Source organism: Meles meles, chromosome 3 (genome assembly GCF_922984935.1).
Source record: "Meles meles chromosome 3, mMelMel3.1 paternal haplotype, whole genome shotgun sequence".
Taxonomy (NCBI): domain Eukaryota; kingdom Metazoa; phylum Chordata; class Mammalia; order Carnivora; family Mustelidae; genus Meles; species Meles meles.
Window position 1 is genome coordinate 72,658,472 of NC_060068.1, and position 72,089 is coordinate 72,730,560.

The following is a 72,089-nucleotide window of genomic DNA, read 5'->3' on the forward strand; positions in this document are numbered from 1 at the left end:
ATTTATATTGTTTATTATGTGATTAAACCACATTGATGAGTAGGACACAAAAGATAAGTTGACTTCTTTTTCATGACCTACTAGATGCTACTACCTATATTGCTATGTAACTAGATGGTCCTTGAGGAAATGGTAAAGTAATGACCAGTATTACCATGTATGTGTGCTCTACACCAATTTACACAAAGAGATGACCTACTAAGAAATGTGAAATTAGATTTCATCCTAATATCCAAACAATGAACTCAGGCAGTACCACACTGGCCTTGAAGGAAGCAGCACTTCATCTAATTTCTTCCCAAAGAACTCACCTTTTTCTAACTGAAAAAAAGGTTCATGCTATTCTATTGTGTCCTAGCAGTAACTAATACAACTTATTTAACAAATACTCACTGGGTTCCAACATCGTATCACTAGCCCGGCATACACTGAGTATAAAAATAAATGACACAGGATTTGAGAATGTCATCAAGTAATTCATAATCTAATTTAAATGTTGATATGTATAAACATATAACTATATTATCAATGTACAGAGAAAGAAGGAAAAATCTGGTGTACCTGTGGGCTCTTAAAGAGAAAATAAATTTAAAAAAGGAATTAAATATTTTGATTGCATGCATCTCCTGGTATATACAATTATTCTTCATTTTTCTCCTTTCTAATATATATTTTTTAATTTTTTAATTTGTTTCATTTTAAGCAATGAAAAATGACATTATCATGACTATAAGGGCTGACAATTATAAAATGGTAACAATATTTAGAATATTCTTAATATTAGGGAATAGAAAGTATCACATGTTCATTATTCCATCTTCCATCTGATCCTCACAAAAACTCTGCAAAATGAGCATGTGTGATGGTTAACCTTATGTATCAACTTGACTGGTCATAGGATATCCAAATATTTACTTCTGGAGGAAACTAGCATTTGAATTGGTAGAATAATTAAAACAGATGGTCATCCTCTATGTGTGTGTGGGCATCATCTACCCCATTAAAGGCCTGAACAGAACAAAGAGGAGGAGGAGGAGAGAATTCACTTTTTCTGCTTGAGTGCGAGCTCGGATATCCATTTTCTTCTGTGCTCAGACTGAAAGTTACACTATCAGCCTCCCCTATTCTCTGTCCCTTAGACTTGGACTAGAATTTACAGCAGCAATTCTCTTGGTTCTCAGGCCTTTAGACTGAGAGCAGAACTACACCACTGATTTTCCTAGGTCCTCAGTTTATAGACAGCAGATTGTGTGACTTCTGAGACTCACTCCATCACTATGTGAGCCAAGTCCTCATTAAAAACCTCTTTTTAGGGTGCCTGGGTGGCTCAGTCATCAAGTGTGGCTCAGTCATCAAGTGTCTACCTTCAGCTCAGGTCATGATCCCAGGGTCCTGAGATTGAGCCCTGAATCGGGCTCCCTGCTCAGTAGGAAGCCGGCTTCTCCCTCTCCCGCTCCCCCTGCTTGTGTTCCCTCTCTCGCTGTCTCTCTCTCTGTCAAATAAATAAATAAAATCTTAAAAAATTAAAAAAATAAAAACCTCTTTTTAGGGGCACCTGGGTGGCTCAGTCAGCTTAGCGTCCAACTATTGATTTTGGCTCACATCATGATCTCAGGGTTGTGAGATCAAGCCCTGTGCTGGGCTCTGCACTGAGCGTTGAGCCTGCTTAACATTCTCTCTCTCCCTCTCCATCTGCCCCTCCTCCTTACTCATGTTCTCTAGCTCTCTCTAACAAATCAACAACAACAAAACCTTCTATATATACTATACATAACATACATGTGTGAGCATAAAAATCGTAATATAAGTTTACATATACTAACATATATTTCCTCTTGGTTCTAATTCTCTGGAGAACCCCAATACATGTTGTAAACATTATTAGAGAATTCACTTATGTGAATAATTATTTCTTTTAAAATTGGCTGATGGGAGTATAATATAAAAATATCAGGTCTCTTTTAATATGAGAAAGGTCTAATGAACTTAAAAGTATAAGTTAAATAGAATCTATGTAGTGTTTTCCCACATAATGATGACTAGCCATGGATGACTAATCTAGAAATATAATGTGTGAGGATTTTTTCTCCTAGGAAAATCTTTGGAGAAAACTATTAATTAGCCATATTTGATTGGTAAGTTTCTTTCTTCTTCTCTGGGTAATTAACATTTTTCTGTAGAGTTTAAATGGCATAACTCATAATTGTAAGGAGAAGTTTGGAATAAATCTCCAGACTAAATGTGATACGTTCTGAAAATCACCAACATTGTTAACTTTTAACTCCTTAAACTGATGTTGAGTCCCAGACTGATTTATGTTTGTGTCCTATAAAACAGTCTTTTTATAGTCACTGATGAAACCCATTTTTAGTAACTTTCAGGCTCTCATGGAATGGATCACTTGTACTTGAAAAATAAAAACCATGTGTAGGTAGCTTATATTATAGATACAATGGGAATCTCATTGAAAAGGGTGGCCGGAGAACAGCTGACAAGCTTATTTCTCAAAATATCCACTTTCAAAATAGCTTTCTATGCCCTTGTTCACATTTTAAATGGAATTTCTGCTCAGATTCATCTCTGAAAGAGACAAACACTTACTGGGCCATTAGTGTATACTGCACTTGTAATAGAGAGCCAAAGGCCAAGAGCACTATTTTCAGCATTTTTGCCTCCACACAAATCATTATTAAATACAAACTTCACTGATAAGAGCCTTGTCACACATTTAAAATGCATACTTCCATTTTTAAGTGAGCCAATTAAACCAGACTGAATTACAAAATTACCATAACCCAAGTCTCTAAAGGTTCAAAAAAATTCAAGAAAACAGAAGAACACAATGAACAAGAAGGAAGTTTTAGCTCTTTTACTTTTAAGGAATTGGTTAGCTTTCCTGTCAGAATTAGGGACAGGAGAGGAAATCCACTCTTACCAAGAAAATAATGTGTGTGTGTGTGTGTGTGTGTGTGTGTGTGTGTGTGTGTGTGTGTTTTAGTAGTATGTATATATATTCAATATATGTGTATGTGTATATATATATATATATATGTATATGCACTCACTATATGTATTCAATATATACATGAATACATAATGGATATATAAATATATGGGATATATACTTCAATAACCAGGAGCTAAATTCGCTTTGCAAAGCAACAATGTCCCTATCTAAAACAATGATTTAACCCAAAGACTACTGGTAACATTTCTTTCAGAAGGAAGTAAGTTCAAGTCTGATTTTCAGCACTGAGAATTAAGATTATGGTCACAGACGATTTTTCACAGAGTCCAAAGAGAAATTAAACTAATGCATCTTTGGTGTATACCCTGATACCTAAATGTCATTTGAGCATCTGACTATCCAAGTGGAAACTGAAAAAGTGGCAATGTTAGCTGACTGTCTCTTTATTAACTTCTGCCTCCTAACAATCAACACATTGGTCTACCACTGACCCATAGTAAGCAAACATAAAGGTAACAGTGAAAGAAAATAAAATGTAACACCTCCATGTCAGAGTACTATCACAATCATGTCAAAGGCAAATGCATAATTGTTTCACATGTGTCCCATAAGACCTTAATCCGCATGTTTACCACTATCCTGAATGGTACCAGTGCTGTTTCAAGACATTTGTCATATTACCAAGTCTCTTATGAGACACTTGTTTCCTAAATAACTGCAAGTCCTTCGTCCTGAATCATTAATTTTCTGGGCTAAGTTAGCAATAAACTCTAAAGGCATATTAAGGAAGATGTCACCTTCCAAATATAAAATTTTAACTGAGACAAAAACACACAAAATAAAGAAGCTCTCCTTTTTTCCCACTTGCAAAATTTTGATCACTTATTAATGTGGGTCAAAATTTAACTAATTATTTGTCTCAGAGCTAAAACATTTAACATTAAGCAATTACCATATATACAGTTAACTGGGCTTCAAACGTAGTAATGCATAGCTTAGACTCCAAAAGATGGAAAGGACCATTTTATCTAACCCAATGAAAGACACTACCTAGAATTATGAAGTGTACAGCTTGGGGAGCCTTAAGAAGTGGTCGTGTAGATCATAATTCTGATTAAAGGACATTTTATTTTATTTTATTTTTAATTTAAATTCAAGTAGTTAACATCTAATTTGTTATTGGTTTCAGAGGTAGACGTCAGTGATTCATCAGTCTTATATAATACCCAATGCTCATTACATCCATGCCCTCCTTAATGTCCATTCTTAAATTCCACATATGAATGAGATCATATGATAACTGTCTTTCTCTGTTTGACTTATTTTGCTTAACATAATACCCTTTAGTTCCATCCATGTCATTGCAAATGACGAGATTTATTATTATTATTATTTTTTTTTTGGATACCTGAGTAGTATTCTATTGTGTATGGAACATACATACAAACATACATACCACATCTTCTTTATCCATTCATCTGTTGATGGACATCTAGGCTCTTTCTATAGCTTTCCATAACTGCTATAAACATTGTGGTGCAGGTGCCCCTTTTATCACTATATTTGTATCTTTGGGGTAAATACCCAGTAGTGCAATTGCTGTTGGGTTATAGGGTAGCTCTATTTTCAACTTTTAAAGGGCATTTTAAAGCTGAATATGATCAATGTATAAGCAAACAAGTAAATGCTATCAAAGAGCTTGGAAATATATAGCTAGATGATGGGAAAAGCAACCGGTGCTTCATTTGTATTATCTTATTTAATGTTCGCAAGTTAAAGAAACTGAAAATCCTAGAGATAGCAAAAAGGATGGATATGGACTCAAAGTAGGGTTTGGCTGACTCTAAAATCGTATTTTTACCATACTTTCCTCTGTAACAAATTCTTCAGACAGCACTAATAAAATGAAAAGTTGGCCAAGTGGCTAAAACAATATAAGGATTTAAAGACACACCCAACCACACAGAAGTGATTCCTGGGGCACCTGCATGGCTCAGACAGCTAAGTGTCTGCCTTCGGCTCAGGTCATGATCCCAGGGTCCTGGGATCAACTCCCACATCCAGCTCCCAGCTGAGCGGGAAGCCTGCTTCTCTCTCCCCCACTCCCCCGTGCTTGTGTTCCCTCTCTGCCTGTCTCTCTCTGTCAAATAAATAAATAAAATCTTTTAAAAAAGAAGAAGAAGAAGAAGAAGGAGGAGAAGGAGAAGGAGAAGGAGAAGGAGAAGGAGAAGGAGAAGAAGAAGAAGAAGGATAAGAATTATTATTCAAGTAAATTGTTTCAGGGGCAAAACAGTTGGGGATATTGTTGGAAAGCTAATTTGAAATCAGAAAGTAACTGGATGTCAGGGCATTATGTCTGTATTTGGCTTTTAAATTTTTGTTTCCAAGAAGTGTGACTCGAGGCCTGCTGTAGTATCACAGAGGAGCTTCTAGAAAGATTCTCTAAATGTGCATGCCTGCTGCTGCTTTAAGCAACACTATGAATCAGTCTTGATTAGCATCAGGGAACCCAGCAGTTAGGCTCCAGATAATGTGAATTCCTCCATTCCACTGTCCTGTCCTTTCAGCCAGTGTCCCCTGCCAGGTTGCATGCAGACAGGTAAGTAGGGTCTGCACTGAAGGGGCTGGCTCAACCTCTACCATGGGCTGGTCAGTGGAGACCCTTCCTGCTATTGTTGTCACTTATGCTTTGGTAATAAATTGTTTCATTAGGAAAAAAAAAAACCCATAAAAAACAAAAAACAAAACAAAACTTTGTTTCCCAGAGTGTTTGGCTGGCTCATTTGGTAGAGCATGCGACTCTCGATCTTGGGGTTCTGAGTCTGAGCCCCAGGATGGGTACAGAGATTACTTAAAAAAATAGTATCTTTAAAAAAAATTTTTTTCAATCACAGATATGTATAAAAATCATTTATTTTAATCCAAATATACAACTACGGACATCCTAAATCTCAGGTACCAATGCCTTAATTTACAAATTACTGGGGAAAGAACAAGGTAGTGATTCTCTAGATAAGCACAATTACACTACCAGCAATCAAAAATATATGACAAGAGATTGGCATGATAAAGGGGTAAAGAGCTTAGAGAACATAATCTGTTGGTAATTGCCTTGAAGTGAAGAAACCGGTCAATAATCAGCCATAAACTCATGTAAGCCTTGAACATAATTTCGCCTATGATAATGTAAAAGACATTTTTAAAGTTTCCATTCACACATCCAGTACTTACTTTTGATCCCCAGAAGTGGTAGTGATAGGGAAGTTGCAACCAAATATACAGAATTTATTCCAGGAGTGAACTATGTTTTTGAATCAATTCTGGTGAACCACTCTAAACCACAGAGAAGATATAAAAATTATTTTCATTTTTCTTCTTTGAGCAAATGTAAGTGCTGATCAGCCCCTTTCCTGTTTCCTCACATCTGGAACACTTCCCTTCTTTATTTCTCTTGAAGTATGTAGTTCAGTTGCATTTATTCGTTATCTTTATTAAGCATCTAGCCTGTGTGTGTGTGTGTGTGTGTGTGTATGTAATATATATGTATATATCTTAATATATATGTAATATATTAACAGTATATATATTAAGATATACATATTAACAATATATATATTAAGAGTATATATATATTATATATATGGGGCAGAAATGCAAACAAAATATAATCCTGCCTTCCAGAAGCTTATAGACTAGTAGAAGAAAATGCTTTCTTTCTTTCTTTCTTTCTTTCTTTTTTTCTTTCTTTCTTTCTTTTAAAGATCTTATTTATTCATTTGACAGACAGAGATCACAATTAGGCAGAGAGGCAGGCAGAGAGAGAGGAAGGGAAGCAGGCTCCCCGCTGAGCAGAGAGCCCGATGTGGGGCTCGATCCCAGGACCCTGAGATCATGATCTGAGCCGAAGGCAGAGGCTTTAACCCACTCAGTCACCCAGGCACCCAGAAAATGCTCTTTTTAAATCAACAGTGTAAGTAATGCTAAGATTGAAACTGAGACAAAGTGTAGTGAAAAGACTAAAGAGGGAGTGCTGAATTTTACCAGCATGGCCACAAAATGCATTATAAGAGACATATGCTGGAGCAAAACACTGAAATTTGAGAGGTTGCTTTATATGAAAACAGAGATGTGGGTATAATCCTGCCTAATAGAATACTGTGAAAAAATCATAAGGCGATAACAATCTAAGACTGAGATATGACTTGACATGGGCATGGAAGGGGTTAGTGATATATACCAAAGCCTATACTTAGAGGGACAGGTACAGATACTAGTTGATCAGTTATATATTGGATCAAGGAACTGATGCTTAATCCTGTAAGCAATGAGGAACACATACATGATTTATGATTAGATACTGTTTGGGGGAGAATCAGTTAGAATACATGCACTACTCCAAATGACAGATAGCACACATGCACTTCCAGCAGCAGCAACAATATTGAGAGTTATTATTGCTAAAATCTTCATTCTCTGAGTCAATCATCCGTTTTACAATGATAATTGCCTTAGATTATAAGGGGCAAATATCTTACTTATGTTTTATTTATTCTTCATCAGTCTCATTGCCCGATTTCTTATTGGGCAATTTTTTCTATTTTGTCATCATATGTCACCTTTTCAATAAGTATATGAAGAACTGTCGATATTACCTTACTATTTTTGGCTAGTTAAGTCATTTTGGTTTATTCACCCTTCAAAAATGCTTTGTAGTAACTTATCTTAAAAGAAGACATGTAAACCAAATGCAATGTCCTAAAAGTGGCCTTTTTTTAAAAACTTCACCCAGAGTCAACATTCAAATAAAATTAGCACTTAAGAACAGTGAGTTGTCCTGGTGGCAGTCTGGCTATCCCTTGTGATTGGCATCAAAATCATAATCCTTCCAACCACTGGAATTGAGACACAGGGCCAACGCCAATGAAATGCGTCTTCACTGGGTTGCTCTAATGTTCAGCGAATAAATGCCATTAACAAATTTTTGAAATTCTTTAAAGAATTGAGTTACACTTTTACTTGATTATTCATACTAAACAGCTACATCTGATCATGATTTCATCTACAAAGTAAACATTATATATGTTGAATGCACTTAGTAAGTTACTTACTTTTGAAAATTCCTCATAAAGATAAAATGCAAAGAAACGTTGATATTCCAGAGCAGTAATCACATACGCTTGGGTATTATACTTTGTCTTCTGTGGAAGTTAATAGTGATCACTAACTTGCTATCTGTTGATGAGAGTCTTCTTTTTCATTTATTTTTGAGTAGTCAGTTCATTTTATAGCTAATTTTGCATAATTGCATTAACAGCTACAGTTTTGAAACTGTATCAATTTATAACTAATTGCTAAAACTCTCAATTCTCCTTAAGGCTAATAAAAGGAATTTTACTGTGACAAAGTTATTTAATAAACTAATAAATGTGGGAAAGAGGGAAATGCAAAAGAACCCTTATTTCTTGAAAATTCTTTGTTGCATACATTTATCTTGTATAATTACCACTTGGTGTAATTAATATCATCCTGCATATATTTATCTTTTCAGTACAGAGAGGTTATTATTCTCTTACTAGGATGTTTTTGCCCATGGCAGTCAATTAAAGGAAGATTTAAGGAAAAACACATATAGAAAAAGAGTATTTTGTGTGTGATTCTTTGCATTTATATGCAGTTTGAAACGATTTACAAGTATTCTTATATTAGACTCCCAATTGACAGTGGTGCAGCACAGATACTAGATATATTTTGAAGGAGAAACTCTGGCTTATGTATCATACACAACTGAATACCTCTAAAACTTTCCTTCTTCACCTACTAAAGCAGAATATTTTTTCAGAGGCTAGTCTGATTAATGTGAAACGTGTAAGGAGGATCTGAAAAACTGCATTAACTTTTAGTTACTGGATTGCTGGGAGGATTATTTTCTTTCACCATTGTCTACCTTTTGGCACTGTGCTTCCTTATACAACAGCTTCCAGACAAAAACTTCTCTTTAAAAACAAGTGACCAAAAAAGTTATCAAGATATTAAAAGAAAATTCTTTACAAGAGAAATTTATTTTTATTTAATTCTTCAGATAAAATGAACAAAATTTTTATGTCATATGGCTTTCTTATTGTGTACATATTAAGCCCTTAAGTAAAAATAAGAGCAGATGTCTCTGTGCCACCCTTTGCTTTCAAACAGATTGAACTTTTTTTTTTTTCATTCTATTTTTTTTTCCTTTTTATTTATTTATTTTTTTTTCAGCGTAACAGTATTCATTCTTTTTGCACAACACCCAGTGCTCCATGCAAAACGTGCCCTCCCCATCACCCACCACCTGTTCCCCCAACCTCCCACCCCTGACCCTTCAAAACCCTCAGGTTGTTTTTCAGAGTCCATAGTCTCTTATGGTTCGCCTCCCCTCCCCAATGTCCTTTTTGCTATTACTATTTATAGGCTATTGTGTTCAGCTTGTTAACCTGTGTCTTCCCTGGTAACTTTTCAAGCTGTACTTTATCTCAGATTTAAATAAGGAAATATAGGGTCACCTGGGTGGCTCAGGTTAGGCCTCTGCCTTCAGCTCAGGTCCTGATCTCAGGGTCCTGGAATTGAGCCCCGCATTGGGCTCTCTGCTCAGCGGGAAGCCTGCTTCCCCCTCTCTTTACCTGCCACTCTGCCTTCTTGTGATCTCTCTGTATCAAATAAATAAAATAAATTAAAAAATGTATTATTAAATTACTACATTGAATTATTTGAGACTGTTTTATTGGACAGAATTTAGTCATTTTACTTGATAGGAAAAGTACTTCCATAAAACGTTGAACGAATCAAATTCACAATTTTGCCATTAAGTGACTTTGCTGTATATGTTTGTTTTTTTGACTATATTGATTGAACTGTATGAGTAATTATGTAAATAATCCTCTCGATAATTTTCAATCTCACACAAAGAAATACTTGGTGTCTTATAAAAAGTTCCCTAGAACTCAAAGTCTCCTTTTAAATGCAGATCATTAAAGAACTTGTGGAAGCAAAACATACCTCATACCATCTCATTCCATCACTACTATGTACTTTATGTTCTGCATACTATATAACCACTATCCTCTTCAGTTCCATTTAATAAAAGATGCTGTAAGGTCTCTGGATTTGTACGTCTCACTATTTATTTTCTACTAAATTTCATGGTTTGAGACTTGCTGTTATGGCATTTGCAGTTTGCTTTAGTTCCAGAAAGATACTGAATATGAAAGCAGAACATATCTCATTATTTCCTTTATTCCAGATATTTCTCTAAGTCATGTAAGAAGTCCACAGAAATAATAAATTACAGATATTTTAATCTTCATCCATTACTTTATGTATACTTTAGCATTCCACGGATGATATAGATATGAAATGAACAATCAGATTCTCCTTTTCATTCCTTTCTTCAAACTTTGACTATAGCTTTGACCATTAAATAATATATATATATATTTTAAAACTATATCTTAACTTTAATACACTTTCTTCTCACTAGAAAGACAAATAAGCAAGTCTAACTAAGCTATAGTCCTGGCTCATAAATATATGCATACTCATTTAATTAGATCAGAAAGCAATACGGTTAAGGCAGGATACATTTACCTTTTGACCATGTGCTGAAGAAAGTAAAAATAGATCATCTCAAATGATATGTTTTGAATAATATTGTATTCCTTTAGACCCTGAGGATATTACACTGAGAAATTTCTAAATGGAGACCTACTACAACTACTATTCAAGAGAAAACCTTCAAGTCCACCTTTTCTCTTTGGAAACAGCTATTCTAGTACCAAATGCCCAGAACAGGAGTGTCAGGCTTTTCCAAGCACCTCCTTATGTTCGTTCATATTTTTTGCTGAGGATGATATACACATATGAAAGACATGGGAACACATGAGGGCATTTGAAGTTCATAAAACATCAAACAATGCTTCAAAAAATGAGTCATTTTTCTTTTAGTATCTATCTCTGTCTCAAAGTAAATTTGATTTATATATTTCTACTTCTGTGCTTTAGCTATCAAACATTATTTGACAAAGTTCAGCTGATCCACACAGCTTTCTGAGTACTCTTATATCCCCCTCAAAAGTTTTATTTGAGTCAGAAAATTGTTATTCTCATGGCTAGATGACCTATAAGTCAAAAACTGTTATAGAATATAAATTTACATCCCACAGGTTTGAGCTCATTTGAACTTAATAAAATACATTTCTAGTAAGATGAGTTTCTCTAGTGAAAATAGAAGTAAGTCACTGCTGGCCACATTCACATTTTAGCTCACAAAGTTATTACCCTTAGATTCAAGTGTATTTACAATATTTACAAATACAAGGATTAAATAAAGCTTTAGAATGAGAAATTACTTTCAAATCTAGGTTTCTTAAGCTCCTATTCTTTCCTAAGTGGAGATATGTCTTTCAATTTAGGAATAATATCTAGGAGTGATATAATCAAGATGGCAACACGGGTAACTGCCGACTTCATTCCCCTCACAAGATCAACTAGCAACAATCCATAGACAAGACAGCACTGTGAAGGTCCTAGAACATGGGTTTGAGGCTGAAGCAGGTCCCTAGAGCACAGAGACCAAGAAGGACTGCATTAGAAGACTAAAAGGAGTGGCTACACTTTAATCATATTGCTCTTCCTGCTGGCTGACAGTACCACATAAAGAGGGACTCCCTTGGCAAATGGTTTCTTCAGTGGGAAAGGAGAGCCTAAGGTAGACATCAAGCTCCCTCAAAACTGTGGGTCATTTCCCAGGAGGCCTACTCAGGTCTGGCCTCATGAGAGTATCTTCAAGGCTTGAACCTAAGATGATATATTGTGATGGAGAAAGGGAATGGAATCTATAGCAACTAACACTCAGATCTTCTAAGATTAAGTTCCTGTTAGAAACAGTACCCAAGTAAAAATTCCAATCAGTGGTTTTGCTCATCCACAGAGCATCATTTGACCAGGGAATTTGGTGTGCAGTTCAGTCTGATTTGGGATCCCAAAATGGTGAGCCTTGCCAGTCCTGGAGCCTATTTAACTGTCCCACCCAGGTAGGGAAACTGCTTGGTGAATGTAAACCTCAGTTCTGTCTAACCAGGAAACTTAACCAGGGCACACAGGCTGTGTAGCCCATCTTGCAGCCCTCTTAAACTGACAGATGAGGAGTCCAGCCAGCGGCTCATCTGGCCAGAGAACTCAGTGTACAGTTTTGCTTGACTGGGGGTTCCCAAACAATGAGGCCATACTGGGGTCTATTCTGCCACCCTGACTAGCCAGCGAGCCTACTTCATAGACTTATCTACTGCTTAGTATAGTTCCCAGTCCCATCTAACTAGAAAGCCTGACCAGAAAATCCAGGCAACTGCAGGGACCATCTTACAGAACAATCAGGCAAGGAAAAATAAATAAAAGACATCAGAATTGTAAAGAAAGAAGTAAAATTGTCTCTAATTATAGAATACATAATTTTACATATAGAAAATCCTAAAGACTCCACCAGAAACTGTTATATATAATTAGTGAACTCAGTAAAGTTGCTGCATACAAAAATCAACATACAAAAATCAGTAGTGAATTATCTGAAAAGAAACAGAAAAAACAATCCCATTTACAATAGCATTAAAAACAATAAAATAACTTAGGAATAAATTTTACCAGGGAGGTGGAGGAGTTCTGCACTGAAAACATTAAGACTTCAATGCAAGAGATTAAAATAGACACAAATAAATAGAACGATATCCCATGTTTATAGATTGGAGGAATTAATATTGTTATAATGCTTATACTATTCAAAGTCATCTATATATTCAATGCAATCCCTATCAAGATTCCAATGGGTTCTTTTTTTCAGAAAAAGAAAAAAAGTTTCTGAAATTTGTATGGAACCACAAAAGACCCCTAAGAGCCAAAGCAATCCTGAGAAAGAATAAAGCTGGAGGCATCACCATCTTTGCTCTGTGATTGAGCAAAACCACTGACTGGGATTTCTACTTGGGTACTGTTTCTAGGAACTTATTCTTAGAAGACCTGAGTGTTAGTTGTTATAGATTCCATTCCCTTTCTCCATCACATTTCCTGATTTCAAACTATATTACAAAGCCACATTAACCAAAATAGTATGGTCTGGCCTAAAGACAGACACATGTAACAGTGGAAGAAAATTCAGAGCCCAGAAATAAATCCATGAATATATAATCAACTAATACTGCACAAAAATGTCAAACATACTCAATGGAGAACATACAATCTCTTATAAATGGTGCTGGGAAAGTGGGTATTTACAGGCAAAAGAATGTAACTAAGACCCTTTTCTTACACCCCTCATAAAAATTGACTCAAAATGGACTAAAGACTTAAATGTAATACTTGAAACCATAAAACTTCTAAAAACAAAACATAAGGGAAAGCTTCTTGATATGGGTCTGGGCAATGATTTTTTGGATATAACTCCCAAAGCTCAAACAAAAGCAAAATAAGTAAGTGGAACTACATCACACTAAAAAGCATCTGCAAAGAAAAATAAATGATCAACAAAATGAAAATTAACCTACAGAATGGGAGAAAATATTTGCAAACCACACATCTGATAAAAGACTAATATCCAAAACATATAAGGAACCCATATAACTCAATGGAAAAACAAAACAACAAATAATCCAATTAAAAACAGGCAATTGTCCTGAACAGGCTTTATGCAAGGAAGGTTTCAGATGGCCAACAGGTACATGAAAAAGTGCTCAACATCACTAATTAGAGGGGAAAATGCAAATCATAACTATAATGGGATGTCAACTTAAGCCTATCAGAATGGCTAGAATCTTTTTAAGTCCAAAATGAGAATAAAAACTGGTGAGTCTATCATTTCCTAGAGCACAGCTGTTGTAACAAAGTACCACAAACTGGGCTAATAAAACAGAAAAGTGGGTTGCCTGGGTGTCTCAGTTTGGTTGAGTGTCTGCCTTCAGCTTGGGTCATGATTTCCAGGTCCGGGGATGGTACCCCACATCAGGGTTCCTGCTTGGCGGTGAGTCTGCTTTTCTCTCTCTCCCTCTGCTGGTTCTCTCTCTCAAATAAATGAAGAAAATATAAACAAACAAACCAGAAAAGTATTACCTCACAGTTCTGGAAGGCTAAAATCCAAGTGTGGACAGGGTCTTGCTCTTTCTTTTGGCTCTAGGGGAGCAATTCTTCCTTGACTCTTCCTAACTTCCAGCTCTACTTGACAAGGATTGCCAATTCTAGTTTGGAGATGCATCACTCCAATCTCTGCCTTGGTCTTTGCCTTGCATGTCTGGTGCTATGTTCTGATATTTTTCACAAAGATATGGGTCATACTGAATTAGGGCCTGTCCTAATAACATCATCTTAATTTGATTAAATCTGCAAAAAATTTAATTCCAAATAAGGTCACATTCACAATAGCTAGGGGTTTGGACTTCAACGTATTATTTATGGAGACAAAATTCAACTCATAATGGTGTGTATCTGCCTTCTGCTACAACTCAAAAACATAGACGTATCCCTTCCTTTCCTAATACTTCATTTTTATGGAAATCATACATGTATGGTTTTATAGTGTGTATCTGCCTTCTGCTAAAACGCAAAACACAGAACTGTGCCTTCCTTTTTTTAGTACTTCATTTTTATGAAAATCACACATGTATGGTTTTACAGAAAGGAAACGCCAGATGTAAAGTGAAGGAAAGAGACATCAAATTACTTTTTTGAGAATAATTGATTCACAAAAGGAATTTGAAGAGATCATTTAGTACTTTATAAATGAGGATAATTACGTCCCAGATAGGTTATATGACTTGCCTTGAAAGAGACTTCACAAACAATATACTTTGAATACAGCAATAATAGACTATTTATAGACATTGTGAGACTGAGTTATACTCTAGCAGCAACTGTACTGTAGTTATCGCTCACTTGTCTAATAGTACTTTGAGTTATTTAATCCCTTCAAATAGAGTGCCTATTTTAGTATTTTTTTATGACTTTATTTATTTGAGAGAGAGGGTGATAGCACAAGCTGGGGAGTGGGGGGGTGGGGGTGGGCAGGGGCAGAGGGAGAGGGAGAAGCTGACTCCCTACTGAGCAGGGAGTCCAACCTGGGGCTCCATTCCAGGACCCCGAGATCATGATTTGAGCCAAAGGCAGATGCTTAACTGTCTGAGCCACCTAGGCACCCCTAAATTTTAGCATTTAAAAGTCGGCTTGAAACTTAAAAAGACTGAGAACCACTGCTCTAAAAGTTTCTGTGATAATAAAGTGATCCTTATTGCCACATTTGTCAAATTTTGCCTACCAGCTCTGAACTATAGTTTTTATTTTAAGTTAATATTTGTAAACTCAATTATGTTTTAAAGGTTCTATAGAAAAAGAAAACAATGAATATGGGAACATTCAATGTATGGGTAAATTTTTGCTTAATGTATCATAAATAATTAAAAACTTAAAAGAAAATTAATATAATTCTGGTATTATAAAAAATACTTTTCTCTCAAAAACAGATGCCATGTTTCACACTTTGCACAGATTATAAATCAAGACACTTACAGGACCTTGGTGTTTGCATTAACCACAAATACACCAGCCAACAAAGAATGGTCCAAAAGGAACTACAAGCAGTTCCAGGTCTTTTGAATTGAACAATGCTGAAGCATTTCTTACAAAACATTTCTTGACAAATTATTAAGATTTTTACCTAAAAAGGGTTATTATTTTTCATAAATTATAAATGTATGAAGCAGGATTAAAACCAACTAGAAATATCACTTACGGTGTTTGTAAAACAAATCAGGGGCTAACAGAACTTCAAATTCTGAAAGCACACAGCTACAGAAATTCAGTATCAATTTTAAGAATATAATAAGAGAAGCAACATGGACAGGACTGGGAGAGATTATGCTGAGTGAAATAAGTCAAGCAGAGAGAGTCAATTATCATATGGTTTCACTTATTTGCGGAGCATAACAAATAACATGGAGGACATGGGGAGATGGAGAGGAGAAGGGAGTTGAGGGAAATTGGAAGGGGAGGTGAACCATGAGAGACTATGGACTCTGAAAAACAACCTAAGGGTTTTGAAGGGGTGGGGGCTGGGAGGTTGGGGGAGCCAGTGGTGGGTATTAAGGAGGGCACGTATTGCATGGAGCACTGGGTGTGGTGCAAAAACAATGAATACTGTTACACTGAAAAGAAATAAAAAAAAATTGATATTCAAAATATTTAAAAAAAGATAATAAGAGAAATGCAGAAATATTATTCAAGATGGACCTCAAAAAGTATTATTAATGTTTTTATACATTTACCCACTTTATTTTTATAGCAAATAATGGCAATAAGTTATATATTCAACTATTTTGGTAAGCCTTCATTGATAGTTTTAAATTTGGGGGAAAAACTGCATAAAGTACCTAAGTTATTGTTCCTTCAAACAATGAAAAGAAGAGCAATTGCCAAGATCTGAAGGAAGAGGGCATGCCTGGGGAGAAAAAAAATTAACAAAAAAAAAAAAAAAAAAAGAAAGAAAGAAGGAAAAGGAAGCATGGTATGCCATTTTGGAGAGTAAGAGAAAGCTGGGAGGTTTTATTATTGCTACTATTATTTAACTTTAATGAGATTAACTTATATGAAATAAATTGCATCACTTAAGTCTTTGTTTTATCAGTCTCAAAAAAATACATACTTGTGAAACTACTTGTAAAACCACAAAATCAGAATATGAAATATTTCCATCAGTTGTAAAAAATCCCCACTTTTTTTTTTTTAAGATTTTATTTATTTATTTGAGAGAGAGAGAGAGCAGGGTAGGGGCACAGGCCCAGGGAGAAGCAGACTCCCGCTGAGTGGGGAATCCCATGTGGGACTTGATCCCAGGACCCTGGGATCATGACCTGAGCTGAACGTAGACACTTAACCCTATTGAGCCACCCAGGCTCCCCCTAACCATTTCAATCTCTTCTTCCCCATCTCAGAAAACCACTGATTTACACATCAGTATAGATTAGATTTGCCATTTCTGTGGTTTCCTACAAATATAATCATACACTCTTCTACTTCTGACTTCATTTGCTCAGTATAATGTTTTTGCACAATGTAATGTTTCTGAGATTCATTTACAGTGCTGTATTATCAACACTTTGAAAAAAAAAAAAAGAAAGACTGGTGTTCCATTACGTTAATATATCACAATTTGTTTATCCATCCACTTCCTGATGGATGCTTTAGTTGTTTCTAGTGTAGGGCTCTAATAAGTAGAGCGCTATAAGCAGTAGGGTACAATTTTTGTGTAAGTATATGTATTCATTTCTGTTCAGTGATAACACAAGAATGGGAATTGCTAGTCATGTGGCAAGTATTTAACATTTTAGGAAAATGTCAAACCGTTTCCCAAAGTAGTGTATTGTTTTTAAATTTTTATTTTTATAGTAGTGCATAATAGCTCCACATGCTCCATATACTTAGAAGTATTGCCAATCTTGGGGCACCAGGGTGACTCAGTCAGTTAAGTGTCTGCCCTTAGCTCAGGTCTTGATCCCAGAAGCCACACCATCAGGGTCCCTGCTCAGCAGGAAAGTCTGCTTCTCCCTCTCACTCTGCCCCATCTTCCTTGTGCTCACTCTCTCTCAAAAATAAATAAAATTGTTTCTCAAAAAAGAGAGAGAAGTATTGCCAGTCTTTTCAATTTAGCTATTTTAGGGGATATACAGTATTAGCTGCATAAGTAACTCACGATAAAATTGAGCATCATTTCATGTGCTTATTCGATACTGGTTAAGTGCATGTTCACTTTTTTCTTCCCATTTTTTGATTGATTTACTTATTAATGAGTTATGTTTTTGATATAACCGTCCTATACACGGGAATATCTTCTTCTGCTCTATATCATGTATTTTTAAGTGTATGTTTTGATGGTGAAAATGTTTACTTTTTCATTTTATCAATTTTATCCCATTTATCATTTTTTCTTTTATTGTTCATGCTTTTGTGTCCTATCAGAACCAAGAAATAACCAAACAAAAAATAAATAAATAAACTTGGCTTATTTTAAGATTGTGACTGTTTTCTATTTTTTTCACATAAATTCTGTAATTTTAGCTCTTGAATTTATGTCTACAATCCATTTTGTTTTATTTTTGTATTTCGTATGTATGTGTGTATATATTTATATACACATGCACATGTATACCATACTTAGATACATGCTTAGTGTATACACAAACACTTAGACATGTAATATTAACCCCTATACACATATATTTAAACTGTTTCTGTAGCTACCTGAATATGAATTAAGCTAAAGTTCATACTGATATCTTTGATAGTAATTCAGTACCAAAGTATTCATTCTAGCTTTCCTTTCTTTCTTACCTGTAACTTCCCTCTTTGAGAATGAGAAACCTGGAAAACCTGGTTGTTACCATCCCACACCCATATACTTACTTGTTCAACATAAGCATACATGTAAAGCAGTTTCATACTTTTTTAACCAATACTTAAGAAACATATTAATAAATGTAATGTGTGCCCTGTTTTAATATGGATTTATACAAATAGTGAAAAAATACATGTATGAGAAAGTTTGATCACTGATATTTCATGCTAGTAAAGCATTGTGGTTTTTTTCCCTCTTTTTGTGATATTGTGGTGATATTTTGTAAAATGAGGCCTTCTTATCTTACAGAGAGTATCTGAGATAATTGTTAATTCTTCTTCTTTCCTCTTTTGCATGGATTTTTCTACAGTGAAAGGTAAAATTATATATGACATTCATGCAAATAAATAGTATGTATGTGTTTGTATACAACAGACATACCGCAAGAAAGAAATTATAGCAGCTGGACAGTAATCCATTCACTACCTTTATTGGGAGGGCACTCCCAAGAAAGCAAAAAGAAGTAAGGTAAGCAGTTCTAGTCTTCATGTCAATCAGATCTCTGGGAAAACATATTAACACTGTTCGCAAAAATACATATGTATTTGCTCTGAGTAAGACATAGTATCTACAGAATGTCCCTGGTAATATGTAGTTGGCTAAAGGTAGGCTGAACAATTGTCTTAGTTTATCCAGAATGGTTTTTGTTTTAGCACTGGAAGTCCATTGTCACAGTATATTACCTCACTGGGATTTTAAAAGGTGGAATTTGGGAGGATGGCTACAGAGAATTGAGGGGAATATATAAAACACATACAGTAACCCCAAAAATAGGAGCCGAAAGAACACTTTTAGAATCAAACAGATAGGGCATAGATTATCTACCTTCTATAGTCACTGTTGTTGTTTTGTGCCACAGCAGCTGTTGCTGGCAATCACAATTTGTGGCTAACAATAATGGATCATTATCATGGGCATCATTCTGAGCAATGTGACTAAGTGCACAACTTGAGTGAATTGTTATCATGAATATTAACAGTTCCTGACTTTGCCTGTAATTAAATGTTATGTTATCGAGGTGGTACTAGTTCAGCATTTTTAATATGGTGACCATGTTTCCTGAGAGTTCAGGTAATGAAAAAGAAAAAATACCAATAACAGCATCACACAGATATTACCACAAATGAAGGCTAAATAAATCTGTTACTTTTATGAACGGTCACATGTTACTGGTTTAGAAAGGTACAATCAAGATAGATTGTATTACACAATATGCAGAAAGCAATTTGAGAGGTGGCTATGGTAATAGAAGAGGCTATGGAAGTACACACAAATCTCACAGGTCTAGGATGATACAAGGAGGTACTTCCAAACCAAATAAAGGTTTTTGTCTACCAAACAGACACTCATGCCAGTCACAAATAATATCAGCTGAATTAATTTGTATGTACCAAACAAACAACCATACATTTTCCTGGTGTTTCCTTGATTGCTCTATAAATCTGAGTAAAGTAACATTTCTGGATTCAGTGGTTGAAACTAGAGGAGAAAAAAGAGAAATGTTTGATAAATGTGTTGGTCCCTTCCAACATGCAACTGATTATCTGATTATGTGAGTTTATTAATAATTATACTTTCTACAATATATCAGGTGATGTGTTGGATCACAGCAACAACACAACTTGTCTCAGCTCTTACATATTTTGGTTCAAAAAACACACTTTCGCATCATCTATTCACATGAAAATCTTAATAAAACTACAGAAAACATAAAGATTGTTAATACTGTATCCAAAAACAGACTAGACTTGCCGATCAATGTGCATGTTCAATACACAGTTTCGTCTACTTATAGAGTTCTTAATAAAGAAAATAAAAAGTTTGTACTTACTAAACATCCTCCAAAACCTCATAGCCTAAGCTGTAAGAGTATAGTTTGTGTACCAGTGATATTGACTATGTCATACTAACATTCTTGGTTTCCTCAAAACTTGCAGACTCATTGATTGAGATTTTTTGCATTATAAAAATGTAAGGAGATAAATTTCTAGACATGTGCTTACAGGATTGATTGCTAGCATTGTGGCTGGACACAGAGAAAATGTTATAATGATGGCTTGGTATGAAACACCATTTTCAAAGTATCAGGCAAGAAGAATATCCTTCTCTAATTTGGAAACACACTGAGAATGTGAGTGGAGAAAAAGGATCTCTACAAAACACACATTTAAATGCTATTTCTTCAAAACTATTTCATGGTCTTTGAAGTGGCCTTTAAGAGTATAGAAAAGGATGAACTGATTGCATTTGAGTGTCTGGTGTTAGTATAGTTCACAACAAAACTCACACACTAAAAAAAAAAAAAGACTAATTTCTTGGAAAATGAGACTCTTCAGAACACATATATATTACTAGAAAAGGGCAGCAAAGTTAAACAGCGTTTTCTCAACTTCTTTATTAAAATTGTAACTTACTTAGAATACAACCTCATTTTCAAGAGTTCAAATTACTTCTCTGCTTCAAAACACATTTCACTGATAAAGAGAGGCTTAGCTTATGAAAACATTCAGTATGCATTGTAGTGTGTGAAAATAATGGGCATTTTAAACAGAATAGCCTCTTATGATTAGAAACAAAGAACATGATTAACAAACAGCTGATCTACCAAAACAAGCCAGTAGATACAATGTAGATAGACATTTTCACACAGAAGGGAAGTGATTCCTGCAAGCCTAACCTCCTGTTGTGGTTAAGTAAAATCTTAAGTATTCCATTCTCAAATGACTTTGTTGAGAGAGTATTTAGTCTGAAATCATCACATTGGACTGAAACCAGGAATCAGTGTACCAAGAGCTTGATTAAGAGCAGCGCTACAAGTCAAAATGAATTTTATATTTGAATGAATTCAGGTTTACCATTATATAAGAGAAAAGTGTCCTAAATGATTCAGAAAGTTTAGAGAAGTATTATAAAAGGAAACAGAAGGAACAAAAACAGCTTGCTATATCAAAGGACAGAAAGAAATACATTACTGTCGTTTGATATTAAATATAGCTAATATTTGTTTAATCAGTCCTATAGTATTAATGGATTTTTTTTTCATTTTTAACAGAATTTACTTTTTTTAGAGCAGTTTTAGGTTCACAGGAAAATTGAGAAGGTACAGAGAATTCCCACAAACCCATTGTCCCCACACAGTCATAGCCTCTCCCATTGTTAACATCCCCCCACTAGAGCGGTATCTTTGTTACAAGTGATGAGTCTACATTGACACATCATTATCAACTAAAGTCCCTTATTTTACATTAGGATTCACTCTTGGTCCTGTTCATTCTATGGGTTTGGAAAAATGCTTCCTGGCATGTATTCACCATTACAGTATACCAGTGCCTTATTATTCCGTGCCTTAATAATCTGTGTTCCACCTATTCATCCCTCCTTCCACCCAAATACCTGGCTACCATTGATCTCCCCCCTCCCAGGTTTTTATTATTAACATTACTGTTATTTAGTTTCTTATTTTAAGTGTGTTTTTGTTGTTGTTGTTGTTGTTTTTAGAACAGATTTAGATTTACAAAAAAAAAAAAAATTCAGAAGGAAGCAGAGATTTCCCATAAATTCTGGTCCCAGCACATGCATACCCACCCCCCGTTATCAACATGTCCTCCAGAATAATACATTTTTTATCATGCATGAACCCAAACTGACAAGTCATAACCATCAAAGTCCACAATTTACCATAAAATTCACTGTTGATGTTATACGTCGTGTGGGTTTGGACAAATGTAAAATGACATTTATCTGTCATTATATCATACAGAGGGGGTTTTTTTTTTTTATTCCACTGCCTAAAATCTTCTATGTTCTACCTATTCATTTCTTTTCACCAGGCCCTAGTAACTCTTTATTTTTTTACTGTCTTCATAGTTTTTCCTTTTCTAGACTGTTATATAGTTGGAATCAAATAGTACACAGCCTTTTGGATTGGCTTATTTCACTTAGTAACATGCTTTTAAGTTTCATTTGTATCTTTTCATGGCTTGACAGCTTAGTTCTCCTTACAAGTGAATAATATCCCACTGTCTGGCTCTACCACAGTCTATCCATTTACCTACTGAAGAATATCTTGGTTGCTTCTAAGTTTTAGGAATTGGGAATAAAGCAGCTATAAGCTTATTTGTGCAGGTTTTTGTGTGGACATGTTTTAACTCCTTTGGCTAAACATCAGGAAGTGCAATTGCTAGACTGTATTATAAGAGTATGTTTAGTTTTGTAAGACACAGCTAAACTGTCTTCCACAGTGGCTATACCATTTTGCATTTTCCCAATAGCAATGCATCAGAGTTCCTGTTGTTCCACATCTTTGGCTGCATTTGGTGTCATCAGTGTTCCAGATTTTGAGCATTCTACTAAGTACGTAGCTGTATCGTACTGAATTTGCATTTAATTTCCACTTTCTTGATGATATATGATGTAAACATCTTTTTAAACTTTTATTTGCCATTTGTGTGGGTTTTTCTTTTTTTTGGTGAGCTGTATCTTAAGGTTTTTGGATCATTTTTGGTTGTTAATTTTCTTATTGCTGAGTTTTAAAAGTTCTTTGTTTATTTTGGAAAGCAGTCCTTTATCAGATGGCTTTTGTAAATATTTTGTCCTACTACAGTCTATTTATTGTTCCCATTGTATGTTTGTATGTTCTTTTTGGAAAAAGAAAAGAGTTATATATCTTAAGAATACCCAAAATATAGCCTACAAAATTTAAATATCTAAGAAAGAGTTTTAAAGAGTTTAAAAACAGTCAGACAGGGGAGGAATTGTTGACAATCACCTTTGTTGACAAGCTACCTCTGTGTCCTGTGCACCAGTGTTTTGACCTTCCAGGCATATCACCAACAAAAATACATGCATTTCTGTGCATGTACATGTGTGTAACAGCAATTTTTATAAGAGATCAAAGCTGGAAACAATATAAATTAGGGGAAAAAAAGATATTTAGTAGTAAAACCAACTAGGATCTATGGATCCTAGAGCTCCCTAGAGAACACCGAGTAACCCCAAACTCTTTAGAGTATAAAACAGATGTTTCATAACTGAAATTCTTCCTGCTATGTGAGATAAGCCTGTATACCTCACATATCTCCTGCACTCTTAGAGCTCAAAACATGTCCAAGCAGAAAGGAAGGAACTGGGAAGCTTCCCCTGTTGCATTCAACTTCTTTTTATCACTTGATTGTCTACATGCTTAAAATGATTGGAAAATATTAAAAATGCAGAAGATCTAATTTGCATGAGTTTTACAATACAATCTTGTGTGTTAACTCACTAATTATATAATTATACACACAACATATAAGTAGGCATTTATTATATATTATTATATACAAATTGTATATAATCATATATATATATATATATTTATTTAATTTGACAGATAGAGATCACAAGTAGGGAGAGAGGCAGGCAGAGAGAGAGAGAGGAGGAAGCAGGCTCCCTGCCAAGCAGAGAGCCCGATGCAGGGCTCGATCCCAGGACCCTGGGATCATGACCTGAGCGAAAGGCAGAGGCTTTAACCCACTGAGCCACCCAGGCGCCCCATAATCATATATTTATGTGCACAAAATAAAGTATATCATATTTTATACTAAAAACCAAATTAATGATTGTTTTCTTACATAATATATTGAAATCTTCTATCCATCAAATAATGGATGGTTTCAGGGATTATTTAGAATCTTATGAACAATAACTTGCAGCATAATAAAAATGAAAACCAATGAATATAATTTTTTGTAGTATAATGTAAACTTAATACAATGGCTTTTGTATCAGACAAAGTGGAATTTCAATTCTGAATCTGCCATCCTGAACTTTGTCTCAACCTGTTTGCCTAAGTGACCCCTGAATGTAAGATGGAAATAATACTACTACTTAAGTATAAATTTGGTGTGATCATTAAATTACATAAAGAAAAATACTTAGAACAGGGACTAGAACTAATTTTTTATATTAACCATGTTTTGTTAACTAGACTTGAGCAACATGAAAATCTTTAAGTTTGTAAAACTATAAAAGCCAATGTGTGATTCATGACCCCAGTGGCCACAGTAATCATGGTAGTATGCAAGACTGAACTCTCTCTCACTGAGCTTCTGCGTGAACAAGCTAAGCAAAGCTCCCTGATAGCCAGCAGTGGATATATAGTCTGACATAAAAATCGAATTTTTATACCGTCAAACCACTAAGATGGTGGTTTGTTACTATAGCATTACCTCAGCTACATTGGCCCATAGGAAGTGAAATGTTATTTGAATAGAGTTAGTGCTAAAGTCTTATACAATAACCATGTATTGTACAGTTTGGAGAATTTCTAATACAATAGTGCTGCAAGAAGAGGCTGACTGAAAAACGTTTCATGAAAAAAATAGAAAAAATAAAATTTTGCTTGTGGGATCTTAAGAAGATTCAAGAATTGTGTAAGACTGATGAATCATAGGCCTGTACCCCTGAAATAAATAATACATTATATGTTAATTAAAAAAAGAAAATAAAAGAATCAAAGAAAACACTACAATATTATTTCAAAACAATAAGAAATGGTGAAGTGATTCATGAAAAAGGCAGAGATAGGTATAATTTTTTTAGGTAGAAGATGATTTGTATTTACAACATAGAACCATCACTAGCTTCATTAAGGGATTAAGAGATTAAAAGAAGCACACAAAAAAATAATTCTTCTAGGACAGGTACTTGGAAGATGCCCAGATTTTCAATGCTTAACTCTCAAAGACAAAAAACTGTATTAGAGAAAATAGTAAGTGAAAATACAAATATGTGTTTTATTGTTCCATACAGTTGTATTTTTATTTCTTGTTTTAATCAAATTTTCAAATTCAGCATTCTGTACCAGTTGTGCCAGTTACTAAAATAAACACAAAATCAGAAACAAAGTTTTAGATGACATATAAGGAACAGTAAATTTTTGTTACCATTTTGTTCTTAACTTTCTACCATTCCATGATTGCATTTCCTTACTGTGAAATCACAAACATGTAATTTGTGTTAATAAACATGCAATTTGTGTTAAATTTGTGTTAACTTGTGTTAAAGATGCATTCATTTATATCTCAACTGATAAATACCTATAGTGATAGAAAGTTTGTATTGCCCATATTTTTCAATACAGATCAATAATCATTTTTTTCAATAAATAAAACTGGAAAAAGATTATATTCCAGTTTTCAGTACAATTGACCACTAATTATGGCACAGTATGGAAATAGAAAACACACAATCTCTTTTCTCAAAGAATTTATAGCAAACTAGGATATACACAATACTTACACAAATATTAACATTAAAGCCACTTAGGGAATAGAACAATGATTAATTAATAGTAGTTAACTGCAAAGGGAAAAGTGCATAAATAAACAATCATAGTTAATTGGATAAAGCTGAGAAATATTCTCAGAAAAGGATTTTGGTTGAATCTTAAAATTTTGTTGTTGTTTTAAATTATATTTTATACATACAAACAGAGTGAAAGAATGAGAGACAGGAATATCAGGAGACTCTGAAAGGCATATGCATATAATAGAGGAATCTATTCTGTCTTCTCTCTTCAGCATCTCTTAACAATTATACACAATACTTTTTTCCATATTATATTGACTCTTGGTTTTCATCTTACTGGGTTCTAAAATTTAAGGTCATGGGCTTTTCATAAAAGCCATACAGTAGTTGAACTAAAGCAGCTGATGAAACAGATTGGAGAGACCATTTTGACTACCACAGACCAAAACAGACTAGTGTGGCACTGTTCCAAAATAAGAAACAAACTGAAACCAAATACTTGGAAGACATATGTATAGAGAATTTAACATGAGCCATTAAGGTCTCTTGTCCATTTTGAATTCATGGACGAATTATTAGAAGATTACTTCTTTTTCTGTTATGTACAAATGGTTCCCCAAATGGAAAAAAACTATCCAGAAGGGAACTGATATTCTAAAATAGCTGGTATGGCAATCAAAGTTATTTTTTACCTGCTTAAAGAGTCTGCATTTGGAATGGGGAAAGACTGTAAATTTCCTTAAAATTTTCCTTAAAATTTTTAGCTTAGTAGAAAATAGAATAGGAAGTATAACAACAAAAACAGCATTCTTAGACAAGTCTATAATCTTTCTCAATATTTTATAACAGCATTGGTATTTGCAGAATGCTGAATTTGCTTAGCAGTAATTTAAGTCTCAAAAGGAATAAAAAATGCTTTGCAAATTTTTTTTTTTTTTAAAGATTTTATTTATTTATTTGACAGAGAGAGATCACAAGTAGGCAGAGAGGCAGGCAGAGAGAGAATGAGAGGGAAGCAGGCTCCTCGTGGAGCAGAGAGCCCGATGCGGGACTCGATCCCAGGACCCTGAGATCATGACCTGAGCCGAAGGCAGCGGCTTAAACCACTGAGCCACCCAGGCGCCCAAAAAATGCTTTGCAAATTTAAATGCATTTATTCAGGGACCCCTAGAACCACCACAAAAGTAGCTGTCAGATTTCGCCCCAAGATCATTACAAATCAAAGTGCAAAATAATTTTAAAAGATAGTTAAAAGATGGATAAAAACACTAAAAGTAATAGTTGCCGTGTAGAGAAGTTAAGTAGTCAAAACACAGCCATCTGAGAATCAGTAATTTGAACAGGGCTCTGGGATGGAAATTCTTGTACTTCTAAGTGTGAAATATGTTACATTTTGTGTGCTTAATGGATGAGGTTTTTTAACTTCAGTTGAAGCTTTCTGCTTATTTTAACTCCTTTGACACAGATAAAACAGAATGGCAAATAAAAATACATTATATGTTTATTAAAAAAAAAAAATTTGGAAGGGGAGGCGAACCATAAGAGACTATGGACTCTGAAAAACAACCTGAGGGTTTTGAAGGGTCAGGGGTGGGAGGTTGGGGGACCAGGTGGTGGGTAATGGGGAGGGCACGTTTTGCATGGAGCACTGGGTGTTGTGCAAAAAGAATGAATACTGTTACGCTGAAAAAATAAATAAAATGGAAAAAAAAAAAGCTAATTGTGTACTATACCGTAGAGATGAAAAGAATACATATTTCACAAAAAGTTTGGTTACAATCTATGTTATGTTATGGAAGCCAGTTGGATGACAACTATTTTATCACTTACTTGTTCATCCATCCATCCATCCCTCCATGGGTTTGACTTTATTATCCATCCCTCCATGGGTTTGATATTATTAGGATATTTCTGATGTCTAAATTAGGTGGGATAGGAAGGAATGTAGTGGTGAAAGTGGATATGGTTTCACTCTGGTTTTAAGGATCTTAGGTAGTTTAGAAAGAAACTATAGGAAGTATTTCAGATGGTAGGATGAATTTCATACAATACAAATTATCCAAGATTCTGCTTGGAGATGGTCAGGGAATGTTATGAGGGACATGAGATTATTAGATATTAGTTTGATCTCTGTTATATCCTCAATACTGACACTTCCAGGAAAACCGCATCTATTTAATCAGAAAGATACATATCTACCTATTTATTACTACTGCAAGAAAAACTTCTAACTTCCTGAATAGTTTGTTGTTTCATTAAAGTTTAATATAAACACACAGAACATAAAAAGCAGCTGCTGGATAGTAGTAAAACATCCCTGGGAGAACTCAGAGAGCAACAGTGAGTAGAGTTAGAAGTAACAGACTAGAAATTCAGAGGTGACACTAGAAAGCCTAGATTTCACTCCCTGATAAATTTATCTTAAGCAAAGTAACTATATAAAGTTAAATGTTGGGTAGCCACATTCTGCGAGCTTGCGACTGAAAAAGATGCATGAAATTAATAGCCCTGAAAACATCTGGCTCCATTGTTCTCTCATGAAAAACTATGCTTATAAATTTAGCATATAAGTATGTTCTTTTAATAGTTTAAGACTTTGAAGACTATTTCTTAGGGATTCTTTATCCTTTCCAAATTGTTACTGCTGTTGCATCCTATTGGACTCTAGATGATATGCTTAGGTCTTTTAGGTTTTCATATACTTTTTAAAAAGATTGTATTTATTTGACAGAGAGAGATCACAAATAGGTAGAGAGGCTTTTCTATATTCAAACTCAATAAACTTTTCAACAGCGAAAATTAATTCTATTCAGCGAAAATCAATTCTCTTCTATTAAAATATGTCTTCTGTGATTCATTTCATCAACACTGTCTTCTGTAGAATTTCTGTACTTACATGTAGAGCCAACTGGATCTATGTTCTAAGTCTCTTTTTTGCTTTTTTGCTTTTTTGCTTTAGCATTTTCATCCTTTTCTATTGTTGTTTGTGTTGAGAGAATTCTTGATTTTTGTCATCTAATACAAAAAGGATAAAAAATTGGGGCACCTGGGTGGCTCAGTTACTTAAGCCTCTGCCTTCAGCTCAGGTCATGACCTCAAGGTCCTGGGGTGGAGCTCCCCATCCCCATGGAGCCCTCTGCTCAGTGGGGAGCCTGCTTCCTCCTCTCTCACTGCCTGCCTCTCTGCCTACTTGTGATTTCTCTGTCAAATAAATGAATAAAATCTTTAAAAAAAAGATAAAAATTTAAACTGAAATTTCCTTTGATGTTCACAGCTTTGAGATCCAGAAAATTTATAAACTGCAATTTAATGACAATATATAGTTTCAAGCACTTTAAAGGGTAAAAAAACTCTAAACCACATATTATATTCTTTGAAAAAGCACTTATAGAAGATGGTTGTGCTTTTTAAAAAAATTATTACTGAAGTATAGTTGACATTCAGTGTTATATTAGTTTTAAGTATACAACTCAGTGATTTGACAATTCTATATATCATGCAACGATTACCATAAGGGTAGTTAACCATCTGTCACCATACAACATTATTACAATATTAATGAATATGTTCCCTATACTCTGCTTTTCAACCTCATGACTTATTTATTTTATAACTGGAAGTTTGTTCCCCTTTATCCTCTTCATCTATTTTGCCAATCCTTCTTCCCACCTCCCACTGGGCAACCACATTTTTTCTCTATATTTTTGAGCCCGTTTCTGTCTTTTTGTGTTTCTTAGCTTTCACACATAAATGCAATCATACAGTATGTCTTTCTTTGTCACTTTTACTTTAATTAGCATAATACCACCTAGGTCTATCCATACTGTTGCAAATGGCAAAAATCTCAACTTTTCTGAGCCAAGGCAGACGCTTAGCTGACTGAGGTACCCAGGTGCCCAAGGGTTCCCTTTTCTATACACCTCACCAACACTTGTTATTTCTTCTTTTTGATACTAGCTATTCTGACTAGTGTGAGCTGGTATCTCACTGTAGTTTTGATCTGTATTTCCTTGACAATTAGTAATGTTGAGCATCTTTTCATATGCTGGCCATCTGTATGTCTTCTTTGGAAAAATGTCTATTAAGGTTATTTGCCTATTTTGTCATTGGATTATTTCAGTTTTTTTAGTGTTGAGTTTTATGATCTCTTTTTATGTTTTGGATATTAACCCCTTACCAGATGCATGCTTTGAAAATATCTTTTCATATTCAACATGCTGCCTTTTCATTTTGTTTATAGTTTCCTCTACTGTACAAAAGCCTTTTATTTTGGTATAGTCCCAATAGGTTATTTTTGTATTTTTTTTCCTTTGCCTGAAGAGACATATCCACAAAAATGTGGATGTCCAAGAGATTGCTGCCTATGTTTTCTTTATGAAGCTTTATGGTTTCAAGTCTCACATTTAGGTCCTTAATTCATTTGGAGCTTATTTTTGTGTATAGTGTGAGAAAGTGGTAGAGTTTCATTCTTTTGCATGTAGCTGCCCAGCTTTCCCAGCACCATTTATTGAAGAAATGGTCTTTTCCCCATTATTTTTTCTTGTCTCCTCTGTCATAGATTAACTGACCATTTATTTATTTATAATTTAAATTCAACTAACTTACATATAGTATATTATTAGCCTTAGAGGTAGAGTTCAGTGATTCATCAATATAATATACCCAATGTTCATTATATCATGTGCCCTCCTTAATGTCCATCACCCAGTTACCCCAATCCCCTATACTACTCCCCTCCAGCAACCCTCAGTTTCCTTCCTATGATTAAGAGTCTCTTATGGTTTGTCTTCCTCTCTGATTTTTGTCTTATTTTATTTTTTCCTCCATTTCCCTATGATCCTCTGTTTTCTTTCTTAAATTCCACATATGAGTGAGATCATCATATGATAACTGTTTCTCTCTGACTGATTTCGCTTAGCATTAATACCCTCTAGTTTCATCTACATCATTGCAAATGGCAAGATTTCATTGTTTTGATGGCTGGGTAGTATTCCATTGTGTATATATACCACATCTTCTTTATCTATTTATCTGTCGATGGACATCTCAGTCTTTCCATAGTTTGGTTAATTGACCATTTAAGCATGGATTTATTTCTGGGCTCTCTATCCTGTTCTATTGGTCTATGTTTATTTTTATGCCAGTACCATACTATTTCAACCACTTTACCTTTGTATTATATCTTGAAACCTGGGGTTATGATACCTCCGGCTTTGTTATTTTTCAAGAATGCTTTGGCTATTAGGGGTCTTTTGTAGTTCCATACAAATTTTAGGATTATTTGTTCTAGTTAATAATTTGTTTTAATTAATCTTGTTTTCATATCCTGTTAGTATCTCTGAATCTATTTTGGAATGTTATGTGTGTTCTTGGGATGTAAATCCCAGAAGGAAATTTATACTCCTAATTTTGACCACAGGATGCTGGTGAAGCTTTAAGCAAATTCACCTCTACTTTGTCAGTCAGTACTGTAGGCCCTTTGGTTCATCAGGTCACCAAGAGAAAGGTGTACTGAATCTTCTTTAGTTGAGTGTATATGAGCTATTCTCATCCCATAGTAACAGCAAGGATAAGAAAACATTTTAGCATTGTCACTGACTCAAGGTTCAATATGGTCTCTTTCATTTTATGAATGTTTTCCCTTGCTGCCTGATTAATAAACTGAACATATTTCTGTCTTGATTATTCATCCTGATGTACTTCTCTTTCTGTTTCTCCTTCTCTTTCTTTTTTTCCCTTTCTTTTAATTCTTCATACTCTCTACACTTATGAGAAAACTGGAAGTGCATGTGTAAAATTTGCATGGGTTGGATTTTCCTTATAAAGGAAACAGGAATTATGAAAGAAGTTATGATGAGAAAAAGTGAGTACTGCATTAGATATTGCAAAGGGAATTTACTCCCTCTTCTTATGAACTAAAGTTCAAATTACAAAAAACGAGAGTGCTTAAATTACTACATCTTATAAAATAATGCTGTAACCTTATAAAGATAAAAAAGAATAAAGACTAAGACAGCTGTCAAGTACAGCCTAGAATAAATATACTTTGCATTATACTAGTTGCTACTAAAACAAAAAGACACATTGCTTACCACAAATAAAATGAAAAAAGATACTTTAAATTCTGGATGTTGTTCAACTTCCAAGACAAATACTGGTTGGAATACTAGATTCTCATTCTGTATTTCTATTTTTCAGCTTCTAGTATCTTTAAGGGCAAAACTTTAAAACTATAATGGTTTGCTTATTATTACTGTTTCTGCAGTTGTTATTTTGTTTAATGCCTTTACTTGACTAGGGTAACAGTCCTTATTATACCCTCAGATACTTAAGAGTTTTACTTGAATTCCATTTTACTTAGACTATACTCAGTGGATGCTATATATCCCTTCTGTACCTAACTACCTTTACAGAGAAGACGAAAGGATCACCTTCCTATAAAATTTCATGGTGAGGTAAAAGGTTCTATAAAAATACATTTCAACAGAATCCTGACAGGATGTTTAAAATAGAGGCCATTTTTTTTTTTCTCCTCTGCATGGTACCTATATAATATCTTGTTATGGCTATCCTAGATTTTTGAGAAAATTTATTTTATTCTTGAAAAGACAAATGTAATATAAATTGTTTTATAAATGTAATTTACAAGTTGGAAACAAAACTTCAAATATAACAATATGTCACAATTTTTCCCTCACTATTAAAATAACTTTATTTGCTTTATTAAAGGAGAAATAAAAGGGGCGCCAGGGTGGCTTAGTGGGTTAAAGCCTCTGCTTTCAGCTCAGGTCATGATCCCAGGGTCTGGGGATCAAGCCCCACATCAGGCTCTCTGCTCAGTGGGAGTCTGCTTCCCCCTCTCTCTCTGCCTGCCTCTCTGCCTACTTGTTATCTCTGTCAAATAAATAAATAAAATCTTTAAAGGAGAAATAAAAGCTTTAAAAATTCAATAAGAAATATTAGTTCAAGATGGTGGTCTGAAAATTACACTTAAGGCCGTTTCCTTCCTAAAATACTTCTGAAATTACAGTAAACAGTTACAGAATAGAATGGGGAATAAATTCAGAAAAAACTTTGAGAATACTGTAAAATTACCTTGTCTTGTCACGCTGCTATAACAAAAATACCACAGACAGAGTAGCTTATAAACAACAAACTATTTCTCACTTCTGGAGGCTGGGAAATCCAAGATCATGTCACCAACAGATTCATTCTAATGGAGATTCCCTGTTATTGTCCCCCTGTAACTTCACATGATGGAAGGGACAAGGGATCTCTCTAGATCTCTTTTATAGGGACACTAATTCCATTTATAAGGTCCTAGCCCTAATATCCTAATGACTTCCCAAAGGCCTCATTTCCTAACACAATCACTTTGGGGTTAGGTGTCAACATATTACTTTGGTGGGGAGACACAGTCATTCATACCATACCACACCGAACAAGGTTTTAAAACAAATCTCTATATAATATAAAGTAGATGAGGATGAGGAAACAAAGTGGAGAAAACTGCAAAAACAATATAGGCACAGAAAAATCTCCAATAGGCGTAAAATCCATTCTGCTCAGTGAACCCAAGTATGTTTAGAGTTACCAGGCACAGAATATTGTGTTCTACAGATTGGCTGGTGGAGTGTGATTTTCTCATTAAAAATACAGTGGATATTCTTTTTAAAAAGGTGAAGATCCACTAGGGAATAGAAGAGGCTCTAAGTATAAAGTTCAGTACCTCAGAATAAATCTTGTCTAATTTGGCTTTAGAGGAGGTGACAGCCTATTGCAACATCTCCATTTATGTGCCTTTTCTGAAATATATACGAATGGCTTCAATGTAGGTCTCACATTCTAAGAAGACTGAGCAAATCGAACAGATGACAGTGAAAAAGGAACAATAAGGTGCTATACACAACTGATAAATTATTGAGCACCACATTTGAAACTAATGATGTACTATATGTTGGCTAATTGAATTTAAATTAAAAAAGAAAAAGGAGAAATTATTTTGAAAATATAATAAAATCTCTTTAAAATTCTAAGGGTACCTGCATGTCTCAGCTGGTTAAGTGCCTGCCTTGAGCTCAGGTCATAACACCAGGGTCCTGGGATTGAGCCCCACATTAGGCTTCCTGCTCAGCAGACAGCCTGCTTCTTCTTCTCCCTTGGCTGCTCCCCCAGGTTGTGTTCGCTCGCTCTCTGTCAACTAAGTAAATAAAATCTTAAAAAAACTTTAAAATTCTTATCAAAATTTTTAGATTAGAGAAGATAGCACACCTTATTTTATTTTTTAGCGCTTAATTTATTTTAAAAAGAAATGAGTGTATATTCTATTGAAAAAAATGGGGGGGTTGCTGGGGGGAGGTGGGATTGGGAGAGGGGGAGGGGGCTATGGACATTGGGGAGGGTAAGTGCTATCGTGAGTGCTGTGAAGTGTGTAAACCTGGCGATTCACAGACCTGTACCCCTGGGGATAAAAATACATTATATGTTTATTAAAAAAAAAAAAATTTGGAAGGGGAGGCGAATCATAAGAGACTATGGACTCTGAAAAACAACCTGAGGGTTTTGAAGGGTCAGGGGTGGGAGGTTGGGGGAACAGGTGGTGGGTAATGGGTAGGGCATGTTTTGCATGGAGCACTGGGTGTTGTGCAAAAAGAATGAATACTGTTACGCTGAAAAAATAAATAAAATGGAAAAACAAATAAAAAAAAAAGGGAACTCACCCTTTTTCTTTTCTTATATTTATCCCAACATAAAGTTTAGTTTTGAAGTTTAATATCAGTGCATTCTTTTTCTCAGCTATACTGACATTTTTATAGTATATATGGTAGCTCTGTATCAGAGTTAAAATAAAAGTTGGGGCTTTGGGTCTTTTTTTTTTTTCTGAATTTTTATTTAAATTTTAGTTAGTTAACATACAATTCAATGTTGGTTTCCAGAGTAGAATTCAGTGATTCATCATTTATATACAACACCCTGTGCTCATCATATCAAGTGCTCTTCAATACCCATAACCCATCTAGCCCATCCCCCACACAGCTCTATCACCCCTCAGTTTATTCTCTATATTAAGAGTGATAGCACACCCTGGGGTACCTGGTGGCTCAGTTGGTTAATTAACTGCCTTTGGCTCAGGTCATGAACCCAGGATGCTGGGATTGAGCCCCCCATCAGGTTCCCTGCTCAGTGGTGGTGGTGGTTGGTGGGGGGAGGATCTGCTTCTTCTTCTTCTATTGGAAAAAAAAGTGGTAACACAACCTTAAAGCAAGATCAAATTGTTATTCAAAGGCTCAAAGGCAAAAACAAAACAAAATACATCAGTGAAAAGAAGAATTTCTTGAAATCAGAAATATTTTAGTAAGACATCTGGCTTCTGCTCTGGGATAGACAACTAAAAGGATTGTCACTCTCACCCCTATAAAGTAAGAGAGACAGATTAATTTTAAAATTCATGACTGTTTTCAAAGTCAAGAACGGAGAGCTGAGATTGCAGAGCAAAGAACTGGTCTTAGAGCCAAAGAAAGACAGGCACCTGCTGGGAGAGAGGAGGTGAGATTACATATTTATCTAGGGAAAGATATATCAGACATCTTTAAGAAGAATTTAGCCAGAAGAGTTAATGAGCTGATTTCAGCCAAATGTAGTGTGTTTGGCTGTATAAAGTCCCTGGAAGATTAAAGAATTTATAAATACCCTTTCGTATTAGGCTAAGTGAATGAAATTAGACTTCAAATATTACATATGGTATGATTCTATTACCTGTGGTATTCTGGAAAAGGCAAACTATAAGGTTGTAAAATCACTTGGTGTTATGCACTGGGACTTGGGAGGGAGATGTTGATATGAAGAGACTATATTTGGGATGCTGGAACTGTTCTAGATGAAAGTAGTGGTGAATATACAACTCTGAATTTGTCAAAACCCATGGAATTGTATTTTTAATATACATAAATTAAATAAAAATATGGATGGTAAGATAGATGAGGTGACAAAATAACTGAATTACAACTGAGTCACATAACCATATTGATGGTAATGGGGGAAAAAAGAAACTATTCTAAATAACCGTGGACACCAGTGTTTTGCCTGGATATTATATGGGTAAACATATATAAAGAAATGTATCCAGTATTCCATTCTGGTTGATAAATGTGGTTTTCCTTGGGATATGACTTAGCAAATACAAAAATACTTTACTTTTAAATAGGGCTTAACAAATAAATAGTTCATATATAATGAAAGCAAGGTTTATCACTATTGGAGAAAAAGATATAAACAACTAAATGAGAAATACTAAAACAAACCTTGTACTGTGGCCAGAAGTATTGGTACAGACATATGATAGAAGACAGATGACAGATTACATACATATACATGCACACATAATTATAGATGTGTGTATATGCAGGAACTGGTAAATACGTATTCCTGTATCTGCATTGAGAGGGTCTAGAAGCAGCAGCAATAAGCATAGATCTTAGTTTCTAAATACAATTTTCCAATAAAAAGATTCAGGGCGCCTTGGAGAATTTGTTGACTTTGGGGCTGTGGCAAGAAAAATACAAGATGAGCCTACAGGATCTACTGCTATCAGAGACCAAAGTTACATAATAAAAAATAGATGGGGGCATGTTAAAAGAATACAGGAGCCAACTTGAAAGAGCTCCCAATGGACAAAGCGAGGACAATGAGTAAAAAAATAAGGGATGGTAGAATAGGATTATAACCTCTAAGTAAAATAAATACCTAGGAGTTCATGTAGCTATAAATAAATAACTGAACAAATAAATGGGAGGAAAGGATATCACTTCCTCATAGAAGAAAGGAAGCAGGAGGAGTAAGGAATATAGAAGATCCTCACTAGAAAACTACAGTTACAACTGGTGCAGGCAAGACTGAATACATGATAAAAGTAATGAATGTTTAAGCACAGAGGTTATATTCATATTTTCAAAATATCTTCCCCAAATTATTAAGTAATTACAAAAGGAATTGTGATTATACAATGTAGAAATCTGATAGACACACCCCTCACCAAGGTAATGTAGTATCTGTAATACTTACCAATATAACGTAGACCCAAATAGGGTACACTGGAAAAGGACTATCAATTCTGTGGTACCCTTTCTCAAAATGTATGACCTCAATATACTCATGAACAAATTCCAAGCAAAGATTGAGGGACACTGCACAAATACTGTTCAAGGTCTTGAAATAAAAGAATGAGGTACATTGAAAGATTTGAGAATAAGGAGATATCACATGTAAATGCAGGATGAGATCCTGAATTGGATCCTGTAACAGAAGTCTATTAGTGGGAGGAAAAAAAAGACAAAATTTTAAAAATGCCACTGTTTAATTAATATCGCTGTCCAAAATTAGTTTTGATAATGTTCCTCTATTATGTAAGATAAATACTCAAGGGAAAACTGGGTGAAAGACATAGTGAAACTGTCTGTATTATTTTTGCAATTATCCTCTAAGTTAAAACTGTGAGACTAATTTTTTAAAAATTTTCAAGTTTTGTAGGGTAACACTGAGAAAATTTTCTTAAACCAACAGCAAAAATCAATGGTATGAAATTTATCACAGAAAACTGATAGATATAAATATCAATCCAAGTAAGTCCAATTATCAGAAACAGTAAAAACAGAGAATAATAAGGGAAATATTAGGTACAGATGTTCAGAAGTCAAATAATGTGAACCATTAGCTTAAATGTATCCACTAAATGATTCACAAAATAAATGCTCAAATACCTTTTCCTAAACATAGGCAACAGATTTTCAAATCACATGGGTAAAGAGATTACATAAGCTTTAAAAAGTAAAAGTACAAAAAAATTACAACAGCAAAAATAGACAATGCCAGATTCTCATTGAAAATATTGCACAGTATGCAATAAAAGACACATTTCCCTAGAATTTTGACAGAAATGGACTTTGAATCCAGAATTATATAACTAGAAAAATAAAAACCAAAAGGCAAAGATTTTTCTAGACTTATAAGGCCTCAGAGTATCTATGGTCATTATCTGTCACTTTCAGAAAGATATCACTTGAGCATATGCAAAGCAGAATGAAAAAGGAATCAAAATGAAGACTGAATAGGAATTCACACTGAAAAACATTCGAGGGACAAATAGGCAAGCCCTTTAGAAAGCAGTCAGTATTACACAGAACATTAACAAAGTACTATGATAAAGAATCTGTATGTCATCAATGTTGTAAGGGTATTTCATGCATCTTCTGCCAACTCTAAAGTATTTTAGACTCCAGAAAAATAAAAGCTGCATAAATATTACAATCCAAACTGAAGCAAAAATGAAAATATACCTTAAATTCTACCCTAAGAAAATGCAATGCATATATTTATTTATTTGAAAAGGGCAAGTAGAAACTTTTGGAGGTGATGGATATGTTTATCAGTATGTCACTGAACGTGGTAATGATTTGACAAGTGCATCCTTACCTTCAAACTAATAAAGCTGTATACGTGGAACATGTACCACTTTTTTGTAATTCCATCAAACTTTAAGGAAGTGATTTAAAAAAAAAGAAAATGTTATGCATTTAACCTAAACCTTATCATTTTGTTAATTCTTTCAAAGAACCAGATCCTAGTTTTGTTGATCTGTCTACTGATTTTTGGTGTTTTTTTTTTTTCTTTAAATTTCTGTATCATTTACTTCTGCTCTAATCTTTATTATTTTCCTTCTGCTGGATTTAAGCTTTATTTGCTGTTCTTTTTTCAGCTTCTTTAGGTGTAAAGTTAGGTTGTCTTTAGACTTTTCTTGCTTCTTGAGGAAGGACTGTATTGCCATATATTTCCCTCTTATGACCATTTTTGCAGCATCCCAAAGATTTTGGACTGTCATGTTTTCATTTTCATTTGCTTCCAGGCATTATTTTTCTTCTTTAATTTTCTGGTTAACCCATTCATTCTTTAGTTGGATGTTCTTTAATTTCCATGTATTTGTGGTCTTCCAAAATTTTTCTTGTGGTTGACTTCAAGTTTCATAGAGTTGTGGGCTGAAAATATGCATATATGATCTCAATCTTTTTGTATACATTGAGGCCTGATTTATGACTAGTACATGATCTATTTTGGCAATGTTCCAGGTGCCCTCAAAAAGAATGTGTATCTGCTGCTTCAGGATGATATGTTCCGAATATATCTGTTAAGCCCATCTGGTCTAGCATGTCATTCAAAGCCATTGTTTCCTTGTTGATCTTCTGCTTACATGATCTGTCCATTGCTGTAAGTGGGGTGTTAAAGTCCCCTAGTATTATTGTATTATCAATCCACATCTTTTCAGTTTTTTATTAATTCATCTATACATCTGTCTGCTCCCAATTTGGGGGTATAAATATTTAAAATTATTAGATCTTCTTGTTGGACCTCTTTATGATGATATAATGCCCTTCTTCACCTCTTATTACAAATGTTAGCTTAAAATCTAGTTTAAGTATGGCTTTTCCAGCTTTCTTTTGATTTCCATTGGCATGATACATGGCTCTCCATTTCCTCACTTTCAATCTAGAGATGCATTTGGGTCTAAAATGAGTCTCTGATAAGCATATATTGATGGGTCTTGTTTCTTTATCCATCTTGATATTCTACTTATTTTGATTAGAGCATTTTGTCCACTTATTGAGTAATTATTGATAGATATGAATTTAGTGCTGTTTTATTACCTATAAAGTCACTGTTCCTATAAACTATGTTCCTTTCTATTCTTTGTTGCTTTTGGTCTTCCTTTCCCACTCAAAGGGTCCCATTTGTTATTTCTTGCACAGATGGTCTACAGGTCACAAATTCCTTTAGTTTGTCTTGGAAACACTCTCCTATTCTGACTGACAGCCTCCGTGGATAAAATGTTCCTGGTTGTCTATTTTTCCTATTTAGCACATTAAATATAGCATTCACCCTTCTTCTGGCATGCCAAGTTTCTGTGGATAGACAACCTTATGTGTTTACATAGTAGGTTAAAGACATTTTGTCCCTAGCTGCTTTCAGAATTCTCTCTTTATCTTTGTATTTTGCAAGTTTTACTATGCTATCTCTTGGTTTTGACCTGTTTTGTTTGAGGAGAATTCTCTATGTCTCTTGGACTTGAATACCTGTTTCCTTACCCAGGCTAGGGTAGTTCTCAGCTATAATTTGTTCAAATAAACTTTTCCTGCTCTTCTTCTGAGACTCTTGTGATATGGATATTACTGTGCTTTGTGGAATCACTGAGTTCCCTAAGTTTCTATCTGTGAACTAATAGTTCTGTTTCCCTCTTCTTTTCAGTTTCATTATTTTCCATAGTTTTATCTTCTCTATCACTTATCCACTCTTGGGCTTCTTCCATCCTCATTCAGTCAGTTTTGCATTTCAGTTATAGTTTTTTTTTTTTTTTTTATTTCAGCCTCACTGGTTTTTAGGTCTTTTATCTTTGCAGCAAGGGTTTCTCGTGTCTTCTATTCTTTTTTTCAAGCGCAACTAGAATTCTTATGACTGTTGTACTAAATTCTTGTTCAGATACATTGCTTATATCTGTTTTGAATAGCTCCCCTAGCTATGCTTTCTTGATCTTTCTTTTGGGGAGATTACCTCCATCTTGTCATTATGCCTAGGTTTCTGTCTTTTGTGTGTTATGAAAGTTTGTTACGATTCCTGCTCCTGAGCATAATGCTGCAATAAGAAGGGGTCATACACTATCCAGGGCCTGGCACTTTAGGAAGTCTTTCTGATGTATACTTTGTGTACTTTGCTGTTGTATTATGGCTGTTCTTTCCCACAGGCCAGTCCTCTTCAGAGTTCCTCCTTACTTGCAGTGAGGAGTTTTTGGACCTTTAACTAGGTGTGCTTTGATTTGTTAAAATAAGCCCGGGAAAAAAAAAAAAATCTGATCTAAAAAAGAAAACCACAAACAGGCAAACAGAAAAACTATAAGCCTGATTCCAAAGAAAAAGAGAAAGATAGAAAGAAAGATATATATTTTTTAAGTTTTTAATTCCAGTGAGTTAATGCACAGTGTTATATTAGTTTCATGTGTACAATATAGTAATTCAACACTTCCATCTACTACCCTGAGTTCATCACAAGTGCACTCTTTAATCCCCATCACCTATTTAACACATCTCCCCAGCAACCTCCCTGCTGCTGAGCATCAGCTTGTTCTCTATAATTAAGAGTTTCTTTCTTGCTTTGTTTCTTTTTCCTTCTGCTCATTTGTTTTGTTTTTAAATTCCATATTCATTTTTAAAAATCTTCTTTGGAGTATCTGTTTATTTTTTATTTTTTTTAAAATATTTTATTTATTTGACAGAGAGAAATCACAACTAGGCAGAGAGGCAGGCAGAGAGAGAGGAGGAAGCAGGCTCCCCGAGGAGCAGAGAGCCCGATGTGGGGCTCGATCCCAGGACCCTGGGATCATGACCTGAGCCGAAGGCAGAGGCTTTGACCCACTGAGCCACCCAGGTGCCCCTGTTTATTTTTTTTTAAGAGTTTATTTATTTGACAGAGAGAGAGAGAGAGAGATCACAAGTAGGCAGAGAGGCAGGCAGAGAGAGAGAGGAGGAAGCAGGCTCCCTGATGAGCAGTGAGCCCGACACGTGGCTTGATTCCAGGACCCTGGGATCATGACCCGAGCTGAAGGCAGAGGCTTTAACCCACTGAGCCACCCAGGTGCCCCTGGAGTATCTGTTTATTTTAAAGAGCTAAGAAATAGGGATTTATATACATTTTTAAAAGTAAAAGTTAAATATATGAAAAATACTTGAAAATAATTAAGTAACAAAAGGGTGGAAAGGTTACATAAAGTGTCCTATGGCAAAATTCCTCATTATTTCAGAAAAGGATACAAATATAAATATAAATAAATAAACACAAATAAAAGGAAATAAATGTAAAGGAAATGGATATAGAAATAGTAGAACATATATAGCAATAGAAAGAGAAATAAATGATAAACCAAGAAATGAAAATAAAATATTTTAGAAATATATTGAAGAATCTTATTAAATGGAAACTATTAATTATAAAATTCAGGGAGTGTTACAGAAAGTAGGGATGAGTAATTTTGAGTTAATACTGTAGTGTAATGGTTTAAATTTTTTGAAAGATTTATTATTTTAGAGAGAGTGAGTGAACATATGTGTGCATGTACACACACGAATGGGGGATGGGCAGAGGGAGAAAATCCTCAGATTCCCCACTGAGCTGAGGCTGACTCAGGGCCTGATCCCACAACCTGTAAAATCATGACTTGTGGTGAAACCCAGAGTCAGGTGCTGAACCACCTGAGCCACCTAGGAGTTCCTTCTTTTCTTTTATAAATATGCATGTGAATGATTTTGTACATATTTTACTATAAGGTTTTATAAAGTATGTTCAAATTTTCTTAGGGTGAGTTTTAGTTTTCAGTGGAAAAATATAACTTCTACTAACTATACCATTTATTTATATCTAATTGAGCTATGGTTTTCTTTTGGAAACAATAATATTGATAGGAATGGCTGTAGAACCAGTGTTCCATGTAGAACATTAAAATGGTGGTATGGAATATAGGAAAAATATGACTGTTAGAGGTAAATGGATATATAAAACTAAATGGGATTTATCTATAAAATTTTGAATATATTCTATGACGAAAGTCTTATTAGTCGTCAGAGTGATAGTTATTCTGTATCACTAAAAATATTTCCTGGGACAGCTGGTTGGCTCAGTTGGTTAAGCATCTATCTTCAGCTCAGGTCATGATCCCAGGGTCTTGGGATCAAGTCCCATATCAGGCTCCTTGCTCAGCAGAAAGTCTGCATCTCTCTTTGCCTGCTGCTCCTCCTGCTTGTGTGCGAGCTCTCTCTTTCTCTCTCTCTGACAAATAAATAAATAAAATCTTTAAAAAAATTTTTTTTTAAATTTCCTGAGTTATTCTGCTGTACTTAGTTTTTTTGTTTTTTTGTTTTTTTTTTTTTTATTTGACAGAGAGAAATCACAACTAGGCAGAGAGGCAGGCAGAGAGAGAGGAGGAAGCAGGCTCCCTGCGGAGCAGAGAGCCCGATGTGGGGCTCGATCCCAGGACTCTGGGATCATGACCTGAGCCGAAAGCAGAGGCTTTAACCCACTGAGCCACCCATGCGCCATGTACTTAGTTTTTATACCTATAATGATTTAGTTTATGCTGACAATGATGTAAATATTATTTTTTCATCAGTAACATAAATGAAAAGCAACACAACAAATTTGTTGATCTTTTAATTAATTACTTAAAATTGAATATCTTGATAGGGACTGCATTAAATGTGTAGATTGCTTTAGGTAGCATAGACATTTTCACAATATTTATTCTTCCAATCCAGGAGCATGGAACATTTTTCCATTTCTTTGTGTCTTCCTCAATTTCTATCATGAGTACTTTATAGTTTTCTGCGTATAGATTCTTAGCCTCTTTGGTTAGGTTTATTCCTAGGTATCTTATAGTTTTGGGTGCAATTGTAAATGGGATTGACTCCTTAATTTCTCTTTCTTCTGTCTTGTTGGTGGTGTACAGAAATGCAACTGATTTCTGTGCATTGATTTTATATCCTGACATTTTACTGAATTCCTGTACAAGTTCTAGCAGTTTTGGAGTGGACTCTTTGGGTTTTCCACATATAGTATCATATCATCTGCGAAGAGTGATAGTTTGACTTCTTCTTTGCCGATTTGGATGCCTTTGCACAGCAAAGGAAACAGTTAACAAAACCAAAAGACAACTGACAGAATGGGAGAAGATATTTGCATATGACATATCAGATAAAGGGCTAGTATCCAAAATCTATAAGGAACTTAGCAAATTCAACACCCAAAGAACAAACAATGCAATCAAGAAATGGGCAGAGGACATGAACAGGCATTTCTGCAAAGAAGACATCCAGATGGCCAACAGACACATGAAAAAGTGCTCCATGTCACTCGGCATCAGGGAAATACAAATCCAAACCACAATGAGATATCACCTCACACCAGTCAGAATGGCTAAAATTAACAAGTCAGGAAATGACAGATGCTGGCAAGGATGCCAAGAAAGGGGAACCCTCCTACACTGTTGGTGGGAATGCAAGCTGGTGCAACCACTCTGGAAAACAGCATGGAGGTTCCTCAAAATGTTGAAAATAAACAGCATCCTTCTAAAGAATGAATGGGTCAACCAGGAAATTAAAGAAGAATTGAAAAAATTCATGGAAACAAATGATAATGAAAACACAACAGTTCAAAATCTGTGGGACACAGCAAAGGCAGTCCTGAGAGGAAAATATATAGCGGTACAAGCCTTTCTCAAGAAACAAGAAAGGTCTCAAGTACACAACCTAACCCTACGCGTAAAGGAGCTGGAGAAAGAACAAGAAAGAAACCCTAAACCCAGCAGGAGAAGAGAAATCATAAAGATCAGAGCAGAAATCAATGAAATAGAAACCAAAAAAAACAATAGAAAAAAATCAATGAAACTAGGAGCTGGTTCTTTGAAAGAATCAATAGGATTGATAAACCCCTGGCCAGACTCATCAAAAAGAAAAGAGAAAGGACCCAAATCAATAAAATCATGAATGAAAGAGGAGAGATCACAACTAACACCAAAGAAATACAGACAATTATAAGAACATACTATGAGCAACTCTACGCCAACAAATTGGCCAATCTGGAAGAAATGGATGCATTCCTAGAGACATATAAACTACCACAACTGAACCAGGAAGAAATAGAAAACCTGAACAGGCCCATAACCAGTAAGGAGATTGAAACAGTCATCCAAAATCTCCAAACAAACAAAAGCCCAGGGCCAGACGGCTTCCCAGGGGAATTCTACCAAACACTTAAAGAAGAACTCATTCCTATTCTCCTGAAACTGTTCCAAAAAATAGAAATGGAAGGAAAACTTCCAAACTCATTCTATGAGGCCAGCATCACCTTGATCCCAAAACCAGACAAGGATCCCACCAAAAAAGAGAACTACAGACCAATATCTTCGATGAACACAGACGCAAAAATTCTCGCCAAAATACTAGCCAATAGGATTCAACAGTACATTAAAAGGATTATTCACCACGATCAAGTGGGATTTATTCCAGGGCTGCAGGGTTGGTTCAACATCCGCAAATCAATCAATGTGATAGAACACATTAATAAAAGAAAGAACAAGAACCATATGATACTCTCAATAGATGCTGAAAAAGCATTTGACAAAGTACAGCATCCCTTCCTGATCAAAACTCTTCAAAGTGTAGGGATAGAGGGCACATACCTCAATATTATCAAAGCCATCTATGAAAAACCCACCGCAAATATCATTCTCAATGGAGAAAAACTGAAAGCTTTTCCATTAAGGTCAGGAACACGGCAGGGATGTCCATTATCACCACTGCTATTCAACATAGTATTAGAAGTCCTAGCCTCAGCAATCAGACAACAAAAAGAAATTAAAGGCATCCAAATTGGTAAAGAAGAAGTCAAACTATCACTCTTCGCAGATGATATGATACTATATGTGGAAAACCCAAAAGACTCCACTCCAAAACTGCTAGAACTTGTACAGGAATTCAGTAAAGTGTCAGGATATAAAATCAATGCACAGAAATCAGTTGCATTTCTGTACACCAACAACAAGACTGAAGAAAGAGAAATTAAGGAGTCAATCCCATTCACAATTGTACCCAAAACTATAAGATAGCTAGGAATAAACCTAACCAAAGAGACTAAGAATTTATACACAGAAAATTATAAAGTACTCATGAAAGAAATTGAGGAAGACACAAAAAAATGGAAAAATGTTCCATGCTCCTGGATTGGAAGAATAAATATTGTGAAAATGTCTATGCTACCTAAAGCAATCTACACATTTAATGCAATCCCTATCAAAATACCATCCATTTTTTTCAAAGAAATGGAACAAATAATCCTAAAATTTATATGGAACCAGAAAAGACCTCGAATAGCCAAAGGAATATTGAAGAACAAAGCCAAAGTTGGTGGCATCACAATTCCGGACTTCAAGCTCTATTACAAAGCTGTCATCATCAAGACAGCATGGTACTGGCACAAAAACAGACACATAGATCAATGGAACAGAATAGAGAGCCCAGAAATCGACCCTCAACTCTATGGTCAACTAATCTTCGACAAAGCAGGAAAGAATGTCCAATGGAAAAAAGACAGCCTCTTCAATAAATGGTGCTGGGAAAATTGGACAGCCACATGCAGAAAAATGAAATTGGACCACTTCCTTACACCACACATGAAAATAGACTCCAAATGGATGAAGGACCTCAGTGTGAGAAAGGAATCCATCAAAATCCTTGAGGAGAACGCAGGCAGCAACCTCTTCGACCTCAGCCGCAGCAACATCTTCCTAGGAGCAACGGCAAAGGCAAGGGAAGCAAGGGCGAAAATGAACTATTGGGATTTCATCAAGATCAAAAGCTTTTGCACAGCAAAGGAAACAGTTCACAAAACCAAAAGACAACTGACAGAATGGGAGAAGATATTTGCAAACAACATATCAGATAAAGGGCTAGTATCCAAAATCTATAAGGAACTTAGCAAACTCAACACCCAAAGAACAAACAATCCAATCAAGAAATGGGCAGAGGACATGAACAGACATTTCTGCAAAGAAGACATCCAGATGGCCAACAGACACATGAAAAAGTGCTCCACGTCACTCGGCATCAGGGAAATACAAATCAAAACCACAATGAGATATCACCTCACACCAGTCAGAATGGCTAAAATGAACAAGTCAGGAAATGACAGATGCTGGCGAGGATGCGGAGAAAGGGGAACCCTCCTCCACTGTTGGTGGGAATGTAAGCTGGTGCAACCACTCTGGAAAACAACATGGAGGTTCCTCAAAATGTTGAAAATAGAACTACCCTATGACCCAGCAATTGCACTACTGGGTATTTACCCTAAAGATACAAACATAGTGATCCGAAGGGGCACGTGTACCCGAATGTTTATAGCAGCAATGTCTACAATAGCCAGACTATGGAAAGAACCTAGATGTCCATCCACAGATGAATGGATAAAGAAGAGGTGGTATATATACACAATGGAATACTATGCAGCCATCAAAAGAAATGAAATCTTGCCATTTGCGACGACGTGGATGGAACTAGAGCGTATCATGCTTAGTGAAATAAGTCAATCGGAGAAAGACAACTATCATATGATCTCCCTGATATGACTACATGGAGAAGCAACATGGGGGGGTAGGGGGATAGGAGAAGAATAAATGAAACAAGATGGGATTGGGAGGGAGACAAACCATAAATGACTCTTAATCTCACAAAACAAACTGGGGGTTGCTGGGGGGAGGTGGGATTGGGAGAGGGGGAGCGGGCTATGGACATTGGGGAGGGGAGGCGAACCATAAGAGTTCTGAAAACTCAGAGTCTGAAGACTCTGAAAAACAACCTGAGGGTTTTGAAGGGTCAGGGGTGGGAGGTTGGGGGAACAGGTGGTGGGTGATGGGGAGGGCACGTTTTGCATGGAGCACTGGGTGTTGTGCAAAAAGAATGAATACTGTTACGCTGAAAAAATAAATAAAAAGGGAAAAAAAATGTTGAAAATAGAACTACCCTATGACCCATCAATTGTACTACTGGGTATTTACCCTAAAGATACAAACGCAGTGATCCGAAGGGGCACGTGTACCCGAATGTTTATAGCAGCAATGTCTACAATAGCCAAACTATGGAAAGAAACTAGATGTCCATCAACAGATGAATGGATAAAGAAGAGGTGGTATATATACACAATGGCATACTATGCAGCCATCAAAAGAAATGAAATCTTGCCATTTGCGACGACGTGGATGGAACTAGAGGGTATCATGCTTAGTGAAATAAGTCAATCGGAGAAAGACAACTATCATATGATCTCCCTGATATGAGGACGTGGAGATGCAACATGGTGGGTTAGGGGGATAGGAGAAGAATAAATGAAACAAGATGGGATTGGGAGGGAGACAAACCATAAATGACTCTTAATCTCACAAAACAAACTGGGGGTTGCTGGGGGGAGGTGGAGTTGGGAGAGCGGAGGGGGTTATGGACATTGAGGAGGGTATGTGCTATGGTGAGTGCTGTGAAGTGTGTAAACCTGGCGATTCACAGACCTTTACCTCTGGGGATAAAAATACATTATATGTTTATAAAAAAAAAAAATTGGAAGGTGAGGCGAACCATAAGAGACTATGGACTCTGAAAAACAACCTGAGGATTTTGAAGGGGCGGGGGTGGGAGGTTGGGGGAACCAGGTGGTGGGTAATAGGGAGGGCACGTATTGCATGGAGCACTGGGTGTTGTGCAAAAACAATGAATACTGTTACGCTGAAAAAAATAAATAAATTTTAAAAAATTGAGTATCTTTTTTAATTGCAGAAGTTAAATAATTAAAATTTAGCACAAAGTAAGGAAATTCTACTGCAGAAAATCAATAATGTCACAGATTTCTTTGTGATACTTTGAGGTTCAACAAGATAAATCTTCTTGATCTAATTTTTGTAAAAATTGAGTAGACTTTTATGATTTTTAAAGGCAAACAGGTTCATGTTATTGTGAAATATATTTTTTCATCTCTTCTCAGTTCTCTGAAGGGGGCCTGAAGACAATGAACTAAGGGTAAACAAATCAGAGTGCACAGAACAAAGGCAAGATGCAAACACAACTTTGATGGGGATATTTTGATTTCAAATATTCCTTGGTAAGTGGTCCTATAAAAGCAAATGGGGATTTTATGAGTAAAGTATGTTACAATGAGTCAAACTCATTTATTTATAAGCTCTTCTACCTATAAATAGATTAATTTACATCTGTGATGAATAAGATAGCATATTATGTAAAATGAAATTCACTTTTTTTGCCCATTCAATTAATACTTATTGAGAGCCTACTAGACAACTAGATTCTGTCCTAAATGCTGAGTACATCATTATTGAACAGAACTCCAATAGACTCCATAATCTAGTATAGAGAAACACAAAATAAACAGTTAAATAGATAAATAAATTGATTATAGATAAAAAGACAAACAAGTGATGTATTTCATAAATATGAAGAAAAAAAATTATGTGCTGGAACAGTGAAAAATAAGGGCAAATGTCTATATTGGTGGAAATGATACTTCATTTGAACCATGAACAATGGAATCAAGTTAGTTATATAAGAAATGAGGGAGACTGAGATGAGTAGGAAATGAATTTTAGGTAGAGGGACAAAAGACGCAAAAGCTGTGTAGTGGGAAATCAGTTAGCATTTTTTTTTTTTTTTTGCATGGTATAAGAAGTTGAGGGGAAGAAAGTAAGTTTTGTGTTTTTCAGAAAAATGTATTAACAGTTGCATAGAGTCTGTGGGTGTATCTGAATTATAACTACTGAGAGGAGTTATAATTAGAATGTTTCTAGTAAGATTTTTTCTGACCTTGAAATTCCTTCTTAATTTTTTCTTACTTTGAATACACCCAACCACACCACCAGTTCTCTTTTGTATCCTCTCTTATTCATGGAATATATCTGATTCTAGGACTGCCATTTATTTTATAAAAACAGGAATACAAGGAGCCTTTTGTTTTAATCAGACATTTTTAAAATTTGTTCTGTCAGGACATAGGTTACTGAGATTGAGATGGAAAAGAAAAGAAGCCTCAGTTTTTCTGCTGCCCTAGTAAGGAATTACAGGACAGCAAAACCAAGGTAAAGCAGAGCAAAGTTTATTAACGTATACTCCAAGGGAGAAGCATGGTTAATCAAGGGAGACAAAAGCCCCACAAACTCTGGGATGTGGGCTTACATCAATGTTTTCTTTTGGGTGGATCCTAGGGTCACAGCACTTAAGTTACAGGCCTGGATTATATCATAATTAGTTAATTAGGCATGTCCTTTCCCAAGATGTATTCAAAATACCTGAATGGGGTGGGACACCACAGTATTATTTCCAGAGACATAGGTCAAATACGAACAAGTAATTACTTTCTGTACAAGTACAATAAGCACAACAAACTTAACACTTCCTCTGCTGGCATGTTGTTAACCACAGACCATCTGTTAGATGGGTGGAATGGGATGGTCCCTGAGTGGTTCTCAGTTGGGGCTCTCTGTCAGGAAGTTGAAGGTCCCTCCTCCTGTTGCTCATGCCTACTTTCTTGCCTGACAGGTGCAGAACAATTACTTGATGCTTCAGGTTACCCTTGAGCAACATGGGTTTGAACCACTTGGATCCAAAATATGTGGATTTAAAAAAAAAAAATGTGGTACAGTATTATAAATGTATTTTCCTTATGATTTTCTTAATATTTTCTTTTCTCTAGCTTGCATTATTATAAGAATACAGTAAATAGTTAAAACCCAAACTGGAAAAATGGCAGTATTTATTTTTTAGCATTGGTAATTTTAATTATTTAGCTCAGGTCACAAGCAGTGGTCTTCTTTGCTGCTTTAAAGGTTTCCTTGCTGATACGAAGGAGGTTCATGTTCACTCAAAATGTTTCAGAAAGTGAAAATTTAATTTCATAGTCTTGCAAAAAAAAATTGGTACTGGTACTAGGAAAAAAAAATAGACTGAAAACATGGAAATGGAACAACATATTTGCATCCTGCCTCTATAATAGGATCATTTACTTCCAAGACATGGCCTTTTTAAATGTTTAGACATTACTGACAACATTTCTTGGAAATATGTAACATGGCAAAAGTCTAGACATATATATGTATGAACCATCACTTGACCTATGTTCTGTCATTACTGTTTTCAAAGCTTTGGGTCCTGTGTATGTTGAGTAGTCTATATTTGATAGTTGTTGTTTTTTTTTTATAGATTCCACTTCTTGTGGATTACGACTGTGTCTTTTTCAGAAGGTCCACTTTTATTCAAACCAGATTATAGAATTTTGAATGCAACCTAAACTAAGAATGTAGAAGGTCAAATTTTCCTTTTGATCCTCTAGGACTAGAGATGGTAGCTATGCTTTGTATACAAAATCAAAAACTAATTCCTAACTGAAAACTGTCATTGCCCTTTATCATCTGAATACACTTCCAGTTTGAAAGATGGAAAAGTAATGGCATGATAGAAGCTGAGAACAGGAATTATTTTAAAATCTACATTTTAAAATTCCTTCATTCTTCAATTAGAGACACAGAGAACCACAGAACTGAAGAGTTCTTCTCAGTGCCACAAAATTAGTTAAGGCAGTTGGGACAAAACGCAATCCAGAGACTTTGGCACCCCATCGTGCTTCTTTCCAGATTCTAATCTGTGCCCAGCACAAAGTTTGTCATTTTTCACATGTCATCAAGGCTCATCATGTTCAAATGTGCATGTACCTGCAAAATAATTTTTCCCTAAAATGATTTCAAGAAACTTTAACAACCTAGCATAAGAGAGTCTTATGGTAACAATAGTTAATATCCTTTTTCATTATTGAAATCATGTTTACGCTTGTAGAAATATGTTTTTAGGCTAGATAAAGATTCACAGTGGGATAACTAAAAAATCTGAACCTGTCCCAGTCCAATTTCAACTTCTAAAGCACTTATGTGTGTCTTAAGAGCCTTGATACATAGTAGCCTCACAAAGAAACCTTGTTAATAAGGAGTCAACTAGTCCTTTACAAAGCTTATTTACTCACGTGTACTTCACTTCCTTGTATTTGTGTGGAAAACAGATTGTAACACTGTACTTAAATATATATTGATGACTACAGGGTGAGCAGAGCAAGGAGGGATCAGAGACTTGTTATGAAGCACACTGAAACACTCTGGTGCATAATATAAAATATACTAACAGCCAACATGCTCTTCTTGTTTTCTCTGTTGCTGAATGACATCATTCTCTACTAAGGTGCTTAGGTGCCAAGTAATATATTTGAATTTCATTTCATTATTTCTACTGTCACACCCCATTCATGACTGTGTTTTATTGATACTGCAACCTGAATATTTTTCAACCTCTTCATTATGCTCTCTGTCTCTGATCATCCCTATCTGCCTTCTTCTTTCTGTCTCTAGGTTATTTGAACAATTCCTTACCTAATCTCTAGGTAAGAAATCTTTCCTCCATGTATGTGTTTATGTAATTTCAAATGTTTAGTCAGATTTTTCTTCCTCTAAAACATAAATTTTGGGACATTGGGTTTCTTTTTGTTTAAACCTTTAATGACTCCCCATATTCTTCAGAATTAAGGAAAATCCCAGAGCAGAAATACCCCATTCCCACTTTACCCCCTCACCTACTTTCAGCCTCATTTCATGCCTGTCATGGCTACAAGCAGTTATGCAAAAAAACAAAAACAAAAACAAAAAAACCCACAAAAACTCCACTGCTTTCTTGAGCTTCTTATTTCTTAAATACCCTCTTCCATTTTCCAAAACTATTATTTCTACTCTCTCACAGTCTTATTCTTACTTTCTCAAAACCTTACCCCCCCCCCCAAAAAAAAAGATATTTAAAAAAAGTCAAATGTCTTTCTCTGGTTTCAGATTTCATATTTCTAAAACATCCAATGCTGCATAACAAGGTCTCTATTAAACACTGATTTTATTTTCTGTATCCCAAACTTGTCTAAATTCAGTAACTATACCTTAGTTATCTTTCATTCCTAAAGACTGGTATATTTATGGTAATAATTTATAGTAATAATCAAATAAATGAATGACAGAACAGACTTAGGTAAATAAGGGAAGGGTACAGCAATTAAAAGATAAACAGAAAAAAAAATGTGGTATGAAAACAAGAACATTTTAACTGGGTCAGAACAGCCTCCATAAACCCTCAATTGCCAAAAGTTACAAAGGGAAAAACTGAAGAATGAAGAAGAGATTTTATAGTTATCAACCCTACTGTATTTTTATTTTTATTTATTTTTATTTTTTAAGATTTTATTTATTTGACAGACAGAGATCACAAGTAGGCAGAGAGGCAGGCAGAGAGAGAGGAGGAAGCAGGCTCCCCGTGGAGCAGAGAGCCAGATGCGGGGCTGGATCCCAGGACCCTGAGATCATGACCTGAGCCAAAGGCAGAGGCTTTAACCACTGAGCCACTCAGGCGCCCCAACCCTACTGTATTTTTAATGCAAATTTCTACTTAAGTGAGAAAGCAGTGAAAATTAGTGGTTCTTACAAAGCATAAAATAACAGGTTTTTTTAAAATGTGGTAAGTTCCTATGGGTATTTAAGAGGTTGTCATCTATTAAACAAAGGTCTAAAATTATCTTCCTTCAGTTTTTTTATATTAACTTATGTAATTCTTACCAATCTATTTTGTTTTTTGGAATTTCCTATTTCAAATGAATCACAACTGCTTTCTTGTGTCATTAAAAAAGTATTATATCTGAAATTGCTCACATCAAACTGTCTAGTAAGAGGAGATTGAAAATAAAAGTAATTACTGTTAAAGAGTTGAATCAATTCACCAAAGGCTAAGTTGACTATTGTCTAGAGTTTAAGAACTCTCAGTATGTACTTTTCCAAAGCTGTAAATAACTGAAATTAGTCTTTATTTATATACTATCTTACATGTAATCTTTTTCATATAGTATTTTATTTTTTCCTGATTATTCCATTCGATGTCATAAAACAGAATTGAAACTCATAGGACATTATACTTGGAAGACCTTTTTAAGATCACCCAATTATCTTGTAAGCATAAATTGGATATACAATGTATAAGAGAACTTTCAAGGTCCAAAAGTAATTTAGTCCAAACTATTTTTTTATCTCATTCATTCATTTTTTAAAAATCAACACTTATCAAGTTTCAGATATTATTTTAGGCATGAGAGATTCAACAGTAATAAAAAACAAAGAAAAAGCAAACAAAAAAAACCCAAAGTAGTTTCTGCCTTCATGGAACTGTCAATTTAGTGTCTGTAAAATTAATTTCCTTATATAATGTTCACACACATTCTTAAAAAAAAAAAGTATCTGACTCTACGCAAGTGACAATGGGAAGTTCACTCACTAATTTCATTATTATATTACTTCGATAAAAGGTTGTAGATACCCACAATCCAACTGTGTACCATTTCTATCAAGTGCCCTTTTTTCAATGTTTAGGAGACATAAGGCAGAAACATATTCCTATTATACATGATAGTCCTTTAAATGTTTGAAGACAAAATCAGTATTACTCCCTGTAGAATCAGATTTTGGTTCACTTTAACTTTTTATCAAAGTAATAAAATGATAAAATTAAATGGTGCCTTTTCCATTAGCACTACTGTAATTTAAACGCACAGCTTAAATATGAATTTCTCTAATATCCTGTCATTCATCTGATTTAGTATGCCAACCTGCCAAAACTATTTTGAATCATGGTTGTGTAAGTTACTAAATTAGTTATAATTTTGTTCTGTACTTCTATAAACTAGAAGTTGGAAGAGCTGTTCTATTATTCCTCTAGATGACAAGAGGCACAGTTCTACAGATTATTTACTTTTTTTTAAAAATATTTTATTTATTTGACAGAGAGAAATCACAACAAGGCAGAGAGGCAGGCAGAGAGAGAGGAGGAAGCAGGCTCCCCGCGGAGCAGAGAGCCGGATGTGGGGCTCGATCCCAGGACCCCGGGATCATGACCTGAGCTGAAGGCAGAGGCTTTAACCCACTGAGCCACCCAGGCGCCCCAGATTATTTACTTTTTTGTCTGATGGAATGGTACACCTCCTTGAAGACTTCATTCAAATACCATAATTTCAGCCCCTTGAAGACTTTATTCAAATACCATAATTTCAGCCTCTTTTTTATTTTGCACCTTTTGATTTTATTTCATTTCACACCTTTTATTTTACTATTTTGGGGATATCTGAGAAAAACATATATACATATTCTCTCATACACACACACATATACATAAATATATGCAGATATACCTACATAATATCTTTAGTTTCATTTTTTTTTTCTTTAAGCCTTATTTCATATAAATCCCAAAAGAATATTTGGCCTATCTTATGTCTAATTACCGCAAATTGCAAATTATTAAAAGACTAAATGGCTGTAATTCTAATGCATTTCCACATCAGCTTTTGTGTTATTCATTACTTATCACTCTCTTTCTTCTTTTTAAAAGCTTAAATTTTGGAAGTAAATACTTCAATTCTTTACTACTGGCACCAGAGCCAAAATTAAACCATAGAGTAAAGAGGAAGATTTCAAATTATAATCATTGCTAACTCTTGAAATTCAAGTAAGTAGGCCTATGTAATTGATATTATCTAACTCATTAAGTGATACTCTGGTCCATAAATATGTTCTTTTGCTTTTGCAGAGAAGGAAAATAGTATCATGCTATAAATTTAATAACTACTATTAAAAAAGGACTTTTTTCATTAAAATGAGTATCATCCAAATTTTTGGTATTTCTGCTGCTAATAAAAGGAAGAAATAGTGTCCAATGTAATATTCATTGCCAGGTGCATGCTTATTCCCCTGTCCTTGACCCTGCCTGTAGTGCAGCTGTTTGCTTTCCAGGGACTGTGAATGCACCTGTCCTCACTTTGTGTTCAGACTGTGACTAGTTTTGAGATGAGATGAACACACATGATTTTTTTCTATGCTACAGATGAATTCCTTTGCATAGCAAACAATTGGCTAAACTTTCCATGCATGTTCAATAAGGCAAGGTAACACTTCTACATTTCTATAGAGGCCTGTTCATATTTTACATTCCACAAAGAATAGAAATATCCCTATTTCCATTGTGTCATGCTCTAGTATTTAGAGTATGATTATACTTGTGTACACTGGGTTTCAATTACCATATCATTAAAATATTTGGGATCAAAATTTCACTAGCAAATAACTAGAATAAGATATGCAAATGTTGGTATTTGAAAGTTAAGTGACGCTTTCAGATAGGTGTAAAATGTGACTGGCAAAATAGTACTTAAGAATAACTTTAATCTGATTCCAATTCTCATTCTGTATCTTTGGAAAAAACTTTTTTCAATTTTCAATAGAAACATTTCATAAAGTATAAATGGACCTCTTCTATGCAGAAGTTTCATAAATGAATCTAAAACAGCTCCAGACTGATAGGGCTAATCACATTAGTAACTGAGACGTCTAGTGAGTTGTCAAGTCTAGTGAGTTGTGCCATAATGGATACATTTCTATGTAGGCACACCATAGAAAGAAGTGAGGGATAATATTATGGTACAGATGATTGTTCTAATGGGGGAAATGTACTGATGTAATAGGAAGCGAAGGGAAGAGAAGAAGTGAGGGATAATATTATGGTACAGATGATTGTTCTAATGGGGGAAATGTACTGATGTAATAGGAAGCGAAGGGAAGAGAAGTTTTCTTTTTTCTGCTAAAAAATGTATATATAGTTTTTGGCTTATCCATAAATTAGAAGGAAAAACTGACTTTATAAATTATGTAAGGGAGATAAAGATCACTAACATTTGTTAGCACATCCAAAATGAAGGTATGTACACTGACAGTGTATGAAAAATAGTATAAGGTTTGGCATTAATTTAGTCTCTCCATGTAACTTAATTTTTGAAGTAAGTGGAAATTGAATTATAAGCACAATTAATTCATTGGCTATTAAGTTTCTTCTTAAAATGTCTTTTAACTATACTATTTTTACAACCTCATTTATGAATTTGGTAATGAGCATATTGGTTGTTGTCACTGAACTAGAATAGTGAACAAAAAATAATGGTAATGCATACCCTTATCAATTCTTCAATTTCTTCTTTTCTAAATCTACAATTTTTAAATCTCCTTACTCTGAGTCCATGCTAGTTCTCCCAGCCTATGCAGAGAAAAATTCTGCCTGTTGTGAAAGGATTTTCAAATCCCAACAGGGGTTATTCAGCTCAGTGTCAGACATGCAGAGTTAAGTCCCCATCAAAAAGAAGCAACAAAAGAATACCGCTCTCCTTGGGATACTGGGTAAATGATTTTACTGTACATTCTAGTACAGCAATCACTGAGAGTAGTAGAAAATAATCACACAGTATTTCCCCTAAGAATGAGGTTATTAGCACACTGTGGCTCCTTGAAAGTTTATTTTTGTTCTCTTATATAAATGTTTTATACACTGCTCTACTATAACCTATAAAATAAAAAATGGTATTTATAGTTACCAGAAGATTTGATTTCATTTTTGATATTATTTTTTCACAAAGTAATAGAGCAAAGCCAAGTACGTGACAATTTAATAAAAATATTAAGTACTAGTCAGAAAATGGAAATAGGAAGTCATTAAGATGTATATGGCAAATTTCAATTTTCATCTTCACATTAAACATACTCAAATGCTTATTTCCCTTCCTACTGGTTGCCTAATTATGGGTATTAAAAAAACCTACTCTACCATTTTAGAAAGAAAATGAATGCAATGCTTATTTTTATTTCATTTTATTATTCTTGTTGAAACATTATTTATTGGAATAGTTAGTGGAAACTTCATGTAAATTATATATATCAGATAAATGTAGTGTTTTCAGCAGATATCTATTTAAAAGCAAATAAAAATGCTAAAAAGTAGGAAAAAAGCACCTTTTATTCCAATTTTAAAGTACTGTTAACCCATGAACAACACAAGATTGAACTTCATAGGTCTACATATACTCAGCTTTTTTTTTTTACAGTACTATACAATGTATTTTCCTTATGATTATTTATTTTTTCTTTATGATTTTTTAAATTACATTTTCTTTTCTTTAGCTGACTCTACTATAAAAATAGAGTATATGATGCATATAACCTACAAAATATGTGTTGATTGTTTATGTTATTAGTAAGGCTTCCAGTCAACAATAGGCTATTAGTCAAGTTTTTGGGGAGTCAAAAGTTATATATGGATTTTTGACTATGTGGAGGGTTAGTGCTTTTAATGCCCATGTTGTTCAAGGGTCAGCTGTAATTTCCAAATATTGATAATCCTTCCTTCAAATTGTGCCATAGATTTAACCTTTCTCTTGTAATCTCACAGTGAGATTAAGCAGCAACCTCTTTTTTAGGGGTGGGGGGGGCGACTGGGAGAGGAACAGAGGGAGAGGGAAAATCCTGAGCAGTCCCACATAGGGCTGGATCCCATGACCCCAAGATCATGACCCGAACTAAAAGGAAGAGGTGAGGCTCAACTGGCTGAGCCACAGAGGCACCCCTGAACAGCAGCCTTTTAAAAGGACTTTTTTGCTTTGATAATTCTCTTTCAAGTTATTTTCAATACTCTTTTTTTTTTAATGGTTCTTTTTTCTGTTTTAAGGATATTTAGGATCCACTCTCTATTTTTAATTATTGTTGACTATAGGTACAATGTAATATTTTTGACATTTCAGTCATCATATAACTCTTCTTCACAAGAACATCTATCTGAAATTCTCTTTTTTTTTTTTCATTTTATGTTGTGGATCTCCACAAAATGATTGCATCCTCTCAATTCAACCTTACATTTTTATTACTTACTAGAACAAATCTATCATTACAGCTCCATGCCTCTCTCTTCAGCATATACTTCCTATTAACATTTGTCTTTGCTCAGTCAACTTTTCCAGTCTGGGTTAATTTTGTTCCCATCCTTCTTCCATGCCCAACATATTTAAATCTTACATATTCTCTGCAGCTAGTTCAAACCTTAAGTTTTTATTAAGTCTTTATTGTTGTTTATAATATATGAAGATATCTCTGAAATATAATTTGAAACAGATTTTAATAGAATTATATTTAGTACAATACTGTGCTGCCTTACTTTGTTGTCTTCCTTCTTCCTTCTCTCCCTCATCCTTTTTCCCTTTCTTTTTTCTTCCTTCTTTCCTTTTTTTTTCTTGCCCTCAAATATAATCTGAAGTTTTTGAAGATGGAACCAAACATGATTGTTGGTCTTTCTTATGTATTTTCTATTAAATAAGTAGCAGAATTGATAGGTTATAACCAAGTTCTCATTAAAGAAAATGTAGCATTTATTTTTATCAGAAAGTATCAATACTTCTGATTAATTCTATGTAGTATGTACACTCTCTGAGGCTAGACCTTAATGTTTGGAACTTAGATGATTAGAAGCTGGAAGAGGGCCGCCTTGGTGGTTCACTCAGTTAAGTGTCCGACTCTTGGTTTTGGCTCAGATCATGATCTCATGGCTCTTGAGATGAAGCCCTGCATGAGGCTTCATGCTCACTGGGGAGTCTGCTTGAGATTGTCTCCCTCTGCCTCTTCCTCTCCTGTGTACATGTTCTTTCTAAACAAATCTTAAAAAAAAAAAAAAGAAGTTGGGAGAACTATACTTTAAAAATTGAAGACATTTTACATCTTCTAATGTAGAAACTTCACTTTACCTTTGGGATCAAAATTATTTAATTTGGGGCAAAACATAAACAAACTAAAAATATTTGGGTTGACCCTTTAGGCATATACACACACTTTTCTGAATTGAAGCTATTTGTATTCATGTCCTGGTTTATTATGGTTCTGAAGCACTGAACTGTACTTTATGCTAACATGAAACAGGACAGATATTTCCAGGATAAGATTTGCATGTCTGCATATTATACTTCCCTGAGAGAAATATTTCTATTCAAGAATGTTGTATTTTTCTATACTACTTTTTAATTTTAGGAAGTATGAGAATGTGTTCTTTTCTTAAGTATAGGCTTATAAGGCCATGGGAATACTACTGGAATGAATTATCATGGCTGTGAGTAAATGTGACCTATTAAAAATAGATGGAATGAAGACATACAAATGGCTAGTAGACACATAAAAAAATTCTCATCAGGACATGGAGAAGCAACATGGGGGGTTGGGGGATAGGAGAAGAATAAATGAAACAAGATGGGATTGGGAGGGAGACAAACCATAAATGACTCTTAATCTCACAAAACAAACTGGGGGTTGCTGGGTGGAGGTGGGGTTGGGAGAGCTGGAGGGGGTTATGGACATTGGGGAGGGTATGTGCTATCGTGAGTGCTGTGAAGTGTGTAAACCTGGCGATTCACAGACCTGTACACCTGGGGATAAAAATACATTATATGTTTATAAAAAAAAAATTGGAAGGGGAGGCGAAACATAAGAGACTATGGACTCTGAAAAACAACCTGAGGGTTTTGAAGGGTCAGGGGTGGGAGGTTGGGGGAACAGGTGGTGGGTAATAGGGAGGGCACGTTTTGCATGGAGCACTGGGTGTTGTGCAAAAACAATGAATACTGTTATGCTGAAAAAATAAAAAAATAAGAAAAAAAAATTCTCATCATCACTGGCCATCAGAGAGATTCAAATCAAAACCACATTGAGATACCACCTTACACCAGCTAGGACAGCCAAAATTAATAAGACCATAAACAACAAGTGTTGGAGAGGATGTGGAGAAAGGGGAACCCTCTTACACTGTTGGTGGAAATGCAAGTTGGTGCAGCCACTTTGGAAAACAGCGTGGAGATTCCTTAAGAAATTAAAAATAGAGCTACCCTATGACCCTGCAATTGCACTACTGGGTATTTGCCCCAACGATACAGATGTAGTGAGAAGAAGGGCCATCTATACCCCAAAGTTCACAGCAGCAATGGCCACAGTCACCAAATTGTGGAAAGAACCAAGATAACCTTCAACGGACAAATGGGTAAGAAAGATGTGGTCCATATATACAATGCGGTATTATGCCTCCATCAGAAAGGATGAATACCCAACTTTTGTATCAACATGGATGGGACTGGAAGAGATTATGCTGAGTGAAATAAGTCAAGCAGAGAGAGTCAATTATCGTATGGTTTCGCTTACTTGTGGAGCACAAGAAATAACACAGAGGACATGGGGAGATGGAGAGGAGAAGGGAGTTGGGGGAAATTTAGAGGGGGAGACAAACCATGAGAGACTGTGGACTCTGAAAAACAATCTGAGGGTTTTGGAGGGGTGGGGAGTGGGAGGTTGGGTGAGCCTGGTGGTGGGTATTAAGGAGGGCACGTATTGCATGGAGCACTGGGTGTGGTGCATAAACAATGAATTCTGGAACACTGAAAAGAAATTAAAAAAATAAATAAAAGTTAAAAAAAAAAAAAGGATGGAAATTCTTTGACACTCTACCCACCAAGAGTGGTAACTATTTTCTCCAACCTTATACCTGGTCCGGTCTATAATTATTTTGACCAAAGAATGGGATGAAAATGATGTTATACCTATTCAGGCCCTAAAAAAGACCAGAAGCTTTTATGCTTGTCCTTGAAGCCTTGAGTCACCATATTAGTCTTACTATGGTTCTGGAAAAACTATGTGGAGAGACGCTGGCTTTAATGGAGAAGGAGAAGGGTCTGATGCTAGCCTTTGCATTTTCCTAACAGGATGCCAAGCACAAGAGTGAAATGATCTTATGTCATTTAGACAAGTCTAGACACCAAGCCTCATACCACAGAGTGACCCCAGTGAACACCACACAGAAAAGAGAAATTGGCAAACTAAGCTCTAAGGTGTTCAACAAATCAGAGTATATAATAAAATGTTTGGGGAAATAAATTTTGGGTAGTTTGTTACACAGAAATAGATAATCAGAAAATTAACTAAGTCAACAGAAAGCCAGTTTCTTCAGGGCTGTTCACTCTAGAACAGCAGCAAGTGTTGTGATTAATGAACATAATGGATGTGTCCTACTTCATCATACATGACACAATACAGTAGGCACCTGGAGGGGGTACATGGTAAAGTGAAGAATTAACCAAAACTCTAATAATGTTTCTGCCTCATGCACAGAATCATAATAGAATTCTACCGCAGGGTTTTATTTTTGAGGAAAAATATGTTAACAATTGCATATTACATTTAGCTATAATTTACTTATTGTGCTTTTGTCCCCACATCAGTTTTGTAATTTATGTTACATAATTTAATACACCATCAAATGCTATAAAATGAGCATTCCTCTTTGAAGTTTATAATCAAAAGAACAAGTGTATTGTTCAATGCTTAACTGTTGAACTATTATTAACAATAATGAAAATATATAATATTTAATGATTAACCTACATGGTACTGTGCTAAATAGTTTAGTTTGACTATATTTTATAATCTTAAAAATAGCTCTATAAGATAAGGACTATTTTTCTTTTCATTTTACAAATGAGAGCTGTGAGGTTTAGGGACTTTGAATTTATTCATTATGATGAGCATAAATAATTTGTCATTCTATCACTGAAAATCATTCTGATGAATAATAGCAGGCAACTTTTCTCTGTCCTCTGTTTTTGTTAAGGATGTTGCCTTTAAGTGCTCATGTACCAGTTTCATCGAAGAGTTCTTGTAAAAAGATGGCATAGTAAATTTAGTTGGTGAAACTCAAGCACATTTAATTTTAGAAACTCTGTCCTAAGCCTTTGGTTAGTGCTAAAAACTCTATTGTATTGTAACATTATATTTCTGGGACATCAAAACCTATGGGACTCCCATTAGAAAAGGAAGAAAGAAAAGAAAGGAAGAAGGAAGGAAGGAAAAGAGGAGTGAAGGAAGAAAGGAAGGGAGGGAGGACAGAAGGGAAGGGAGGAAATAAGGAAATATTAGAGGGCTACTGCATTTTTTTCTGCATTTTCCCTAAAGGACTTCTACCTTATTCGCAACATACTGTATATCAACTAGTTAACAATGACAAATAAAAGAGAAATTTTCCTCCTTCATGGATCATTGAAACATTAAATTTAGGGGCTTCAAAATATTAGTAATAATGATAACATTTGTTTTCTGAACACACTGTTAGCTATGCTGCCATGTGCTTTACATGCATTATCTCTTTTAATATATAGCAGATTTATGAGTTAGACAACTGCAATAATAATTATTTCTAGTTTATAACTAAATAAACTGAATATTAGAAATACTAAGGAAAGCTTTAAAGTCATACCATCAGAGAAAATGAGAATTATTTTTAAAATCCAGGGCTTTCAGATTCCAAAGCTGAGAATCTAGTCATTAATTATGTTTTTTATTGAGTTATGGAAATTTTACATTATGTCTTACTGATGAAATGCAAATCATTGATTATTTAATATGTAATGTCTTAAGTCTTAAAAGCAATTACTCTATTAAACTAATGTTAAAGTCAATTTCATTACTATTATTAGGTGTCTAAAATGCTTGGTGGTATACTTCTTGAAGAGTAAGATATAAAAGGTAAAAGATCTAGCTTCTGATTCTAAAAATGTTATAATAATGGTGAAGAGGAGACTTACAAAATAACATTTCAGTCATTCAATACAAATTCACTGAGCTTCCATGGATTGGAAGAACTAATATTGTGAAAATGTCTATGCTACCTAAAGCAATCTACATGTTTAATGCAATCCGTATCAAAATACCATCAATTTTTTTCAAAGAAATGGAACAAATAATCCTAAAACTTAAATGGAACCAGAAAAGACCTCAAATAGCCAGAGGAAAGTTGAAAAAGAAAGTCAAAGTTGGCGGCATCACAGACTTCAAGCTCCATTACAAAGAGGTCATCATCAAGACAGTATGGTACTGGCACAAAAACAGATACATAGATCAGTGGAACAGAATAGAAAGCCCAGAAATAGACCCTCAACTCTATGGTCAACTAATCTTCGACAAAGCAGGAAAGAATGTCCAATGGAAAAAAGACAGTCTCTTCAATAAATGGTGTTGGGAAAATTGGACAGCCACATGCAGAAAAATGAAACTGGACCATTTCCTTACACCACACACAAATATAGACTCCAAATGGATGAAAGACCTCAATGTGAGAAAGGAATCCATCCAAATCCTTGAGGAAAACACAGGCGGCAACTTCTCTGACCTCTGCTGCAGCAACTTCTTCCTAGAAACATCACCAAAGGTAAGGGAAGCAAGGGCAAAAATGAACTATTGGGACTTCATCAAGATCAAAAGCTTTAGCACAGCAAAGGAAACAGTCAACAAAACCAAAAGACAACTGACAGAATGGGAGAAGATATTTGCATATGACATATCAGATAAAGGGCTAGTATCCAAAATCTATAAAGAACTTACCAACTCAACACCCAAAGAACAAATAATCCAATCAAGAAATGGGCAGAGGGCATGAACAGATTTTTCTGCAAAGAAGACATCCAGATGGCCAACAGACACATGAAAAAGTGCTCCACATCACTCGGCATCAGGGAAATACAAATCAAAACCACAATGAGATACCACCTCATGCCAGTCTGAGTGCCTAAAATTAACAAGTCAGGAAACGACAGATGCTGGCAAGGATACGGAGAAAGGGGAACCCTCCTACACTGTTGGTGTGAATGCAAGCTGGTAGAGCCACTCTGGAAAACAGCATGGAAGTTCCTCAGAAAGTTGAAAACAGAGCTACCCTAAGACCCAGCAATCACACTATTGCGTATTTACCCTAAAGATACAAATGTAGTGATCCAAAGGGGCATTTGGACCTGAAAGTTTATAGCAGCAATGTCCACAATAGCCAAACTATGAAAAGAACATAGATGTCCATCAACAGATGAATGGATAAAGAAGAAGTGGTATATATATATATATATATATATATATATACAGTAAAATACTATGCAGCCATCAAAAAAAAATGAAATCTTGCCATTTGCAACAACATGGATGGAACTAGAGGGTATTATGCTAAGCAAAATAAGTCAATCAGAGAAAGACAATTATCATATGATCTCCCTGATATGAGGAAGTTGAGAGGCAACATGGGGGTTTGGAGGGTAGGGAAGGAAAAAAATGAAACAAGGTGGGATGGAAAGGAAGAAAAACCATAAGAGACTCTTAATCTCACATAACAAACTGAGAGTTGCCGGGGGGGAGGGGGAATGGAGAGGGTGGTTGAGTTACGGACATTGGGGAGGGTATATGCTATGGTTTAAGTACTATGAAGCGTATAAGCCTGACAATTCACAGACCTGTACCCCTGAGGCTAATAATACATTATATGTTAATTAAAAAAATTAAAAATTTAATAAAAAAAACAGAAGGAACATCCACATAAAAATAAATAATTAAACTGAAAGTAAATTGACTGTAAGAGAAGTAATAATCAGAAAAAGGGTAAAATTATCTGCATTGGCAGATTTTTTTTTAATTTGGAAAATCTTAAGTAATCTATAAAATAAATACTAGAGTATATACATAGAAATAGAAGAGTAGGATGATAAGGGGTGACGAATTTGTGACTTTACAAAGGCTATATATATATATCAAACTGTTGTCTAAACTACTGTCTAAATTGTACAAATTACATTGTCATGAGGAATGTACAAAAACCAAAATACCCTATCTCCATGTTCTCAAAAACTTCAAGTTTCAAACTTTTCATTTACAACAACTAAATAGTTAAAAATATTTTATTATAATTTTGATGTGTATTTGCTTGAATTCTGGTGAGATTCATCAGCTCCTTCTGTTTTTATTAGCCCTTTTTTATTTTCTGAACTTAACATTCTGATGTTTGCTTACTTACTGAAAAATTTTGATTCTTGTTTATTACCAAGAAAAAGATAAACTTTTATAGAAATTCTATGTGCACTTGAAAAAAATATGTAATTGTAAAAAATATGCCTATTTAGGTGCATATTCTAATTGCTGAGTATTAAAGTTGTTAATGCATTTTGCAAGTCTTTTTTGCTCTGCTTTTTTCTTTCCATTAGCTATATTACACAGAGAACTACTGAGAGGTGTCTGGGTGGCTCAGTCAATTAAGTGCCTACCTTAGACTCAGGTCATGATCCTAGAGTCCTGGGATCAAGTCTATGCTCCCTAAAGCAATCTACACATTCAATGCCTATCAAATACCAACAACGTTTTATATAAAGCTGGAACAAATTGTCCTAAAATTTGTATGGAACCAGAAAGGACCCTAAATAGCCAAAGGAATGTTGAGCAAGAAAACCAAAACTGGTGGCATCATAATTCTGGACTTCAAGCTCTACTACAAAGCTGTCATCATCAAGACAGTATGGTACTGGCACAAAAACAGACACATAAATCAATGGAACAGAACAGAGAGCCCAGGGGCACCTGGGTGGCTCAGTGGGTTAAGCCTCTGCCTTCAGCTCAGGTCATGATCCCAGGGTCCTGGGATCGAGCCCCGCATCGGGCTCTCTGCTCAGTGGGGAGCCTACTTCCTCCTCTCTCTCTCTGCCTGCCTCTCTGCCTACTTGTGATCTCTGTCTGTCAAATAAATTAATAAATTTAAAAAAAACAAAAACAAAAAACAGAGAGCCCAGAAATGGACTCTCAACTCAATGGTCAAGTAATCTTTGATAAAGCAGGAAAAAATATCCAATGGAAAAAGACAGTCTCTTCAACAAATTATGTTGAGAAAATTGGGAAGTCACATGCAGTAAAATGAAACTGGAACATTTCTTTACACCACACACAAAAATAAGACTCAAAATGGATGACAGACATAATTGTGAGATAGGATTCCATCAAAATCCTACAGGAGAACACAGGCAGCAACCTCTTTGACCTCAGCCACAGCAACTTCTTCCTAGAAACATTGCCAAAGGTAAGGGAAATAAAGGCAAAAATGAATTATTAGGACTTCACCAAGATAAATGCTTTTGCACAGCACAGGAAACAGTCAACAAAACTAAAAGGAATCCTATGGAATGGGAATAGATACTTGCAAATGTCTTATCAGATAAAGGGCTAGTATTCAAAATTTATAAGAACTTATCAAACTCAACACACAAAGAACAAATAATCCAATCAAGAAATGGGCAGAAGACCTGAAGACATTTCTCCAAAGAAGATATACAAATGGCCAACAGACACACAAAAAAGTGCTCAGCATCAGGGAAATCCAAGATAAAACCACAATGAGATACCATTTCACACCAGTCAGAATGGCTAAAGTTAACAAATCAAGAAGCAACAGATGTTGTTGAGGATGCAGAGAGAAGGGAACCCTCCTACACTGTTGGTGTGAATGCAAGCTGGTGCAGCCACTCTAGAAAACAGCATGGAGATTCCTCAAAAAGTTGAAAATAGAGCTATCCTACGACCCAGCAATTGCACTACTAGGTATTTACCCTAAAGATACAAATGTAGTGATCCGAAGGGGCACGTGCACCCAAATGTTTATAGCAGCAATGTCCACAATAGCCAAACTATGGAAAGAACACAGATGTCCATGAACAGATGAATGGATAAAGAAGAAGTGGTATATATATATATATATATATATATATATATATATATATATAAAATGGAATACTATGCAGCCATCAAAAGAAATGAAATCTTGCCATTCACAACGACGTGGGTGGAACTAGACGGTATTATGCTGAGAAAAATAAGTCAATCAGAGAAAGACAATTATCATATGATTTCCCTGATATGAGGAAGTTGAGAGGCAACATAGGGGTTTAGGGGGTAGGGAAGGAAAAAAATGAAACAAGATGGGATGGAAAGGAAGACAAATCATAAGAGACTCTTAATCTCACATAACAAACTGAGGGTTGCTGGGGGGAGTGGGTATGGAGAGGGTGGTTGGGTTATGGGCATTGGGGAGGGTATGTGCCATGGTGAGTGCTGTGAAGTGTGTAAACCTGGCAATTCTCAGACCTATACCCCTGGGGCTAACAGTACATTATATGTTAATAAAAAGTAAAAAATTTTTAAAAATTAAAAAAGAAATTCACTGAGCTTCTGCAATGTTCTAGATATAGCTAAGTGTTCTAAACAAACCAAAAAAGCAGTGTTAGGCCTAATGGAGCATATACCATGGTCCAGATTATGCAGAAAATTATCAAGTAACAGTTGAAAAACATGTGTTTCCATAGTGATAAGTGTTATAAAGAAAATAAACACAATTCATGATCGAAAGTGAGAGAAAACAAATATATATTTTAGATGCATTGATTTAGGGAGTTCCTTTCTGGAAAGGGTACATTTGATATAAAATCAGAATTACCAAGAGTCACCCCATGCACATAAAGTGGGAGAGAAGTACAATGGATCTAAACTTGAAGTTTGACCTGTTAAAAGGACAAGGGGAGAGTTTTGTGTTCATGATCCAAGCAATAAGAGGATATAGGTAAGAGATGAGATTAGAGAGGCAGGCAGGTCTTAAATCATACAGAACTTGTAAATCTTGGTAATGAGTTTGAATATGTTTTGAACAATGCCTGGAATCTATGGGAATATTTTTTGCTGGTAAGTGATAATTGTTATCTAAGACAGTAAAAGCAGAGGAAACAGAGAAATCAGTGGGTGGTTATTCAGTTACATGGCTTTAATTAAGGTGATAGAAGGGATATGGAGAGAAATGGTAGGTTTAGGTTATTTTCTTGAATTTTCGATTAGACATTTTGATATATCAGATTGGCTTGTGAATGGTGTCAACAATTCGAGTATGATCTTAAGATTTTTGTGAAGCAGGAGAGCTAGGTTGTTGTCTCACAGAATAGAAGAATGAATCTTGTGGACAATGAGGTGAGTAAAGTGATAGGACAGAACTTTATTAAGCAAGGATATAGGGAGGGGAAAAAAAAGCTCTCTTGGGAGAGAGAGAAGTATTGCCAGGCAATAATAATTTGCCACTGAGGGCCTTTGGGGTTGGTCTTTTATAGGAGCTAAAAAGGGAATTTAAATCCTTTTAATCACTCTGTATTACCAGTCAGAAAAGACTAGTGATGACACCTTCAGTTTTTAGGGTCTGGTTATTCCTTGTTAGTCACAGATGATTATCATTAAAAAAAAAAAAAGGCACCCATCCACATGCCTAGGGCAGGGTGGTCTGGTTTGTTCCCTTATCTCTAGTTTCTCCACACCACATTTCTGGGATTTCTGTGAGCCTGAAAGCAAGGCCCCTCTCTACCTTTCACGAATAGCCCCACCTGTCCCTTACTCATTTGAAGTTAGTACATAACAGTATCACATACCGTATTAGGTTAGACTAGGGGAAAATAGGTGGGATGAAGGTAGGGATTAAAATCATTGCATCTGTTTTGGTTTCACTGATATGTAAGATGACTATTAGACATTCATTCAAAACAAGAAGGACATTACAAATACAAGTATAGATCAGGGGGAAATATTTTAACCAAAGATATTTTTAGGAATAATTAGTACTGAAAGCCTTGGGTGAGGCTATTTGAGAGAACACGGAGACAAAAAGAGTACTGGATTACACCGCCTTGAGTGATTTACCATTTGAAGGTCAGGCTGAGGAGGAAGAATCAGGTTAAAGGGATTGAAAGAAAGCAATCAGTGAGTAGAAAGAATATCAGGAAGGTGTGGTGTGAGAGAATCTAAGTAAAGTGTTCTCAGAAGTGTGTTCCTGTTGCTGAGAGGTGGATTAAGACAATCAGCTTTGCCAACAAGGAAATTATTGGTCACTTGACCAGAGCATTTTCAGTCAGGTAAAGATGGAGACAGAAATTTGACTAAAATAAATTGAAGGAAGTTACAGGTTAGAAAAAAAAAAAAGAAGTATGCATAGACAACATTTTTGAGAGTTCTGCTATAAAGGAAAGCAAACAAATTAGGCTGTACCTGAAAGAAGTTAGAGGATCATGGCTAGATTTTATCCTTAAATAGTAGATTTATAGAGCTTGGATGATGTGATCACTACTCTTCTCAGGAGCCACGAGCTCCGTGAAGACAAGGACTATATTTGTCTTGTTCAATTCTTGTTTTGTTTTGTTCAATTGTATGTCTCCATTGGCTAGCTCAATTTTACTCAATATAATATATCATATGTAAATATTTATTGAATAACTGAGTAAATAAATGAATAAAATTATAATTATTCACTTGCTTAGAATACTTTCCTCCTATGTCTACTTTTAGCAGAGTTTTATTTGCTTTTCTGTGTTTGTTTTGTTGTTTGTGTTTTCCCCAGGAGCCCAAACCAAAAAATTTGTATATTCACAATCTTCCTTTCCATTATGGCTTGACAAACATTCTCTCCAACTAAAATATCCTTTAACTTTGCTGATTCCATCAAAAACCTATTTCTACAATAACCATTACTTTCATTCTATCACATTCTCTAACCCATTTGTTTAGGCTTATTATCCATATATTTTTTTAACATTTCACTAAAGGAACTGAAGTCATCATTGGTAGCCAGCCTCCACAATAACTCCCAATTATTCCAGCCTCTTGGTATTCACACCATTATATAACTCCCTTCCCCACACTGAACTGGGATGATCTGTATTACTAATACATTATTGTGAAAATGGCAATGTTTGACTTCTGAGGCTAGGATGGGCTTTGCTCTTTCCTGGATTACTCACTCTGGGTGAAAGCAGCTGCTATGCTGTGAGGATATTCAAGCAGCCTTATAAAAAGGAAACTAGGGGTGCTGGGGTGGCTCAGTGGGTTAAGCCTCTGCCTTTGGCTCAGGTCATGGTCCCAGGGTCCAGGGATGGAGCCCTGCATGGGGCTCTCTGCTCAGCAGGAGACTGCTTCCCCTTCTTTCTCTGCCTGCCTCTCTGTCTACTTATGATCTCTCTGTCAAATAAATAAATTTTTAAAAAATCTTAAAAAAAAAAAGTAAACCAGGTAAGTAACAGAGGCCTCTTGTCAACAATAAACACTGCCTTGTCTTGAAAATAGATCCTCTAGCACGAGTGAAGTTTAACGATGACTAGAGCCCTAGAAGACAACTCTACTGCAACTTCCTAAAAGGCACTGAGCCAAACCTTCCATCTAAGGAATTCTCAGATCCCTTACCCATAAAGTCTGTTAAAAAATATACGTTTTGTTTTAAATCATTTAATTTTAGAACAAGTTCAGAAATAAATAATGTACACTACCACCAATGTCTTGATTTACTGGTTGACCAGAATTATCTTCCTAAAACTCTGTTTATAACATCAGAAAATTATAGTAATAACCCTTTGATGAGAGAAGCACACTGAAAATTTTATAGTACAGCATGGCAGATGCAGATCTTTAGTAAATATTGAATGAATGAAAGAGATTGGCAGTCATAAAAATGGAAAGGGGAGGAAAGGGGGAAAAAAAGGCATGATTGATACTGGAGCTCAAAGTCAATGAAATGTATTAAATAATAGCCTGGACTCTGCATCTGAATCTCTTGGCTTAAATTCTGATATGTGGCCATGAACAAATACCTTGACATTCATAATCTCTGTATCTTTGTTTCAATTACTGTGATTTTATATATTATCTTCATACTATTTATTGAAAAATTTCTTTGTCTTGAATGTAGTTTTTCACTAAATTTGTGTAATAAAAATAATCACTTAAGTTTATTAGCATGAAAAAATCCCTAAGTTACAGTTGCTTAGGAAAAAAATATGGTAGCTGTTTGATATCTTCAGAGCAAAGATATTTTTCATATTTAAATGAACATCAGAAACAAAGATTTTGTGTGATACCTTATGATACGAAAGCTCTTACTGTTTACCCTACACTTACTTTTCTTTGATGCTAACTATAAAATCCTACACGAGCAACAAAGCAACAACCAGGGATCCAGTAAAAGTTAAAGTTTCTGCCAGTTCTGCCTTCTTTCTGCCTTGGCCCTCAGAGTGGAAGAACTAAAAGGTGCAGGAACCAAACATATATTCATGTAGGAAAAGATGGCAGAGTTTGAAGCCAGCGCCAAGAAAGAATTCTTGATGCAAATGGGTGGTTTTATTAAAGCACTGGGAGAGGACTCATGGGCAGAAATAGCAGCACTGGGGTCATGAGGAGTGGCCTATTATATACTTTCAAGTTGGGGGGGTGGCGGTTAGGGATAGCCTAAGTCTCTAAGGAATATGGAAGCAAGGTTTCTAGGACCTTGAGTGGGTTAGCTAACATTGGGAAAGGGTCCTTTACTACTGTTTCATAAAACCTGAGTCACAGGACCCTTCCGATGTATACTGGTGGGTCATATGCATTGGGGATGATTGCCAACATGTGTCTTGGTGGGGGGGTGGGGTAGAGATAAAAGAAGTCTCCAAAAGAATTTTCATCTTAAAGTAGGCTTACAGGATACTGTGGGGGGTGGGGGTTTAGGGGAGGAATACTGGTAGGATTGCCGTTAGCCCTTAGCAATGCATCAACCACGATACAGTTGAGTCCCTAGAGGAAATGTCACTCAGCCTGTTTCAAGGACTTGTCCATGAGCTGTAGGTAGTAAGGAAATTTAACAATTTTTCTTCTGCCTTTGTTTCCCACATCACTGTCACAGTCGACTCTCAGTAAGACTTTCCTTTCTGCTCTTATTTCTAGCATGTTAAAGTCTTCTCCTATCTTGTTATTTCAGTGATCCTCTAGAGGCTGTCATGGGCAGCAGAATCAAAAACAGGTTTACAATTAATGAAGTAAAAGTATACTGTGAAGACAAACCTGATGAGTTCCTTCAGCAGCTGTTATGGGCAAAGACTTCATACCAAATTGGTTAGCCTAGCCCTCATTCAGCTACGTGAAGATTATAT